This window comes from Pogoniulus pusillus, chromosome 38 (assembly GCF_015220805.1).
Source record: "Pogoniulus pusillus isolate bPogPus1 chromosome 38, bPogPus1.pri, whole genome shotgun sequence".
NCBI classification, from domain to species: Eukaryota; Metazoa; Chordata; class Aves; order Piciformes; family Lybiidae; genus Pogoniulus; species Pogoniulus pusillus.
The window spans coordinates 3,434,966-3,506,664 of record NC_087301.1 but is presented as its reverse complement, the minus strand read 5'-3'; the positions used below and the strand labels follow the sequence as shown (position 1 = coordinate 3,506,664).

The window sequence follows — 71,699 nt, the reverse complement described above, 5'->3', positions numbered from 1 at the left end:
TTTGGCAAGCAACAGGACTCTTAAAAGAGCCACTTTATCATTATGAGAAGATCATAAATGAGAGTTAGCTTGTAGGTAGGGGTTGTTTGCTAACCATCAGAGGTAATGACAAAATACAAACCACTCTGAAATGGGCTGTCAAGAAGGTAGCTAGGGTGGAAAAAAAACCCTGCCCTGTCACCATTCCACAGCAGACAGACAGAGCTAGCCAAAGTGTTTACACCTTGCAGTCCAGCAGATCCTCTTTCTGTCAGATTAGATTGCCACAATGTGGGCTTTTTTCCCCCCTCCTGTAAGAGGAATCACAAAACTGCCTCATGGACCTCACCTCCAGTGGACACTGGCACCAATGTAATCCCTTCTCTCTTTCCTTCATGTATTTGGAGGCAGTTTTCAAGCTTCACTTTCATCCTTGGCTTGGATAAAAGCTCCCAGTTCCATCAGGTATTAACCACCCCTCCCCAAAGAAAAAAAAAAGCCATTACTCATAAACCTCTGACCACTCTTGCTGCCTTTCCTAAACAATGGTTTCTTCAGCTCATTAGTGAATCACAGAGCCAAGAACCACAGAATTGCAGAATGGTAGGGGTTGGAAAGGACCTCAAGGGATCATTAGGTCCACCCTCCCCTGCCAAAGAAGGATCACCTAGGGCAGGCCACACAGTAACATATCCAGGTGGGTTTTGAAAGTCTCCAGAGGAGGCTTCACAACCTCTCTGCATAGCTTGTTCCAGCTACCTCACGTTAAAGATATTTCTCCTCAGGTTGAGGTGGAACTTTTGAGTTCCAGCCTGTAAACCTTGCTCCTCATCCTATCACTGGATACCAACGAAAAGAGACTGAAACCTTCGCCTTGTCATCCACTCCTCACATAATTACAAGCATTAATAAGATCCCCTCTCAGCCTTCTCTTTTCCAGACTAAACAGCTCCAGTTCCCTCAGACCTTCTTCATAGGGGGTGTCTAAGGCCAGGCTGGATGTGGCTCTGAGCAACCTGATCTAGTGTGAGATGTCCCTGCCCATGGCAGGGGGTTGGAACTGGATGATTCTTGAGGTCCCTTCCAGCCCTGACAATTCTGTGATTCTATGTTCAAGTCTCTTAATCATCCTCATAGCCTCCATGGGACTCTCTCCAGTAGATCCCTGTCTTTCTTGAACTGAGAAGCCCAAAACTGGACACAGTATTCCAAGTGTGGTCTCACCAGGGCAACACTTCTGAAAAAGATGTTGCCCAAGGCTCTACTTGGCAGAGAAGCATATTTGTTATGTTTGCTATTCAGCCTGAAGAAGAGGAGGCTCAGGGCAGACCTCACTGCTCTCTCTACAACTACCTGAAGAGAGGCTGTAGCCAGGTGGGGTTGGGCTCTGCTGCCAGGCACCCAGCAACAGAACAAGGGAACACAGCCTCAAGTTGTGCCAGGGCAGGTTCAGGCTGGATGTTAAGAAGAAGTTCTACATGGAAAGAGTGACAGGCATTGGAATGGGCTGCCCAGAGAGGTGGTGGAGTCCCCATCCCTGGAGGTGTTAAAGAGGAGGCTGGATGAGGCACTTAGTGCCATGATTTAGTTAATTAGAAGTGTTAGGTGACAGGTTGGACTCGATGATCCTAGAGGCCTTTTCTAACCTGGTTAATTCTGTGATTCATCTCCAACAGCCCAGCCTGGTGGCACTGCTGACTCAAGCTGAGACAACTACCACCATCTACACACACTCAGGAGGTAGTCATCATTAGTCTTCACAGAATCACAGGAACATGCAGGTTGGCAAAGCCCCTCAGGATCACCAAGCCCAACCTAGAACCCTACTCTGCAAGATTCACCTTAAACCACAGCCCCAAGCACCACATCACACATCCAGGGTGGGTGACTCCACCACCTCCCTGGGCAGTCTTCAGAGGTGGTAAGATGGCCCTTCAAGAACAAAGCAATGTCTAGCAAAGTGGGGCACTGTCTCAAGTTGTGCCAGGGGAAGTACAGGCTGGATGTTAGGAGGAAGTTCTTGCCAGAGAGAGTGATTGGCATTGGAATGGGTTGCCCAGGGAGGTGGTGGAGTGGCTGTGCCTGGAGGTCTTCAAGAAAAGATTGGATGAGGCACTTAGTGTCATGGTCTGGTTGATTGGATAGGGCTGGGGAATAGGTTGGATGATAGGTTGGACTGGATGATCTTGGAGGTCTCTTCCAACCTGGTTGATTCTATGACTCATTCCATGATTCTATGAACCAGTTGTCCATGGAAGCACACTACACTTTAAAAGCATAACCTCTCAGATGCCATGGAGCTGTGGCACTGCATCGACAGAGAATTGAGCCACTCGAGCTGGAGTGACAAAGGAGATCAACTATTTGGAGTGTGACAAGAAATAGCCTCGTCAATTAACTCAGCTGTTTTCAGAGCAGTTGGAAAGTCTCCTGCATCTACACTGGCAAGTGGGTGGGGGGGGTTAAGATAGCTGTCACACTTTGATAAGTAGGCCACTCCGTTATGAAAGATTAAGGCCAGGGATGCGGATGCAGCTGAGTGTAAATGAGACTCCCAAGAGTGAAGATCAAAGTTTGTAGGGAAACCATAGTAAAGCATGAAACCCAAACTTCCTACCAGGAATTTAAGCATGAAAGGGCCATGGTAACTTTCAGCTTCAAGGCCAGAGGCTGAAGAACTTACTGCAAGCTGTTGGAGGGCCTCTGTGCCAAGCTTAGCAAGGTCCTCACTGAACACGGGCGGGCAAAGAGGGGCTTCTACATGGCCAATAAAAAGAACCAACTTTGCAGCCTAGGGAATTCTGCTAACAGACTAAGACAAGATACAGCTTTGATATTTCTTGGCATTTCTCTCCTATAAATATGAAGACCACAAGACTTTTAAAAAAGCCCAGAGGGCTCTTGTCTGTTTGTAGTCATGCAAACCGCTGCTCACCAGAGAGGCTTTCTGGCCAGAGAATTGGAGCTGTTTCCTTCCTGGCTCCATTTGTTAAAGGTTTTTGTCTCTGCTGCTTCACTACATTACAACTGCCTGGGACTTTGCAGGATGTGAGAGGTCTTGGAAATCTCTTCCACAACAAGGTGATATTTACACACTCCCATCCGGTGCAGGAGAGCAGGGAGCAGCAGCCTGAGCTGCGTATTCGCTTTACTGCAGTCATTTGGCACACTCACTGCACACTCTACCTGTCAGAACCTACAGCCACCTGATGGAATCTTGGCACGTTTTTCCTGCTGTCAATGTAACCATGTTATGAGGAGAGGCTGAGGGAGCTGGGGGTGTGCAGCCTGGAGAAGAAGAGGCTCAGGGCAGAGCTCATTGTTGTCTACAGCTACCTGAAGGGAGGTTGTAGCCAGGTGGGGTTGGGCTCTGCTGCCAGGCAAGCAGCAACAGAACAAGGGGACAGTCTCAAGTTGTGCTGGGGGAGGTTCAGGCTGGATGTCAGGAGGAAGTTGTTGACAGAGAGAGTGATTGGCATTGGAATGGGCTGCCCAGGGAGGTGGTGGAGTCCCCATCCTTGGAGGTGTTCAAGAACAGACTGGCTGGGGCACTTAGTGCCATGGTCTAGTTGCTTGGATAGGGCTGAGTAATAGGTTGGGCTGGCCGAGCTTGGAGTTCTCTTCTAACCTGGTTGATTCTATGATTCTTAGCCATTTCCCCTCACTCTAATGACTGCAAAATTTGGGGTAAATAATTCCATTTTCTTGTGCCCATAAAGTGAGGGGGAGGGCTAATCATCATACTTCCCCCCACAAGCTGCACCACAGCTGTTGGCTCCATCTTATCTGAACATCTGATGATCTATTGCTCATTACCACGTTGTAACCATTAAGTTTGTGGAAACATAGGGTGCGAGTAGCAGGAATGAGGTCCATGCTGATGTTCTGGTTGGAGAGAACAATAAAGGGAACAGTGATGAGCTGGTTTGGCAATGGCACTGCTCACTTTTCAAATCCTAGCTCACTCTAATTAACTTTTCTAAAGCAGGCACAGAAAGATGGGCAGAACATTAAGCTCGTGGATGCTCATCAGATCTGACCGCAGCAGAGCTTCTCTCAAAGGCTGTTTCCAGCAGCTGCTGCTCACTGCAGCTTTCAGTGCAAGGGAAGGAGGGGAAATCTCTCCCACTGCAAGGGCTGGCACAATTGCATGCACTATCACTGTTTTAAATAGGACTTTAAACCCCAGATTAAATAAAGAGGGAGAAAAGTTTGAAGTGCAGTGAAGCATTTTGAGCAGGCTAAGGAAAGTGGTGGCTGCACCCCGCATCAGCGCTGCCAAGGTTGGTCAGCTGCAGGTGAGGAAGCCAAGTTCTGCTCTCTGTTGTAGCTGTACTACAGGGACTCCTTCTACCCCCATAGCTGGGGCACTTCAAGTGCTTCATCAGTGAGCCTACACTGTGAGAATGAGCTGTACACCATAGGTTAAAATCCTTTTTAAAGATGGGGTCAGAGTTTATAATCATAGAATGGTTTAGGTTGGGAGGGACCTCAAAGCTTAGCCAGTTCCAACCCCCTGCCATAGGCAGGGACACCTCCCACTAGAACAGGTTGCTCAAGGCCTCATCCGAGCTGGTTCTGAACACCTCCAGGGAGGTTGTGGAGCACAGAAGCACAGAATGTGATCTTTGATTCTGTGCTTCTGCGCTCCACAATCTCCCTGGGCAATCTGTGCCAGTGTCTCATCACCCTCACTGTAAAGAACCCTTTCTTAACATCTAGTCTGAGTCTCCCCTCTTCCAGTTTAACCCATTCCCCCTCATCCTATCATTACAAGACCTTGTCAAAAGTCCCTCCCCAGCCTTCCTGTAGGTCCCCTTCAGATACTGAAAAGCTACTATGATGGGAGGCATGTCCCTTGTTGATGTGCTTCCCCCTTTCCCACATTTTCCTCCTCTGCTTTCCTATCCAATCCTCATCTGCTTTATGATGTCACTACCTCTCTTCATCTATTCTTGGTCTATCCAACCCTCACTGATTTTATGATTCTATTCTATCTCTCTTACTTTGGGGGAACTGAGTCAGGTGTAATATTCCCCCCTCTCATGCTTCAGCTCTTTCCATTGCAAGCATACACCAACCAACCTCACCCAACCCCCCCCACCCCGCAGAGGGGTTTCAGCTCTGTCATTGCATCTCTGCAGCAATAAATTTAGCAGAATTAAATTCTGCTTAGGGGAATTTAAGGGGCTCAAGTGGCCCAGCAATTGAGAGCAGGACATGCAGCTAGGCCTGAGCTAGCTTACTCAGTAACATTCCACCCAAAACAGGCAGCATGCTTTTCACCACGAGCTGGCTCAGGGAGGGCTCTGCATATTTACTCAGGTAACTAGGTCAGTCTAATTTCTGTGCCTTTGCATTTCTACCCCACTGTTACCTGTCAGCAGAGATACTGGCTCTGGTAGACCAAGCCATAATCTCATCACACCTTCACCTCTGGCAGCAGAGCCAAGCTCTGCACTGAATTTACAGCACATCAGGCACCCACAGACACCATCACAGGTGACACAGCTTTGCCCTGTTACTTTTATTCACTGCTCTCCCTCCTCCCTTTCCTGCAGAAAACAATCCTTAACTGGGTACACACACAAAAAAAGAATTCATCAGCAACTTCCAGGAGAGCTGAAATGATTTACATCAGCTGGGGACTGAACTAGATTATGTTTAGCTTTAGTCTCCTGTTTCAGAAACAATGTTATGAATAATCCTTTTAAGTTCATACCTCTTGTATAAATATCTAAACCACGTATAAAACCAAGGAGAGGAGGGAGTTCATTAAGGTGGTCCACAGGAATATTACTCTGAGAAATAAGGGAGAGCTAAAAGTATTTTCTCCCATTACAATTACTTAAGCGACAAGGCAGGGAAGGGAAATCACAGAATTCCAGACTGGTTTGGCTTGGAAAGGACCTAAGAAGTGTCTTCCAACCGCCCTGCCATGGGCAGGGACATCTCCCACCAGCCCAGGTTGCTCAAGACCTCATTCAACCTAGCTTTGAACGCCTCCAGGGAGAGGACATCCACAACCTCCCTGGACAACCTGTTGTAGTGTCTCACCACCCTCGCTCTAAATGATTTCTTCCTAACCTCCAGTCTAAATTCCCCCTCCTGAAGCTTCAATCCATTCCCCCTCACCCTAAGTGCAAGGCACGTTTTTCAAACAATGGTAGGTGTTATTGTGTGGAAGCATAACCCTGAGGAATCCAGGGGAGTCTTAATGCTGCCCTGCAAAAATGGATGAGAGTTTTACTCTTCTGTATTTCACTGCAAAATCCCCCATCAGGCAGATTCAAAGTCTGGAATCAGCAATGCCTCGATAGAATTCAATGGATTTCGGAGCAGGCCCCATGTGCTCCTTATTCAAAGTAATAAAAGAGGAGAAAGACTAAGTTAAAACCTGACAGGGGCAGTGCTTTTTAATAAGAGATCTGCTGGAGCCAACTTTTTGAAGCCCAAACAGTGCAGGCATTGACTCTGCAGCGCGCTGACATCACGGCGCACCCATGTCATCTGGCCACCGCATGTTGGTGCTGGGACTGTAACCTGATGCAGCTCAGCAGGGCTTGTGGCAGCCTGAGATTTATGGCAATTTAAATGATAAAGCACCCAGGAACGTTTAGGCAATTGGATTACTCCATTGACTGCGTGTTCAGACATCTATTTTTAGAAGAGTGATGCCAGTTTGTGCAATGTTAGATGGCCTGAGCTGCTGCTGCGGAAGGGGCAGGGGGAATTGCCCTTATCACATTAACACTGCTTAATGTTACCTCTGGGGTTTGTTGGTGTAAAGGGGTATGTGTAGGCCTGGATGAGACAGGGTTTTGTTCATCAAAGGTGGGAACAAGTTCTCAACATGCTTTGCTGGGTCTCCTAAAAGCAAGAGAAACTGACTGGCAGGATAAATCAAGCCCAAGACCAAAATCTGCCTGCAGTGCAAGGAGTCTCAGGGCATGGATTCTGGGTTTCATAGAACAGCTTAGGTTGGAAGGGGTCTTGGAGATCATCTGCTTCAATCTCCCTGCATGGGCAGAGACATCTCAGGCTGGGGTTGTGCAGCCTGGAGAAGAGGAGGCTCAGAGCAGAGCTCATTACTGCCTACAACTACCTGAAGGGAGGCTGTAGCCAGCTGGGGTTGGGCTCCTCTGCCAGGCACCCAGCAACAGAAGAAGGGGACACAGCCTCAAGTTGTGCCAGGGGAGGTCTAGGCTGGATGTTAGGAGGAAGTTGTTGTCAGAGAGAGTGATTGGCATTGGAATGGGCTGCCCTCGGAGGTGGTGGAGTGGCTGTCCCTGGAGGTGTTCAAGAACAGACTAGATGGGGCACTTAGTGCCATGGTCTAGTTGCTTGGATAGGGCTCAGTGATAGGTTGGGCTGGATGAGCTCGGAGGTCTCTTCCAACCTGGTTGATTCTATGATTCCAAACTAGACCCAGCTGCTACATATCTCTAGGGATAGGCCAGCAAGGAGCAGAAACAGGATTAGAACTTGCCTAGAACACAGACAAGCCTCTGGAGGCCAAGTTCTTGGTTCACACCATCCTCTACTCTCATAAATTATCATCTACATTCCCCAAGCTGGAAACTGTTTGGATCCACAGCTCTAGACAGACAGACTGACAGGAAGTGGAAAGCCCAAGTTCCCTTTCTTTTGTTTCACAAATATTTTAGCACAGGCTAGGAGCCAGAACAAAAAATAACCATGAAAGTGGAATAATTCATTAATAACATGGCACAACAACAAAAGGTTGGCCATTACTGCACTGGATTCCTTCATTTAGCCAAGAGGAGAAAGTGGTAAAATCAACACAATTGCTTTGGTTTACTCAGCTGGATCTCTTTAGGAATACTGAATGGGGAGGTAGGGCCTAATTCTCTATTTTTTGTGTGCTTCTGAGCATGGGACAGAGGCTGTTGGTGTGTGAAGGTAGGGAAAGAATTTGCTTTATGTGTTTGGAAAGCCAGGAAGATCCACTGTGGCCATCATCTATCAAGTTAGTCCATCATCTATCAAGTTAGTCCATCTCTTTCATACACCAACCAGAGAAACTCTTGTGATGAGTCCAAAACTTTGTTCCTGTCTTGACAGCAGACTCCTCATTTTACATGAAAGCATTAGCAGCTTCTGGGAAATAGATTAAATCTAGCTCCAGGCTTCCTCTTGATATGGGTAAAAACCGTCTGGGAGAGTGGGCTTGACTAATCTCAGCAGGAAAGAGACCTCCTGCTGCTGAGCTCTTGCTTCAGTGCTCTAACATCTGAGCTTACTGTCTCTGGGTCAAAATTCTGTCTGGTACAATTCTGACAACAACATTAGAGTGCACTTCAGAAAGAATCTCTCCCATTGCATGTGTAATTTTTTTTTTCACCAACCAAAGTCCCTCTGACAGTAGCAAATGCAGAGAAAAAGCCAAAACTCAGGGGGGAAAAAAAGAACATTGAAAGAAGAGGAATTAAAAACCAAACCCAAGATGGTTTAAGTGCTCATTATTTAAATACCTCTATTTTCTTTTCACCTCCTATAGCAGTAAAGATGTTTGGGTTTATGACAGAAACAAATATTCACCAATAAAGCTGAAGAGTGGAAAAAAATTACCTAGAGAGTGCCAGCAGGGAAGGTCACCAGAAAGATTTCTGTCTTCTGTTTTAGCAGCAAGCAGGGAGAAGCTGAGGTCCACATGCAAGGATGTACTGGCCCAGGCAACGTAAACAGCAGCAGGAGCAGGCTGACACCAAACCTCAAAACCATGTTCCCTCCTGGAACACCCCTTCCACTTAATCCCCCAATCATAGCCCCCCACATCCATCTGGGCTAGGCTGGTTTGGACCACCTGGTAAGAATTATGTTAATGGAGCTCTGCAGCCACTCTGTTGCCTCTACCATAGTAGAGGTGGAACTATGAACTGCAGGGGGACTCAGTATTTCATCTCAGTTCACGCTTCACATGGCAAACCTCAGGCTTTATTTGTCAGCTACCACCTTAGCTGGGCTATTCCCTGATCCTCAGTGCTTCTCCCAGATTGACCCTGTTGTTGTTGTTTCTGTTTCAAAAGAGCTCTGGCTGTCAATCTACCCTGCAAGGCAAAATTCAGTGGTGGAAGAGAAGAGGTGGCAGAGTCAGTGCTAGAGTCAGTGAGGATTTGATCATGACCCATTAAAAGGACATGTGTGCAGGCAGCAGCTTCCTAGGCTTGAGACCAAAATAAACTTGGGATCTGAAGTTAGTCCTGATTAGCAAAGATCTGTGTGTGCATCTTTTCCATGGGACTCATTCAGGATAATCTGAGTTAATCCAGGAACTTTTATACTGGCAAAGTTGTCACCCAGATGCTACCCCCAGAGTGGAAGCTAATTGGCATTGCTAAACCTGGCACTCAGCTCAGTTCATTGGACCTCACCATCTTAAACCCAAGGTTAAGTTCAGGTGCTGGAGGAGATGTAGAGAAAGCCTGCAAGTCCCCATCCTATGTCTGAACTCACTGCAGAGAGCAAATCTCTTTGTCTTGAAGGCTCAAGTTAAGAGCAAGCAAATGGTGCAGATGATGAGGGAGTTTGTGTTGAAATCAGCCTAACGTGACCCAATAAATGTAAGAAAGTCATTTCCTTCCCTAGGATGTAAAACCTTTACAGGTGTAAAAGCTACTCCAGCTGCCAAATGTAGCACACTCAACTGAACATCCAAACCCTCTTTATGAAGAGAGATAATGCTGAGTAGGAGTCAACGAGTTGCAGTGCAGTGCACTAAGGGCTGCTGAAGGCACAGCTGTAGCCCTCCTCTGCTGTATTACCTATACTTGAGGTGTCTTCAGAGGCACAGATGGAAAAGGCTGTAAAGGAAACATTTTAAAGCCAAGGGTGCATTAGACAGGTGATTGCAGGCACTGTGATTTATAGCTGTGGTAATGGACTGGAGCTCAGAAAACTGAAATCCAGTTATCAGCTCTGCCATCTCAGGCAAAATGCTTAAGCCAAACTTCCCAGTCAGTGCTTTTAGGTTAGGCTGATGATGTTCAAGGGTGCTAAGCACATCCCTGCTCTGCAAGCTCTGTGCAGAGTAACACATCTCCAGCCCTCTAAATTTCTCTGTGCTGAAAAGCAGTCTCCCCAAGCCTGCCCAAAGGAGGCAACCAAGCAGCCATCAAACCAGAGTGTATTTGGGGTGTACCTTTTTGCTAGCTGGGTTGAGAATGAGTAGTTCTACTCCGTGGTATCAGGAAAATACAAGTGTGGAAAGCAGGACACAGAAGTTAAAAATCCTGAGGCCAAGGGACTTGACTCTTGACTGTGGTTTCCCCTCATGTGAACAAGGATCAGGAACATTTCCATACCCACCTCACAAAGCAGCTTGTGAGAGTTAGCTCAGCTCTCTGCAGAAAGTGCCTTGAGATCCACAGATGGAACTTGCTGGAGAAGTGCTGCATTACTAAATAATGAGGTACCATCATATGTGAACAAAACACACACTGCTCCATATGCCTTAGAACAGTAAACCCCGTGTTGTTTTCCAACAGACAGATACATTCCAACCTGGAGAGGACCAAACACATCCCAGAATATTTTGTCTTTTTATTTCTGAGGTGAGGAGGGAGCTCAAACAACATTGTTGTCTCTTTGGGGGTACTGAAAACCAAACCAAGAAAGTTTTATTTATTTCTCTTTCTTAAAAGAAGGGGGAAGGGAAGGGAAGGGAAGGGAAGGGAAGGGAAGGGAAGGGAAGGGAAGGGAAGGGAAGGGAAGGGAAGGGAAGGGAAGGGAAGGGAAGGGAAGGGAAGGGAAGGGAAGGGAAGGGAAGGGAAGGGAAGGGAAGGGAAGGGAAGGGAAGGGAAGGGAAGGGAAGGGAAGGGAAGGGAAGGGAAGGGAAGGGAAGGGAAGGGAAGGGAAGGGAAGGGAAGGGAAGGGAAGGGAAGGGAAGGGAAGGGAAGGGAAGGGAAGGGAAGGGAAGGGAAGGGAAGGGAAGGGAAGGGAAGGGAAGGGAAGGGAAAGGGTTTCACACAGCATGTGCCAAAGGAACTTAACCTCCCCCTAGACATCTGTCCCTGAACAAGAGAGGAGACCTTGGGGCTTATATCTCCACTGAAAAGATAAACATGGAAACACACCTCCCCCACTGTCCCACTGCAGCTTCATGTGTGGACTAGGAGGGATCCTTCAGAAGAAATATTAGTTTAAGCTTTGGTTCTGCCACTGGAGTCTCCTTTTGCCTATCTCCAGCTGACACAGCTGTAGCACCAAGTATGTATGCTCTAACAGACTCCTCCATGCAAGCACAATAGCTAGAGGCTTGGGGGGTGGGGGGGGGGGGGTGGGGGGAGGCTGGAATTTGGGGAAAGTTCTTCCCAAAATAGGGAGAAGGGGAAAAATAAAAGGAGCAATTTTATTTGCCTTCGCAATGTCAGTTTGTATGCCAAGAAAAAGAAGCATTTGGCTGCCTGAGGAATATGAGGACTTTAGATACTTACTGAATACGTCTGGCAATTGTACCAAAAAGCCATGGGTTTGCTGGGCTTTGATCACTATTTTTAACTCTTCTAGTCATACATTCCAAAAGGGAACTGAACACTGATGCAAGGACAACAAGCAGAATGCCACTAATTCAAAACCAGGGCTTTCCCCCTCCTCCTCCACTTATGTATCAGCATCTCTCAAAATATGCATTATACCCCCCCAAAATATACACCTGATGCCAGGTGATGTGAAAAAGATGAAAAGGGGATGAAGGAGAACAGGAGCCATGCCAAAGCTCTTCTGTTATTTCTGAATTGTCAATGAAACACAGGAGAAATGGATTTCATGAGGGGATTAGTGTATTTGGGCCCCTAGCAGTGAGAGGCAACACATCTTTTATGTCACCTTACCCTGCCAGGTGTCTGTGAAGTGAAAACACAACTAAATCAAAGATTTGAAGGCAAATTTTGGTCAATCTGTGTGTGAGGTGCTCCATGAGCCCACCAACCCTCTCCCCAAGATGGTATTCTCCCCCTGTCCCAGCCCCAGGAAGAACCCAGACCCCAACCACTCCATCCTGTCCTCAAGAGGAACCAGGTGCTCTGAAAGCAAGAGGATACCCTGGGAGAAAGGGGTGAGCAAATGAGACAAAGACACTTGAAGTAACTGATTTACAGGTTTAGCCTTTACTGGACTCCTCGTGAATAGCCAAGTATATTCTTTGCAAGTTCAGACATGATACAAACACAGGCACAGGGAAACCAAAGTCCACTGAGTAGTTTTTGATCCTTTCCACTTTTTGTCCTTTCCACAGAAACAGGAACTCAGGAGAGTCTCAGGCTTTATCCCAAAATGAATCCATACACTGAGAGAGGACTCTTCCCAATCCTCAGCTCCTGCAAGTCTGATGCTTCAATACCATCTCTTGCATAATTCACCTTAAAAGTGGAGGTACCAGCAGGGCAGCCAAGTGAGAAGTATGGAATGGCCTGTGATCATCAGACAGCTTCCAGGGAACAGAAGCCATCGGTTCATCTTCTTGTAGTAGCCAGAGGGAGCTGTTTGGAGACATCTCTCAGGAGCTGACTTAGCTTATCCTCCTCTGGCACACAGGACAGACACCAAAGGGCAACCCCTTCTGTCGCGTCTTCCAAAGGTACACAGCAGCAAAGAGCATCAAGCTTTGGTCAGCATGTCATGGTCTGAGTGCCAGCAGCAAGGAACACTGCCAGAGTTAATCTATCCCTTGTTTCTCAGAAGCCATCCTTCAAGAGTTGCTGCTGGAGACTACCCTTGACTTAAAGGACAGCACGAGAAGCACACATTGCACAGCAAAGCCTCTGCTCATCCTTACATGCCCCCCACCCTGCTCCTTAAAGAACATACAATTTATATCCAGGGTACCAGCAGCTGTAGGTGGAGCTCTGTGAGCACAACACAGTCGATCACGGATGTAAGGGCCAGCAAATAAGTGTCAGACATTTCAGCCCAAGAGATTAGAGATTTATTGACTAGAGTGCAGGAAGAGCTGTTAAATAAAAACAACTGCAGTGCTCTCAGTCTTCCACAGCCACTTTGACTACCATGGAAGTCAGAGACTCATCTTTCATCTTGAGAAATATCTCTCTCCTTTTTGCCTCCATTTACCAAAGGCAGCTGCCAGAGCATTGAGTGAATTAACACCAACAGAAAAGAGCAAAAAACCCAACACAAAATGCATGATTTGCTCACAGAAGTAACTTTGGTTTTGTCATAATTACTCCTGGGGGTACAGGAGAGGGTCCTCTGGCATTTCAGTAGCCTTACTCCTCACCTGGAAAGTTCCACAGAGGAGAATTTGTTGTACTGAGTACAGCAGCCCTGCGAAGCAGGAGAGATGAATTATTGCTTTGCTAACGATGCGCTCTGCTCCCTCGGGCAAACCGCTTGTGGGTGCCTTGTACCCTCCCTTGCCTTAAACCAGTCTCCATTTCTTCTGAGCAGGGAAAAGTCTCTTTCCACGTGTTTGGGCCACTGCTCTCTGAGGCTCTGTGCAGTTTTAGTGTGAGCCTGGGAAGTTCTGCCTGGCATGCATCACAAACAATGACAAACCAAAGCGTCTTACCCCACAGCATTACTTGTCTGAGTAGTCCATGAAGTCAATATACATCACAACTGTAACACAGAGGCAAAGTTCAGTTTGGGCCCAGAGTTAAAAACCAAGGACTGATGTTATACCTGTAAGAGTGATGCCCAACCCCTTTCATTGTTTAAAGGGTGAGCTGCATGCTGACACTGTGCTTCAAACAGGAGATGTTTAGCTAACTGGTGAAGTCAAATTTTCAGATGAGCCTTTGCTTGGCAGAGGAAAAAGTAATCTTTGACATATCAAAGACAGAGGCAGTGAATTACAGTTTGTAAATGCATCACATGAACCAGTGGATAGATCAAAGGAATAATACCATGAGATATTCTGAGTAATATTTGATGCACCTAATTACTGAGAACATGCCTAACAGAGTTTTCCAGTAGCACTATCAATGCCCTGCAGGTACCTCTTCATGCAGCCTGTTCCCCTCTATAGGAGTTGTAGACTACCAACCTGGAGTGTGCTGCTGAACATATACAGACACTGATTCCAGCTAAAAACCTCAAGCACCTAGGGGGTAAAAGTGTTTGCATGGTAGGACAGTTATAGCCGTCCTGCTGAAGACCAAAACCAACTCCACTGATGAGAATGGAGCTCTTCCCAGTTTGTATCACTAGTAAATGAGACAATTGGCTGGCCTTGAAATTAGAGCCCCCATTCAATCAGAGGTGCCAGACCTCTCCTAGACTCTGCCACGCATTTCTCCACGTGGAGAGAAGCTGAAAGCAGCCAATCTAGGTGTCCAATTAGCTCTATAAAAAGATCTTGGACTCCAGCATTCATTCACCAACTCCAAATCAAAATGAGTCAGCCCCATCATAATCAACCCAAGAATGGCTCCTAGCTTATGATTTAATCTTTGAAATGGATCACTTACAGAAGAGGTCTGCCTCTTCTGAAGCTCACATCATTTTTTTTTCTCCAGGATGGACTAACACTGAAAATTCCAGCTAAAAACATTCACTTCCTCTAAATACCTAATCACCTTATGCAGGAGCAAAAAACCATCATCCCGAGGAACAGCCCAATTAAACCTGCAACCTGCAACCTTTTGTGTCCCTGTATCAGGTGGTGGAGCAGTAGCAACACTGGAAAACACAGGGGCTTTGGGAAATGCAGCATATTATCAGGTTTGATGAGATCCATTTTCTTGATGGCTCCTGAAAGATCTTTCTGCTAATTAACTAAGAATACCACTGAATTATTTAATTATCTCTACTTTTGTGCAATAAAATATGTTGTCATATCACACTCTATCTTGCTGTTGCCGCTCATACTTAATGATGCCTCTAGAGTTAGTGATTTCCTTTGTTCTCCCTCTGTAAGTGGTTTTTGGGGATGCTGGAGAAGAGGAGGAGAGCAGAGAGGGAAGGCAAAGAAAAATAAACCAAACCAAACTATCAGTTTGAAAATCTTTTTGGTTTAATGTGTGGGAAAAATCTTTACACATGTTCAGTCTCTAGCTCCAGCCAGTCTCCCAGGCACTATGTGAACTGTGTTTTCAGTGCCACAGCAGACCCACACAGTCCCTGCTAACACAACAAGGAAAAGCTCTCCAGAGGAGGAGGAAAGAAACTATTGCTTCAACAAAAATTTCACATCAGCAAGGAAGGGTTTTTTTTTTTAACAAGGAAGAGGTAAATTATGATAATTACTCTGACTGGTAGGGTCCTTAAGCATTACTAATTAGCATTTATTGCCTGGGTTATTGAAACAATGTGCGTGCTCCCAAGAGTGAAGAAGAACTGGGATGCTCTTTTCCTTCTGAGCCCTGGGAAAAAGACAGGGCAGCAGGAATGCAGTACAGTTGGCAAGGGAGGTTCTTCTTCCAAGCATGGCGAGCACCAGCAGCCCCGTGCGCAGTGGCGCCGGGAAGCTGCTACCTCTTGTAAAGCTCACACTCGGAACTCCTGGACTCTACGCCTGCATTCCACCTCCTTCCCAGAAAAGGGAACAAAATTGAGGCAGCACCAAAGCAAAGTGGCCGTTAGAGCAGTCAAAAATCATCTGACAGCAGCGAGGAGCAGTCAAAAATCATCTGACAGCAGTGAGAAGGTGCGGATTAAACTTCCACTCTGGGGGCTGTATTATTGGGGCTGTGCACAAATGTACTACGAGTAAACCTTTCGTTATTTGAAAGTACTGAAGTATGGCCAAAGATTTCATTACAGTGGAATTAAAAGTGTTAACAAATTGGACAAAAAAAAAAAGAACCAATAAAGAGGTATATGATGCCAATTCCAGCTAGCATTTGCCCTGGGTTGATACGACTTTTGTCTATGAAGAGGCTGCAACCACATTTCAGCATGAGCTGCATTTCAATATCAAGGATTTGTAAGGTGAATGAATCGGAAATCAATTAGAAATGAATCAATAATCTCATCAGCACTACCCACTACGTAGCATCTCGACCATAATTTGGCCCAATAAATTCTTAAGCACTTTGGAAACAGCTCAGGAAAAGACAGACAATAAAAATCATCTCCATTTGCTGAGGGGCAGCACCATGCAACTTTAGGTACTGTTGAAAGCCTTGACATAAAAGAGCAACAATGGAAAACTGCAGAATGCTTTGGACCTCTTCTACCTTTTACTGCCACCAACCCTCCCCCCACCCCACATGCCTTTCAACTTGGGAAAGCAAGTTCCAACTAAGCTACCACGAGGCCAAAGTCACAGAGCTAAACGCCACACTTGCTGCTCAGACAAAACTCCAAGGTGCCAGAACTTGGTAAAATTGGCATTAATTTCTTCTTAAAGCAACATTATTTAACAACAACCACCAATAAAAAAAGCCTCCTTTTGTTTATCTTCCTCCTTTTCAATTATTTGCATCACATATTGCAGAGAATTAGTTGGGAATGTCTTGTATTAAATAAGAATTACTTGGGAATGTGTTGTATTAAATGCCATGGTAGCATACTGGGTATACTTTGAAGCCTATTTGGTATAGTTTGAATTGAAACTAGTCCCAATTTGGTATTTTTCAGTGTTGGTATGAATATAAATTCCATGAATATAAGTTCTTCAATCCTTCTTGAGCCTGACTTACTTCTCCTGTTTCTAAATGATATTGCTGCATAATATTTATTTTCTCTGCCATTTCCCTCTCAATATATTAAGCAAAAAAAGTCTTTTTTTTTTTTGTCCACAGCTTGCAGCAAAAATGCACAACTACAGAGACTGATGAAATTGTCACTGAAGGAACTATGCAACGCTGAGACAAGAAAGCCTCACAGCAAAACGGATAAAGGGGAGGGAAAAAAATCAAACCAAAAGGCAATATCCTTTTGTCTGCAGAAGGTACAAAAAAACCGCTGCAGGAGTAGTTCTGGATTGATTTACATTTGCTTACAAAGAAACGGTTCCAACTGGATATTTATAGCGTAATTAAGTTTCAATAAGGCTGACATTTCTGCAGCTCACAGGCACGGAGCTGGCTGAGAACCCCACTGAACCTGCCTGCCCTGAGCTAGGAGGCTGTGGCTGGCGGGGAGAAAACGCAGTTCTGTTGCAGTTGCTCTTCCCTCTTTTTCTTCTCGCAGGAACCACTAGAAAAGGAGGATGCGGGAATCCAGGGTTTGGGGTTTTTTTAAAGCCTTCCTCCTTATTCCAACGCCTGCCAATTGTTTCCCATTGCATTTTGATTTTACTTCGCTGCTGCGTCTCCCGAAGGCCTGGCTCCTTCCAGCCGCGATGCCTTTAAAGCGCCAGCCCCTCTAATTGATGTGTCTGGGCGAGTCTAGACTGGTAGTGATTGAACCAGCTCCCAATTATGCTCCTCGCTGCGCCGGAGCGGAGCGGAGCGGGGAGCGGGCCCTGCCCCCGCAGCAGCCCGGCCGCCGGCCCCCCCCCCCCCCAGCCTTGCTCCCCGCCCCCCCCCGCCCCCCCCCCACCGGCCATTGTTTTGCCGCAGCCCCGCTCAACTCCCCCCCACCCAGCTCCGCACCGCTCCGCACCGCACCGCGCAGCCGAGGCGGAGACAATAGCGGGGCCGCAACCCCCGGGGAGGCGGGAGGGAGCCCGGCGGGATGGCCCCGAAAAGGGCCGAGGGGAGGAGGGGGCTCAGCGGGGTGCGGGGCGGAGAACGCTGCCGGGGGTCCCCCGATGCAGCCCCGCCGAGATGGGTGCGGAGGATCGCGGAGAAGGGGGTCCCGGCGTGCGGAGACAAAAGCGCTCGCCCTCGCCCTGCTCGAGGTGGGGAAAAAGCGATTAAAACGCAGCTTCAGAAGGAAAAAAAGGGGGGAAAAATCGGCTACTTTTTTTTTCTTTTTCTTTTTGCCTGTCTCTGAGGTGCAGCTAAAGGCTGGACAAAGGTGGTTGGGCTCTGGCGATTCGTGTTCTGCTTTATAGTGCCAAACAGGTAACAGAAAATAGCTGCAACTCGGCATTAAGTTCCTCACTCTGAAGCATTGGCAGTAATACACAAATTCAGAAGTAAAAAGCTTTGTTGGCTTGGGGTTTGGTTTTGTTTGTTTGTTTGTTTGTTTGGGTTTTTTTTTTCCCTTGGGGAGGTAAAATCGTCAATGAAATTACAGTGGCAATAAAAAGAAGCTAAAAAAGAAAAAAACAAAACAAAACAATAATCACGTTAAATAATCAAACAAGCAACCTTTTCCAGTTCATCAACTGTTGAACAACGGGAAGCATCGAACACTTCCTAAAGCTGTTAAATACCGACATGTTACACCAGCAATTTAATATCTCTACATATATATATATATATATAATATTTTGGTGCGTTGTGTTTTAAGTTAAAGCATTTGCATTCAAATTTCAGACAAGGGGAGAGTAACTTCGTTATCAATTACCTTGCAGAACACACGTTAAGAAATAACAGTTCCGACCAGAATTCACTTTACAGCAAAATAAATATCTAGGCAAGGAAAACAGCAGCAGGGAAGAAAAAAACGACAACCACATTTCTTTTAACGTTTCTGGTTTGTCATTTACATAGCATTTTTTTTTTTGCACCAGAAAAGCAGGAAACTTTTCAGTTCTAGAAAGAAAATAAAAAGCTAACCCAAAACTTCAGCATTCGCTCAGGATTTCTTTTGCAGCAGTTCCCCAACCAACAGTGCATGCAACCGTTTCATCCTTTTATTTTCTTCTCGGTTTATTTTCGACCTAAAGATCTCCAAGATCCCAACCCATCTCCTGGGTTTTGCAGGGGGGGGTGTTCTGAATTTTCTCCCCCCCCCCCCTTCCCAGATTTTTTTTTCCCCTCACCCCCCCTGTGTGTGTCCATAGAGCACATTTCTAAGATTAATCGTTCAGTTTTAAACTTGGAAGCATGAGGCATGCTGGGATTTCAGCTGAGGTCAAGCACCAATGTACCGAGCTGTTACTGTTACGCTCTCAGGGTACTCTGTGTTGCTCTCAAGAAGGGGGAGTAAGGGGGGAAAGGGAGAGAGAGAGATGCTGTATGCAGTGGCCTGCAGCAAGGCAACTCTCTCCCTCTCTGAAAACACAAGCATGTATATCAATCTGCCTCCATATATAAATATATATATATACATACCTAAGGCTTTATTTACCTACATACATATTCACACACACGTAGCATCCATATGTGTCTATACGCGCACCTCAATAGCTCTATTTACATGCATCCATATCGTGTATATCTTATCTACACACGCATATAGAATAATCGCTAGATGTGTACATACATACACCCCCATATCTGCATCAGCTGTAAAATTATCTCTTGGATATATATACACACACACACACAGAGCCGTAGAAAAAAAAACCACCCAATCTGGCTGTCAGACAGACTCCAGTTCTGATCGGAGGGTTTCTTTTTTACAGTAAATGGCCATAACCACCGCCCTGCTACGAGCCGAGCAGCCCTGAGGAGAAGACATCCTTTTTTTTTTTCCCTTAAAAGGTCTACTAAACACTATTGTATGTGTGTGTATACGTCTAAATATATATATATATATATATACACACGCAGGCACACATATACACACACAGAGAGAAGACAGGCTTATAAAATAAAATAAAGATGTCCAAGCACAACTCACAGCTCCCAAGAGCCTAACCCGTGGATTTAAAAGCTAAACATCACAAGTTAGGGTCTCAGGGATTGAGAGGGGCGCAACAAACTATTTCTTGCAAAAAGAATAAAACAAATAAAACCACCAAACCCACGAAAACAAACAAACAAACAAAAAAAAAACCCCAAACCCAACCAAACAAAAACCAGTAAAAAAAAAACCAACAAAACCCAAACCATCAAAAGACCCAAATCCCAAATCAAAAATATAAATACAGGGATCAGGAATTAAAGATTAAAAAAAAAAAAAAAAAGGAGAAAGAGGAAAAGAAGAGCAGGCAAGTTCAATTCATGGCTCAAGATTACAAAACAGGACACACAGGTGGAAGGAAAGAGCTTCTCTAAGGACCCTCTGTTGAGAGAATACATTCCAGTTTTAATCGTTTATACAAAAATGACAAGGCGCGGCAGGTTCCTTACAGCTTCCCACAAGGTCGCTTGCGACAAATATATGAAAAGTCTCCGCATTTAAATAACGAGGAGGAAGAAAGAAAGGGAAGTTTGGGGCAGTGACGGAATTATTTTCATTGTTTCAACGAAAAGGAATGCAGAAATAAGAGCAGGAATATGCAGGCTCTCTCTCCAGCCGCCTGGCACAAAGCATGCAGCAGCATAAAGGCGCTGCCTCCCCGCCCCCTCCGCCAGCCCCGCGGCCGGCGGGGATGGAGAAAAAACCCGAGTTCGAGAAAATCAGGTAGAAACTCACCATTTGGAAGCGGGGGAGGCTCCGATCTTCAGCGCCAAGAGCAAGGGGGAAAAGCCCGGCGGTGGGGAGGTGGGGATGGAGGGGTGGGGGGTGCGGGGGGGGAGACTGGAGGGGGGGCGGGCGGGACCCCCGGGCGGGTTCGGGGCAGGGGCTGGGGCAGGGGCAGTGCCCGGACCAGGCTGGGTGCCCGGCGGGTTTTGACACCCGAGCGGGCGCGGGCGAGCGAGCGAGTGCGAGCGTGCGGTGTGCGCAAGCCGGGGGAGGGAGGCGAGGGTGGGTGTGTGCAGCTGGGCAAGCCGCTTGCATTTTTAAAACATCTCTCTCTCCTTTTTTTTTTTTTTTTTTTTTTAAGGGAATATATCAAGGAAAAGAAAAGGGGGAAAAGGAAAAGGAACCGAATTCCTCTGCAGCTCCTCGCCTGCCGCCCTCCTCCCTCCGCGCTCCCACCAATGCCGCCGCTGCCGCTGTTGTTGTTATTATTATCATTATTATTATTATTAAGAGACGGGGCTGGGGGTCTGCAAGCTGCGGCCCGCTCCAAGTCCCGCATCAGCTGGGGGCGGCTGGAGCCGGGGCCAGCCCGCTGGAAGGCGAGCCCCGACTGTCAGCAAGAGGGCGGAGGGAGGGTGCGGGCAGCGCCGCCGCAGCCCGGCCGCCCTCCCCAGCCGGCCGCCGGCCGGGCTTTCAAAGGAAAACCTGGAGAAAAACCCGCTTCCCAGGAGAGGAGGGTCCCCGAGCGCCGAGCACACACACACACACCCGCACACACACACACAAAAGGGACTCCATCCTGCACCGACTCCTCTCCGAGCACCTTGTGCAACCCCAGCCAATGGAAATTTACGCCGGCCATAACCGAGAGCAGGATTTCGTCCCCAGCTTGCCACCTCCTTCTCCGCTCTTCTCCCTTTCCCTCCCTCCCTTTCCTCCCTCTTTCCACCCCCACCCCCCCCCCCAACTCCCCCCACCCCCCAACCCTCCCCAAATAAATAATATGGATCTGCACCCTCCACCCATCTCTGCAACCGCTTTAGGCCCAGAGGCATAAGCGGGGAGAAGCCGAAACGTACCGGAGGGCCCGAGTTTAAAAATGCGAAATATCCGCGGCTGCTGGCCCGGCGCTTCCGAACGCAGCTCCCACGGCCCGGCCCCGGCCCCGGCCCCGCACGGCGGCCAGCCCGGCTCCGCGCCCCGCCGCTCCCCGCCACCGCACGGCCGGGGCAGCGGTAACAGGCACCATTACAGAATCATCATCATCACCATCATCATCATCATCATCATTCACTCCGTCCTTTTCTCACCTCAGGAGTCTGAGCCCATTCACCAAAGTCCTTCCTCGTCCAGGATCTCAAATATTTTTTTCCTTTTTTTTTTTTTTTTTCCTCCTTCTGGATCAGCCAGTCCCGACATCATTAAACTATAGTCCTCCTCTTCCTCCTCCTTCCTTCTCCCCCTCTCTGTCTCCCCCCCTCTCTCTCTCTCTTTTTTTCTTTTCTTTTTTTTTTTTTTTTATTATTTCAAAAAGGGGGAGGGGGGGTGGTAGCTGGGGGTGGCGGTGGTGTAGTAGACATAGCTGCATGAAGTGGCTGCCTTTTAGAAAGCACATTTAATCTTTACTGGCTCCCCTAGGCTTCGATGAAGTAGAAGGGAAAGGAGATGAGAGGGGGAAAGAAAAAATACAGGCAAGGGAGGCTGTTGAGGGACAGCAAGCATCAGGCTCAAATCAACGACCAGATGAAAATGTACTAGACCACACTGCCCCCTCTCTTCCTCTCGCTCTGTCTCCGTCTCTCTCACACACTCTCACTCCTGGAAAGCTTCAGTGTCTGGTTACAGACTCTTTTGGATCCTTCCCCCCCTCCCCACCCTCGCCCTTTGCCAACTATCCTAGAGATTCCTTGCATGCCTACTTAAATCTTTAACAGAATAAGGACTTGGCTCCCCCCGCCGCCGCCAGCCTCTCTCTCGCTCTCTCTCTCACACACACACACCCCAGCCCCACTCACCCCTCCCCAATAATCTCTTAAAATCTCGGGAGAAACCCGTCGCCGCGGCCACCGACGTATCCCCGGAGCGGCTGCTCCGTCCCCGCCGCCGGGCACCGGCCCCGGGACCCTCCCGGGCAGCCGGGCACCCGCTGCCGCCCCACGCCGCCCTCCTAAGGGAGTGCAAGGGGGTTGAGAAATGGAAGGGGTGGAGGAAGTGGTGGTGGGACCGCAGCCCTTCGCCTAGCATCCCTCTGCCTGGATCTGGATTTTAAAACAATAAAATCCGCCGCTGCTATCTCGATTTCCACCCCCCCCCGCTCCCCCCCTCCGCCCCTCCGCCACACTGCAGCCCGCAGCCGCCCGTGGAAATCGCACGCCCCGCGTCTGCATTGAGGCAGGCAGACTGCCTGGCTCATGCCCGTGATGACTTTAGAGATGACAATCTCCTCTCCTCGACCCCTCCACCCCCCACCCACCCCTCTGCTCAATGGCAGCACCGCTGCCTCTCACACCAGACTATATTTGCAGTATGTGCTAATTTACCAGCTATATGCCCTTGGATTTTAAAATGAACTCATCAGTCAATGTTTCTAGTACCGATGCTCCCTCTCCCTCCCTCACACACACCCTTCACTGCAGACATGTTACTCATTCTCCAAGCATTTCCTCTCCCGATGTCCGTCAGACGCATATACACTTCATTGATCAACCCAAATCCCTTGATAACAATAAATAATAATACAGACAGTTAACATCAGCGGGGAGCTGGGAGGGGAGGAGAGGGAGGGAGAGACAAAGATGACGACTAAATCTGCATTGTGCTTTATGAGGCTGAGCCCTGCGTTTTCCAGAGATGTGCTACACAATGCGGAGCGCAGGTATGCCCCCAAAGACAGCACATAGCCAACATGTGGGGCCTGACCTGAACCCCCCCTCCCCACGTTGGAAATGGGCCTGGGAGCTGAGGCTGGCAACGCCTAAATACCTGACTCTGCATAGGCTTCGAAAGGAGCTGGTGGGAAGGCAGGGTGGTACTTGCTGCAAGGGAGAGGAAGCACCTAACGCAGAACACAGAAACAAGTCAGGGAGGCAGTTTCTTTGTTACGCTGTGCGCCGCACAGATGCTTAGGACTTCCAGGTGTCTGAGGATCCAAAACCCCGATAGGTGCATAGTGGGATTCACAGAAACACTTTCTTAGCTCCCCCCGAAATCGGTTTCCTTTGTACTGAAAGCAGCAAGCACCTATGTGAGAGGGCAGGTGAGCGAGATGGGCTATTAAGCATCTCTCTGTAGCATGTGCCGGGCGTTTTAGGGCTTCTGCGGCTTTATTTCCTAGTTCTCTGGGAGAACTAGGAAATAAAGGGAGGCTGGGGAAGCTGCCTGTTGGGATTTTGGCTAGCTAGACAACTTGTGTGGGTCTGGCAAAGAGAAAGTGACTGCAGTGTAAGTGTTCGGGAAGTTGGGGAGGGTGGGGCTATCTAGAAGTCTTTGACTCACTGGGGTAACTCCCTGAACACAGGAATTAAATTATTACTCAAAGCAGGCTGCACTTCACGAGCACCAGCCTGAGAGGGAAATTCTGCGTGCAGGCAGAGGTTGAAACAGCTGGAACAAAACGCCTGGAAATAAATATGTAATAGCTAATTAAATTGTTGGGTGCAATGCAGAAGTTCTCGGGTGATGGAAGAGCTGGGATTGCGCAGCGAAGTCAATCCAGAAATCCATAGATACAAATATTCTTATTTATACCAACGTAATCCTGATTGACATCAGCCTAGATAAGGGAAGAATCAAACCCTGTGTGCTGAAGGATCTAATCTTTGGGAGAAGTAGACTGGATTAGAGAGACTGTGTCTGTCAACCATCCTTCCACTCTCCTTACAGATTCCCTCACCATCACAGCAGCCTGCAGGATGTCACCATCACACAGAACAGTCCACATCCATTGTCCTTCTCATCTTTCCTAGTTTTTCCTTCCCCAAAAAGCCTCTTTGAGTATTTGTTATTTTTTTGGGGGGGGGAGAGGGGAGAAGTTTTGTTGCAAATACAGAATTTCTTTATGCAATGTAACCGAGTCTTTGGAGGATACTTATTTCAAGCAGTTAACACCTGACCCCAATTTTTGTGGGTAATTAGTGAGCTAGATAACCACACAAAGTGGGTAATTATTTAGTACCCAAGGGTACAGTACAAGAGGGGAGAGGCTGGCAATGTTAACAAAAGCACATCCCTAATTATTTGTATCTATACCAGTGATGCTTTAAGAATAGTGACTCCACCTAATGATCCATGATACAGCAGTAAACTATTTTGCTTCTCTTAGCATATAGCCATGGACTAGCCAAGGGCAATGTGTGAGGGCAATGCAAATTGAAGGCCCAACTTTGGAATATGCACAGGCCCCAAGAGAAGCAATGGGAGAAGGCAGCAAGACTGGAAGTGTTTGCTCTAGAACAGCAGCAGAGCCTAATAGCCATCACTAACAGCTAACAGGTTGGTTGAGACGACTTGAAAAGCCACGGTGGAAGAAGCTTGCAGAGTATGCCTCAGGGTCTGCTTCTTGCTTAGGTAATGTGGCTGGGCTGATGGATCTTTGTGGACAACAATAACCCTAATCATGTTTCCACTGAGCTCAGTCTTGCTCGTTACAAATCGCTTTGAAAGCTCTACAAATGAGGCGTTTTGTGTTTGTGGAAGGTCAGGGCTGGCCTGCAAGAGAGTAGCACTGGAGGTAAAAATAATAATAATTAAAAAAAAAAAAAAGGGCTGTATTTGATGAATTTCAAACCCCACATTTCTCTCCTGGAAAATCATAGAACCAGTCAGGTTTGGAAGGGACCACAAAGATCGTCTAGTTCCAACACCCCTGCCACGGGCAGGGACACCCCACCCTAGAGCAGGCTGCACACAGCCTCAGCCAGCCTGGCCTTAAACAACTCCAGCCATGGGGCCTCAACCACCTCCCTGGGCAACCCATTCCAGCCTCTCACCACTCTCATGATCAACAACTTCCTCCTCACATCCACTCTGAACCGATTTCCAGCTTCACTCCATTCCCCCCAGTCCTGTCACTCCCTGAGAGCCTAAAAAGTCCCTCCCCAGCTTTTTTACAGGCCCTCTTCAGATCCTGGAAGGCCACAAGAAGGTCACCTGGGAGCCTTCTCTTCTCCAGCCTGCACAGCTCTTTCAGTCTGTGCTCATAGCAGAGCTGCTCCAGCCCTCTGCTCACCCTCCTGGCCCTTCTCTGGACACACTCCAGCATCTCCACATCCCTCTTGTCATAGGGGCTCTAGAACAGGATGCAGTACTCCAGGTGGGGTCTCACCAGAGCAGAGTAGAGATATATTACATCCTCAGTAGGTTGGCTTTTATTATTTTCCACAGATTTTAGGAGAAAGAAGAGATGGGAACTATTTTGAAAGAGAAGCTAAATAAGAAAGACTCCGACAAGAATAAATAAATAAATAAGGGGGGGGGGGGGGGGAGGATGGGGGGAGGGAGGTTGATCATGAGAACCACGAGAAAAAAAGAAGTGTTATGCTGGAAACAGATTCATCATCTTAAAGAGTGGTCACTATCCACTGACCACTCTTTGCAACATCACTTAAGGGCACGTTCAAAGCAACACACTGCGCTCAGCGGAAAAAGCACTTTCCTTTCTTAATTGCTTTTATGAATCATCACTAACATCTGGACACTTCATTTATTAGAGTCCAGTAACCTTCTTTTTCAAATCAGTTCCACAAAGCTAAAGGCCTCCAGGCTGGCATAAAAGAAAAATTAGAGTGAGAGGTGTCATTCTCTTTTGATCACAGCTATGTATTAACTTAGCCTGCTGCTTTGGCGTGGTTCAAGTCAGGCACTACAGCAGCAAACACGAATGGCAACATCACCTGGCACTAGAACCACCAGGAATTTGAAGTTTAAACTAGGAGAGTTTGAGGGGTTTTCTTTTGTTCTGGCTTTTTTTGGTTGTCTGAGGGTGGGTTGGGGTCTTTTGTTGTTGTGGCACTGTCCCTGGAGGTGTTCAAGAAAAGACTGGATGAGGCACTTAGTGCCATGGTCTGGTTGACTGGATAGGGCTGGGTGCTAGGTTGGACTGGATGATCTTGGAGGTCTCTTCCAACCTGGCTGATTCTATGATTCTATGTGAAAGAGGCCTGAAGACTGTTCTCATATTTAAAAAGAGGGCACATTTTGGCAGTCCTCTTAATCCTGAGCATGCCAATATGAACACAGTAAGAATGGAAATAAACACAGACACCAGAATTGAGGCTAAGTTCAGAGCAGCTGTGAGGTAGACACTTGTCCACTCTGAACTGCACTTGAAGACTGAAGCTGATTTCACATGCTGCAGGCCATTTAATAACCCACTAACTTATAATGGTTGGCTGCTACCATGCTGAGGTGGCTATAAATGAATTGGTATCCCCCTCACTAATCCTCTTAGGGACCTGGCTTGCAGGAGAAGTCCTTGCAGAAATGGAGTGAGAAGAAGTTTGCAGAGAGAAGCTGGAAAACAGAAGGGAAGAACGAATTTAATCATGGAGACAGGTTCAGAGGGAGAAGAGACCTCGGAAGGTGCACAGTTATAGTAGAAAGCAGAGTGAAGACAAACTATTACTGATTTTTGCTGAGGCCAACTGAAATGAGAATTCAAAGGAGATGACATGTAAGGAGAAGGGGTGCTCAGCCAGAGAGGATGATTCAGCGATCTAAGCACTAACTATAAAACCTTAAGGCCTCTTTGAGGCAAGTCAGTAACTTCCTCCTAGGCAAACTACACAGAGATCATGTAAGAAATATGCCATTGGAATGGGCTGCCCAGGGAGGTGGTGGAGTTGCCATCCCTGGAGATGTTCAACAAAAGACTGGATGAGGCCCTTAGTGCCATGGTTTAGTTAATTAGAAGGGTTAGGTGGTAGGTTTGACTGGATGACCTTGGAGGTCTCTTCCAACCTGGTTGATTCTATGACTCTCTGACTTTAAGTTCTATCTCAGCTCTATGGACTGCACCGAATCATGTATGAGGATATATGAGAATGGTTTGCAAATAAATCAAGTGTCTTCAGTGGAGTAAAAAGTATTTACTGATACAAATGAAGAATTCTAATCATTTGAGGCAAGGTACAAAGTCACAGTGCGGGGCACATCCATTGGAAGCCAAGTTTGGCATAGGTGCACTGATTTGGGCATTACCAGAACAGTGCTCTGTCAAGTGAGGAATTTGACAAACAGCTTCTTGTCTGCTTTGTGCTTCGTTGTTCAATTCCACACCAAGTCAGTCAGCAAACATTTCTTCCTAACTTGCTTCCCCATAATATAGAACCATCAGAACAATGCTTACCATGTCCCTGGAGTGTTTGGAGGTCCTTGGAAGAAAGCTGCTATGTTCAGATTACTTTTGGTATCCTCATTTGGTACCCTGTTAGTCAACAGAGAGGATGGAGTGTGGTTGAAGGCCATGTAAATTCCCTTTCACCACCAATTTCTTTTAAGCTGATTCACCCCCCACCCCCCCAACTTTCACCTCCAAATCCAACAAGGCATATGTTAGAAAATTACCTCCCCCAAGCACTATCCTGAAAGGTCTTTGAGTTCCAACTCTGTCAGTCCCAATGATAATGGAGAATGATAACAACAATAAGGTGAGAGAGACATAAACCAATCCCAAGGTGAGTAAAGCAAGCAGAGGTAAACCAGTGCTGCTCACTGCCAGTGACCAGAGTCTGCTGAAGGGCTCTGGAATACTGCACCATTTGATGCCCTGATTGAAAACCAAGTTTAGGGGAATGAGAAGAGTTCAACCAAAGTTCAGTTAATGTAACAGAGGGATTTGAAAAGAAAGGTTAGAGAGATGAATTCATCTGATATCAAAGAGTAGGGGAAGTGGGAATGCAGTGCCTAGATTTATGTGTGCTGGGTCTGTGGGGAGTTAACAATCTGCTCTTATCCATGAGCTCTCTTCTACATACCAGCTCGAACTGAGCTCTGAAATTCCAGGTGAAAGTCAAATTTATGTGGATGAAGTCATGCCAAAAAAAAAAAAAAGTATTCCATCTACTCCTGCATGATTTGCCATTTCCATAATCACATAAAGCACCTGAAAACCTTCATATTTCACATGGTTTCAGGTCCACCAACATTTTCAACTGAGACTTGATCCACTTAAAACATAAAAAGTGCCAAAAACCTCACTAAAATTTCAGATAAATCTCACCTGTTTGGAGCTGGTGACAGCATTTTTTTAAGATCAGATTAAGGTTTCCTACTGAAAATCTGACAAATCTTGAAATCCTCCAGTTGCTAAAGTAGGGGAGGTTCAGGCTGGATGTTAGGAGGAAGTTGTTGGCAGAGAGAGTGATTGGCATTGGAATGGGCTGCCCAGGGAGGTGGTGGAGTGGCTGTGGCTGGAGGTGTTGCAGCCAAGCCTGGCTGGGGCACTTAGTGCCATGGTCTGGTTGACTGGACAGGGCTGGGTGCTAGGTTGGACTGGATGAGCTTGGAGGTCTCTTCCAAGCTGATTGATTCTATGATCACAGGATCACAGGATGTTAGGAGTTGGAAGGGACTCAAGGAGATCATCCAGTCCAACTCCCCTGCCAGAGCAGGACAATCCAATCTAGCTCAGGGCAGGACAATCCAATCTAGCTCAGGGCACACAGGAACACATCCAGACAGGCCTTGAAAGTCTCCTGAGAAGGAGACTCCACAACCTCTGTGGGCAGCCTGTGCCAGTGCTCTGGGACCCTTCCAGGCAAGAAGTTCCCCTTTGTGTTGAGCTGGAACCTCCTGTGCTGCAGCTTCCATCCATTGCTCCTTGTCCTATCCCAGGGAGCAGTGAGCAGAGCCTGTCCCCTCCCTCCTGACCCCCAGCCCTCAGATATTGATAAGCATTGATTAAATCCCTCTCAGCCTTCTCTTCTCCAGCCTAAGCAGCCCCAGGTCCCTCAGCCTCTCCTCATCAGCCATGCCATCCAGTCCCCTCATCATCCTTCTAGCCCTCCACTGGACCCTCTCCAGCAGATCCCTATCCCTCTTCAACCAGGAAGCCCCAAACTGAACACAGTACTCAAGATGAGGTCTCAACAGGGCAGAGTAGAGAGGGAGGAGAACTTCCCTTGATCTGCTGGGCACACTCTTCCTAACACACCCCAGGATCCCATTGATTAATATGTTAACCTACATATTAATGCTACAAAGACTTTCTGTCTGGTCAACTTTGAATGCCTTTAAAAAAAACAGTTGAAATTTCAATAGAAACATTGAATGAAAGAAGATGATGTCCCTCAATCAGTTCTTTCTTTTCCCTTTTCATTTTTTAACTGAAAAAGCCAGTAAATATATATATATATATATGTGTGTGTCCATATTTAAGATGTTCAATTAGCATTTAAACTGCTGAACCTGAAGTCAACTTCAGAAATGTGCATAAATTTTAGGGATGTTTTAGGGACCTGACCTGGCAGAAAAAGTAGAAAATTCAAGTGAAATTAGAAATCCATGTGACTAAGAGCAGAGCTAGGATGAATTATAATCCAGTAGGAAAGAAGTGGTGAGGTTGCTGTGTAAAAGGGAGGTTGTAATTTAGAGGCTGAAGGGCTGCTCCTCTGTGGATTGCTGTGGACCTTCAGTCCTGTAGTCTGCTTCCAGTTCTCTCCTACTTAAACCCAACTCAAGTAGGTAACATAACTGTTGGACTTATGAAAGGAGTTGTGACTCTGAGCCTTCAATAATGTTTGGGAAGAGCAATAAGAGATTCCAGGGACATGAAGAACCTCAAAGCTCAGTCATCCCTAGCCCTTTTCACCACCAGCACTCCAGCTACAGTACTCCCTGCAGCTGACACAACTGAGAAGGATAAACAACCTGAGGGTTGTTCCCCTCAAGAGAAAAGATCTGCTGAAGAATTAAGCCACAAGGTAGGACACAGCTGGTTGGTGGATGCAAGCCACCAATTCCTGCACAGGGACAGGCAGAAGGTGGCACAGAACCAGGCAGAGGAATCCCAAATCAGTGGTGATGACAGTGGTGAGCATTCAAACAACCTCTTCCTATTCCCAGTCCTGCTGCTGGATGTGCTAAGTGGCTTGGGCAAGTGGCTCCATCTCTTTGTGTTCCCTCTTCTGCCTGCCTTATCTATTTAGACTTCAAGCTCCTGGGGACAGGGAGTCTCTTCTCACAGGCTATCTATGGGATGCCAAGCCATTTAGGTGTTGCTGTCAAAGAAATACCAGGCTTGGGCACGTTAGCACAGGGGAAGGCTGAGCGCAAGTCTGCTTGCCCTTATCTCTTGTGAAACCAGACACAGAGGTCTTCATGCACAGCAACTTCTTTTCAGTTGCTACACTGGTGCTGAGAGTGTATTAAAAATTAGGAAGCCACATATCAAGAGGCAGGTGACAGAGAGGATGAACATCAGAAGGCAAGGACAGCACAGCAGCCTGTGAGGACTTACCTTTGGCCCATCAAGCACTGCTCAGTCTCTGTATGCCAGAAATAGCAACGGGATGCAAGCACAGCAGCCACAGTCTCCTCACTCCTGGTGCCAGTCCATGCTTCCACATCACTTAATGTGGCACTGCAGGCTCCAGTACACCTTAAAACTTGAATTTAGTTGGGTTTATAACACAAAATAAGGCGGCACAACATTTATGCAAGATACAAAATGGAGAAAACAGAACTATCTGAATATCAAATAGCTTCTGATCAAAAAAACACTAATAATTAGGACATTAAAATATAATAATAACATTTGAAAGTTGATTTTGCTTCCATGTAAGTAATATTAGATGAGAAATACTGTCAGGTTTTATCTTTGGACAAGTTATGCCAGCATCGAGGTAGTCCCTGTGAGATGTTTCTTTATACAGAGTGTGCTCACCTGACATTCCAGTGTGGTATCATAGAATCAGATTCAGTCAGGGTTGGAAGGGAGCACAAGGAGCAGCCAGTTCCAACCCCCCTGCCATGCCCAGGGACACCCTACCCTAGAGCAGGCTGCACACAGCCTCAGCCAGCCTGGCCTCAAACACCTCCAGCCATGGGGCCTCAACCACCTCCCTGGGCAACCCATTCCAGCCTCTCACCACTCTCCTGCTCAACAACTTCCTCCTCACCTCCACTCTCAATCTCCCCACCTCCAGCTTTGCTCCATTCCCCCTAGTCCTCTCACTCCCTGATAGCCTAAAAAGTCCCTCCCCAGCTTTTTTGTAGTCCCCCTTCAGATCCTGGAAGGCCACAAGAAGGTCACCTGAGAGCCTCCTCTTCTCCAGCCTGCACAGCCCCAACTCTTTCAGTCTGTGCTCACAGCAGAGCTGCTGCAGCCTCTGAGCATCCTCCTGGCCCTTCTCTGGACACACTCCAGCATCTCCACATCCCTCTTGTCCCAGGGGCTCCAGAACTGGATGCAGTACTCCAGGTGGGGTCTCAGCAGAGTGGAGTAGAGGGGGAGAATCACCTCCCTCCACCTGCTGGCCACACTTCTCCTGCAGTCCAGGCTCTGGACTATGAATACAGGGGGGGGACACCTCATGGGAAAGCCACTACCTATCTAGTGATTTAATTTCCTACATCTTCTCTTCTCCAACTGACAATTCAAGTCCCTGAAAAGTAAGGGCAAAAGATGCCTCACTTCACTGTTACAAGATGACTGTTTTTTCCCTAGCTGTTTTCCTGCAGAAGATGTATGAGCCTCACATTTGCTGCTCCATGCAGTGGGGTTCCTTAAATAAAAGCGTATGTTCCCTGTGTGTTCTGGGAGTGCTTCGTACACTGCATTAGCCTGTTAACTATCCACATTTGCTTCAGACTTGGACAGCCACCTAGAAAACCTGCCAAGACCTTTTCTGGCAGCTTCTTCCCAACAGTTCCAGGAAAACATGGACTATTCAAAGAATTTTAGGGCCTCCCAGCTTCGTTTGTCACCACTCTCCTTGCCCACTTAAAACGAAATCACAGACAAATTGCTCTAATGCCCTATTAAAGCCTCTAAAAGGGCCTCTCCACAGTAGGGTATCTGAGGACAGCTCGACATTAATTTCTGATGCAAAGCTGTGTTGAGATGTAATGCAGTGTGGCACCAGGCAGACCAAGAGCTTCGCAGCGGGCGAGGGAGGCGCTTCAGGGACGCTGAACTTCCCCAGTGGGTTCTGCCCAGTTTGGAGTTTTTAAACCTCCCTCAGACACCCAGGCCAAAAAAAAAAGAGAGATTAATTTTGTCCTCCTTGTTACTCCAGCAAATTACTGTTGCAGTCTCAGGCCTGTGTCATACAAGAGGCAAACAGAAATGTGAAGAGTTAGATCAGAATTCAGCACCGCTGTGGGTCTCAAGGCTCTGCTTGAGCAACGCTGCTCAGGATACGCTCGAGTCCTGCTGCCTAGAGCTTGCCTGCAAGCTACCTCACAGGCCAAGCAAAATGATTCTGTAAGCTAAGGTCAGATTTGTGCAAACAGCATCTGGAAGCATTTTCTTTGCACTAACTCCTTTTAAAGCTGTGGCAGGACAAAGAGAGGGAAAAAAACCAACCCTGCTGTCATCTGCGTGCACTGAATTATTGCTAAGCAAGAGGCAGACTGGCCCAGCTCACTTGCACAGCTTCCCCCAGACTGAAAATGCAAGAGCAGCATGCTTTAAATAATTTGAAGAGGCTTTTTTATTACACAGGGAAGAAGAAGGAAAAAAAAAGAGCTTCTCTGTGATTTCAGATGTCAAGTAGTCTTTCTTAATTCCTAGCACTAATTCATGGATTAAATATTTAGCCCTTCACTTCAGCCTGACTGAGAGTGCCTCAGTACTGAGAGCTGGCAGAACTGAGCCACGGAGCACCCCACATCCTTGCACTCATTCTTCACTGGACCATTTCTAGGCATCCCTCCTGACCTCTTGACTCAGTTTTGGGGTGGGACTGATTCACTGCACGCAGACTGTCTGTTACGCTTTCACCTTGCATCCTATTAGTCTGAAAAGTTATCCCACACTTCTCTTTGCTCCAGGTAACCTTTTCTGGCCCTTCAACTGATTAGCCACTGCTGGTTTGCAATTTTGCCACTTCACAGGCATGTGACAGAGTTGTATGCAAACCAAAGCAGAATGTCTTATGAGATTCCTCACCTCTCCTAAAACACACAGCAGTGAGCTGGGGTCCTTACCTCCAGAGAGGCTGCATGCATCATGTAATCAGGTGGTGGATGTCTACTTTGCAATTAAAAATTGCCCCTCTATTGGAACACAAAAAAAACAGAGCAACACAGGGCCCCTTGCACTCACAATTCCACTAGACAGCAGTTCTGCTAGATAGCACCATTCCAATGGATCTCCTCTCCTCTTTTAGGGAAGAAGGAAGAGACTGCAGTTCCTTACCTCTGATGCAGAGCTCTGAGTAGTCACTTCATGAAATGCAGCAACCAGCACAGGGTCCTTGGAATGTATGACAGCAGCTTGGTTCTAGACTGCTGACCAGGGGCTCCTATCCTAGGAGAGCTGTGGCTCAGCAGCCTGACTGCACTGTTACTAACACAGCAAGTGATGGACACTGCTTTGCTTTTCCCATTAAGACCTGCAGTGTTTACCTCCTCTCTCAGTAAATGAAGGGGAACACTTGACTGAAATGTCTTAGGGCTCTTACATGTTCTCCTTTCACATTTCAAAAGCTATTGGAAGGGCAATTTCCAAACCCAACTCAAACCACAAGATCTGTAGCAGGGAGCAATCATGCCTTGCTTTCTTCCCTTCCAATTTCCTTCCTTTTTTTTCCCTCCCCTGCTCTTCCTTTTTTTTCTTACATGCTGCCTTCCAAATCTAACAGCCTCACTTTTGAAAGGAACTGGAAAGCCAAGGGGAAGCTGTGGCATCTGACAGACTGCAGCCACCACTACTGCAAACCACTCCCTGCTGCCTCAAGTCCTGTTCCTGGAGAGGCCACTTCAGACTGAAGAAAAGCAAACTTTCAAAGAAACCCACATCAGTGGCCTTAAGCTGGGAATGGGTTTGACCTGCTGCTTACAACAATTCCTTAAATCTCACTTAAGCTAAGGAATACAAAGGCTCTGCCTACACTCCTCAGGGGACTGACTGCAGTGACCCCAAATCTAGCATCTGCCTGAGCTGCTGCAACCACAACCAAGAGCTTCTCTTCCCACTGTTGTTTTTTCCCCTCACCCCTGCCCTGAACTGCAGTAATTTCATCCCAAACCCTGAAACATGCTAAACCAGTTCTAAAGTTATGATGATCAATCATCATATTTCTACTTATGGTTACTAGAAACTTAAGTATCCAATCCAGACTTCCCATTAACTTCTAAAAGCAATTAGGGTCATTTGTTTAATTAAATACTGGTGGAGGAAGCCTGCTTTAAAACATCTTCAAATGTGTCTCCCCACCCTCACTGTAAAGAATTTCTTCCTACACTCCAGTCTAAATCTGCCCTCCTCAAGCTTCAATCCACTCTTCCACACCTTACCACTACAGGTCCTTATAAAAAGTCCCTTCCCAGCTCTCTTGTAGCCCCATTCAGGCACTGGAAGGCTGCTCTAAGGTCTCTGTGGACCCTTCTCTTCTCAAGGCTGAACAGCCTCAACTCTCTCAGCCTGTCCCCATACAGGTAAGTGACTTCATCCTCAGCAGCTCCCTCCTGCTTTTAAGTAAATAATTGCTTGGAATACTTTTACCATGGCCTAGTTGACTGGTTGGACTGGATGATCTTGGAGGTCTCTTCCAACCTGCTTGATTCTATGATTCTATATACCCTATGTGGTATTTCATTTGCAGCACACCTCAGACAAGCTTGGATCACCTAAGGAGAGGAAGCTGCAGCCTATGAATTTGAGAAGGAAGCAGGGAGAGGTAGTGGTAAGGAAGAGCCACTGCATATAAAATAGAATGCAGAATTTGAATGTCTTTCCATATGTGCCCCAGAAACCTGATTCATGAACTTATTTAACCAAGAAACAGGGCCATGACATTGCACAAAGAGGCTAATTTCACCCTGCTGCATGTAAAAAAAAAAAGTTATTTGCTCAGGGAAAATACATTTCCTATTTTGAATAGAGAAATCTAAACCTATGCAACTGGGACTGCCTGCAGCATCACTGGAGTCAGGACAACTAAAGGTTTTTGTCTTCTTTGAAGAGAGAAAAATAAAAGGAGGGGGAGTTAGGGGGGGTTCTTTGTGGCTATTTTGTTTGATTGGTTTGGTTTGTTGGGTTTTGCTGTGGTTTGGGGGTCTTGGTTGGTTGGTTTTGATGGCTTTTTAGTTTGGTTTGTTGGGTTTTGTTTTGGTTTGGAGGTCTTGTTTGGTTGGCTTTGGTGGCTTTGTAGTTTGGTTGGTTTGTTGGGTTTTGCTTTGGTTTGGGGGTCTTGGTTGGTTGGTTTTGGTGGCTTTGTAGTTTGGTTGGTTTGGTTTGTTGGGTTTTGCTTTGGTTTGGAGGTCTTGGTTGGTTGGTTTTGGTGGCTTTGTAGTTGGGTTGGTTTGGTTTGTTGGGTTTTGCTTTGGTTTGGAGGTCTTGGTTGGTTGGTTTTGGTGGCTTTGTAGTTTGGTTGGTTTGTTGGGTTTTGCTTTGGTTTGGGGGTCTTGGTTGGTTGGTTTTGGTGGCTTTTTAGTTTGGTTTGCTGGGTTTTGCTTTGGTTTGGGGGTCTTGGTTGGTTGGTTTTGGTGGCTTTTTAGTTTGGTTTGCTGGGTTTTGCTTTGGTTTGGGGGTCTTGGTTGGTTGGTTTTCGTGGCTTTTTAGTTTGGTTTGCTGGGTTTTGCTTTGGTTTGGGGGTCTTGGTTGGTTTTGATGGCTTTTTAGTTTGACTTGTTGGGTTTTGCTTTGGTTTGGGGGTCTTGGTTGGTTGGTTTTGGTGGCTTTTTAGTTTGGTTTGCTGGGTTTTGCTTTGGTTTGGGGGTCCTGTTTGCTTGGCTTTTGTGGCTTTTTAGTTTGGTTGGTTTGGGGGTCCTGTTTGCTTGGCTTTGGTGGCTTTTTAGTTTGGTTGGTTTGGTTCACTGAGTTTTGTTCTGGTTTGGGGGGTCCTGTTTGTTTTTGGTGGTTTGGTTTGTTGGGTTTTGGTTTGCTTTGGGGTCTTGTTTGGTTTTGGTGTCTTTTTTAGTTTGCTTTACTGGGTTTTGGTTTGGGGGATCTTGTTTGTTTGGTTTTGGTGGCTTTTTAGTTTGGTTAGTTTGATTTGGGGGTCTTGTTTGGTTTTGTTAGCTTTTTAGTTGGGTTGATTTGGTTTGTTGGGTTTTGGGGTGGTTTGGGGATCTTGTTTGTTTATTCTGGTGGGTTTTTGGTTGTTTTTTTTTCTTCCCCCAGATAAACTATTTTGGCTCTTTCTCTGCTAGGGGAAATTTCCATACATCAGATTTTCTTTCTGTTCCACTTTAGACTGGAAGTATTTATGGCAATGTTAAATCCTGGTAGCCCAAGACCACACATATATGAGTTTGCCTCTGACTGAACTCTAAGCCACCAAGCTATGGACAGAGCAAAGCAAGAAGGAGAAGAAATAAGTTAATCAATAAGACATCTCTGCTCTGGCCTGAGTCTATTCATTTCTAGTAGAAGAGCTCCAAATATTAAGCTGCTCTGTACCAGCTAAGTCTTTTCCCCCACCCCCAATTGCACCTTGCATTGTAATTGAAAGGAGATCTCTTTCCCTTCTATTTTATACCTCTGGGCTCTAATATGCACAGAAAGAATTTCTTCAGTCATTTACAACTTCACAAGGAGAGCAGCAGCAGCACTGCTGAGGTCTGACCTTTGAATCTGCATAATGAAATTGTCTGATTTCTAACTGTCTGAGCAGTTTGTTGAGCAGAAGCCTGGTAGAATCCAGGCTCATTTGTGCAGCATCCCTGTCACCATCAGAATTTAGCTCACAAGGTTGCTGTGCTTGGAATTCCAGTTATGACCTGAATTCTATACATTTAATAGAGATTTATAAAGGGCACCAGTAGAACACTTGGGGCCTTATTCATTAAACAATGACTCATTCTGGCATTCCACTCTATTTCATCCCAGTTCTTACAAAACTTCTATGGACACATTTGACTGTACTTAATGCCTTTAATTTAGCAGCAGAAGTGTGGCAAGTGTTGATTCAGCTGGGTGTGGGGAAAAGATTAAACACATTGTTTTCCTTTAAACACAACAAACAGACAAATGCCTCTAACAGTGAAAGTTTCTGAGTTTCAGCCTTCTTTCCATATGAACAGGTCCCAGGAAACCATCCTTGCCTCAGCTTTCTCACTGTCACAGAATCACAGGATTAACCAGGTTGGAAGAGACCTCCAAGATCATCCAGTCCAACCTAGCACCTAACTCTTCTAATTAACTAAACCATGGCACTAAGTGCCTCATCCAGCCTCCTTTTAAACACCTCCAGAGATGGGAAGTCCACTACCTCCCTGGGCAGCCCATTCCAATGCCAATCACTCTCTCTGTGAAGAATTTCTTCCTAACATTCAGCCTAAACCTGCCCTGGCACAGCTTGAGGCTGTGTCCTCTTGTTCTGGCACTGCTTGCCTGGGAGAAGAGATCAATGCCATCTGAATACAGCCTCCTTTGTAGAACTGTAAAACATCACAATTGAATGGTCAGAAGCCCTTTATGGGGTCAGAAGCCACCAGGTATAATATTGTGGATAGGCAGAATTCCTTCTTCAGGGCTGACGAGGCAGCAGTGCCCAGGTGGGCAGCAGAGCCAATGGCATCCTGGGCTGGCTCAGGAGCAGTGTGGGCAGCAGGACAAGGGAGGTTCTTGTGCCCCTGTGCTCAGCACTGCTCAGGCCACACCTTGAGTGCTGTGCCCAGTTTTGGGCTCCTCCATTCAAGAGAGATGTTGAGGTGCTGGAAGGTGTTGAGAGAAGGGCAGCAAGGCTGGGGAGGGGCCTGGAGCACAGCCCTGTGAGGAGAGGCTGAGGGAGCTGGGGGGGTGCAGCCTGCAGCAGAGGAGGCTCAGGGCAGAGCTCATTGCTGGCTACAACTACCTGAAGGGAGGCTGTAGCCAGGTGGGGTTGGGCTCTTCTGCTAAGCAAGCAGCAACAGAAGAAGGGGACACAGCCTCAAGTTGTGCCAGGGGAGGTCTAGGCTGGATGTTAGGAGGAAGTTGTTGTCAGAGAGAGTGATTGGCATTGGAATGGGCTGCCCAGGGAGGTGGTGGAGTGGCTGTGGCTGGAGGTGTTGAAGCCAAGCCTGGCTGGGGCACTTAGTGCCATGGTCTGGTTGACTGGCCAGGGCTGGGTGCCAGGTTGGACTGGATGAGCTTGGAGCTCTCTTCCAACCTGCTTGAGTCTGTGATTCTATGACCTCCTTTCACAAGTATCACAACCATGTGAAAACACAGAAGCAGAAGAGTATTTGCATTGGTATTTTCTTGCTGCCCAGCAAACTAGGGAAAAAAAATAAATGCAACACTTCAGTAATTATTCTTGACAGATAATTTCAGTGGCATACTACAAGTGGCTTAAAGGTTTCCCTTAGTGTGCAATTTACAACTGTGGCACCAACAAACTAATCATGGTGCAGGACCACAGCATAAAGTTTGCCATATAATTTCCCTAATGACCTAGAGCTTGCAGATGGACTGCTCCTGTTTTCAGTGTTTTAAAGGAGAATTGACTTGAAAACATGTAAGATGAAGACAAAAGGAGACCTGTCACTTATCTTGAGGGAATACATCTATATCATAAACAGTGGCACACGGTTCGCTTGCACAGCAAAACACAGGAGCATTGTTCAGTACATTCTAGCTTAATCTAGGCAAAGCACATAAAAATAGCAGTGAAGTCATGATGGTATGGGTTTTGGCATGCTTTAGTAACCAGGCTACAAAGTCTTCAGGGACACACTGGTTACCAGCCAGTGGGAATCTGTTTGAGCTGTTCTCATGACTTCACTCAGTGCAGTTAATCCAGGTACGTTGGCATACACCACCAGGGAATCGGAGGTTTAGGTTGGAAGGGAACTCAAAGCTCATCCAGTTCTAATCCCCTGCCACAGGCAGGGACACCTGCTACTAGAACAGGTCACTCAAGGACTCATCCAACCTGGCCTCGAACACCTCCAGGGAGGTTGTGAAGCACAGAATGTGATCAAAGACCACATTCCGTGCTTCTGTGCTTCACAACCTCCCTGGGCAACCTGTGCCAGTGTCTCACCACCCTCACTGTAAAGAACTTCCTAACATCCACTTTAAATCTCCTCTCTCCCACTTCAAACCCATACTCCTCATCCTAGCACTACAAGACCTTCTCAGTAGTCTCTCCCCAACCCTCCTGTAGGACCCTTTCAGATGCCAGCTGCTCCCCAGTTCATAGCTTGCACACCTCAGCACATATTGGTCTTTTACCTTCTCTTTGTCCTTCCAACCTTCTTCCTGACTGCTGGATATGGAGCTGTGATTCCTCTCATTTCTGTAAAGCTTGCTGGAGCAGAATAGTCTTGGAAGTCACTGCTCCTCTATCAAATCTGGCTGGGATTAGAAAAGAGTCTCAGAAATTGTACACAAGGCAGAGGAGCACATTAGCTGTCTCTTCACAGAATCATAGAATCAACCAGGTTGGAAGAGAGCTCCAAGCTTAGCCAGCCCAAGCTAGCACCCAGCCCTGCCCAACCAACCAGACCATGGCACTAAGTGCCCCAGCCAGGCTTGGCTTCAACACCTCCAGGGATAACAACTCCACCACCTCCCTGGGCAGCCCATTCCAATGCCAGTCACTGTCTCTGCCAACAACTTCCTCCTAACATCCAGCCTAGACCTGCCCTGGTACAGCTTGAGGCTGTGTCCCCTTCTTCTGTCCCTGGGTGCCTGGCAGCAGAGCCCAACCCCACCTGGCTACAGCCTCCCTGCAGGCAGCTGCAGACAGCAATGAGCTCTGCCCTGAGCCTCCTCTCCTGCAGGCTGCACACCCCCAGCTCCCTCAGCCTCTCCTCACAGGGCTGTGCTCCAGGCCCCTCATCAGCTTCATTGAAAACCATTCCAGACCTCCTCATTCCTTGAATGCCTGCAGTTTTCTTCATTACATGTATAAGCATCAGTGCCTATTTTTGGTCCTTCTCCTTAATAAGTCACACAGTAAATCTGAAATCCATCAGCTACATATTCTTGGACGTTTGGATGCTGCCTACTGAGCACTCACCACGCCAAGAAAAGCACAGTGCCATCTGCACCCACTGTCCACGAGGGCGAAGAGGGATGGGTGCTGAAGTGAAGTGAAGCAGCTCATTTTCAGCCATTCTCTGGCCATGGTATTTCTAGTGCTTCACTTCATCTTCTAGGCTTTAAAGGGACAGAAATAAGAGCAGGGTTTACATTTCATTATTGGAGGAGAAATAATTTTCTTGGGGGGGATGGGGGGGGGGTGGATTGTTTCTTTCTCATTTGACATTCCAGGGGAAATGTTCTCTGAGAAACAGTTGTTATCTCTCTGACTATTCACAGGCTTAACTGAATAAAACCCAGGAATGAAACAGTAATGGAAAACAAGGAAAATAGGACACTTTGGTCCATTTGTTGCCTAAGCTGAGAGAAACAAAACTGGCAATTAAAGGAGCTGTTCGGGGCAAGCCACTTTTCCTTTTGCTTCCACTTTTCCTTTTGCTTCCTCCTCTTTTAATCTGCAGCTCAGGAGTTGTTCCTTTACTCATTGCAAGAGGTCCACAATTGTAACACTGCCATATTCTCCTGGAAATCTACTTAAATGGCATATGATAGAAGCCATATGATAGAAGCTTAATTACATAGAGGGCATATGGGAGGCATATGATAGAAGGACATATGGGAGGCATATGATAGAAGGGCATCCGAGGACATATGATGGGAGCCTAATTAATTGACAATACATTCCTCTTGTCACAGGGAGAGCTGGAATGCTGTTTTGTTCAGAAGAAAAATATGCACATTGAATTACATTTATTGTCAGCTCCAATGTGCCACTGACCAGTCTCCTTTTAAAGTGGAGCAAAGCTGGAGGTGGGGAGATTCAGATTGGACATCTAACTGATTGCTGCTAACCATTAACTGACTTAAGGAATGAAGTCAGGAATGACTTCTCACATTTCAGGTAATGACAGGACTAGGGGGAATGGAGCAAAGATGGAGGTGGGGAGATTGAGAGTGGAGGTGAGGAGGAAGTTGTTCATCATAAGAGTGGTGAGAGGCTGGAATGAGTTGCCCAGGGAGGTGGTTGAGGCCCCATCCCTGGAGGTGTTCAAGGCCAGGCTGGACGGGGCTGTGGGCAGCCTGCTCTAGGGTAGAGTGTCCCTGGGCATGGCAGGGGGGTTGGGAGTAGATGATCATAGGATCAAGTAGGTTGGAAGAGACCTCCAAGCTCAACCAGTCCAACCTATCACCCAGCCTTGGCCAATCAACCAGACCATGGCACTAAGTGCCCCAGCCAAGCTTTGCTTCAACACCTCCAGGGATGGCAACTCCACCACCTCCCTGGGTAGCCCATTCCAATGGCAATGATCCTTGTGGTCCCTTCCAACCCTGACTGATTCTATGATTCTAAGTATTATTCCTTGTTCTTTGGAGCAAGAGAGATTCTTTTATTCACACATCACACAACTGAGACACTTAACATAAAGTTGAGTTTGACAGCCACAAATACATGTGCTAGAATAAATCACTTCTATCTCAGAACCTTCTTCTGAGGTTCATGTAGACTCCTGCAAAACAGTTGCCACCACCCATTCATAAATCTGTTCCCAGAGAAGCACCAAACAGGTGAAAAGAAATCAACTCTTACAGAACAGCTTTGCACTGGATGTGAGTCAATGCAGCTTGTGGATTTACAGCTGAAAATTTGCACTTCCATCTGCAAGGAAAGATTTACAGGGGGGTGGAAATAAAATACTGCCTAAAATGTGCCAAAAGGATTCCTCTTTTTTTATGTTGCTTTACTACCTGCATGTGTTTAGTGCATGTGCCCTGATGAAATGCAGAGGCAGTGGTGTGTTAGCCTGGATATTCGCCGTGTCCTAAGGACCTGCAGAGCTATAAACCATGGTTGTGATATCTATAACCTCACTGAGAACCAGATGAAATGAAATCCCACTAATCCACTCTTTGAATAACTAATAACTGAGCACCCCCCAGATACCAGCAGCTTCTCTTTGCATTCAGTAAACAAGGATTTGCAGACATCAAAGTTTTGAAGCTCTCTTTTACCAGATAAAGCCTCAATTTTTTTTAACCCCCTACCCTGGGTTATTCAGATACCCTGAAATAGTCTTCTCATTTTCACACTTCCAGATGAGCCTAATAAAATGAGCCCTATGTCTACCCTTTACTTTTATTTGCTAATTCACCCTTTTTACTTTTATTTGCTAACTTAGAAAGCTTTACCCACTAGCAAACAGTCTCTCTTATTTCTGGGAACTCCAAAGCTCTTGCCAGAACTCAACATAAATATAGTCAAAAGATGTAAGCCAGCTCATGTTCTGGGCTCTGATTAAGCATCACAGCCACTACCTTCATCCAGGCTGTCAGGGCCTTGGGTCCCTTCCAACCCCTAACATCCTGTGGTCCTGTGACATGAAGGTTTTGATTCTTGTGTTCAAAATTGTACTAGATAAAAGCCAGAGGTTTGGAGAGGTTTTTTGGCCTCAAATGCTGAAACAAATGAAATTGTAGCCCTCCCCAGCAGCTAGGTATATTTGTTATATTGCCTGCATTTTAGAGACAGAAGATGCTCTAGAAACGTGGTCCTCTGCCCAGGACTGCTGGCTCACCATGTGCCCATTCTCCACACAGCTCCTCCACAAAATCTCAGGTGGTTCCACAGTTCCTTAATCCAAACTGCTGTGAGGGAGAAGCAAACCACCCATATTGGATGTGTCCAGAAGCATCAGTCCTTGGAACACCTAAAGTAACAGCACAAGCCTAGGAAAGAAACAAAACACAAACCCCCCAGAGAATCATGGGTTTAGCTGACTGGTTTAGTGATTCCTAATGGATGTTCCCTAAGAGCAGCTCTCCTGAGGACTGTGTAGATTTAGGTGCTTTCATGAAAAGCCTTACAGGCTTTGTCTGGAAGCACCAGCACCAACCTCCTACGCTTCCTGAGAGACAACCAGCGTGCCAGGTCTCCTCCTGCTGTAGGGCACAGCCTTCTTTAACTCCTAGTGTAGGACTAACTGATCCAGTCAAAGACTGATGGAAAGGGAAGCCTGCTTGCACACCTCAATGCCAGGTGCAATCTAGGATGCTTTTCATATTGCCTTTGAAGACTTCTGCTTGCTGACCATGAAAGCAATAACACAGCTATGTTGCCATGGTGCTTTTAGGAATGCTGCTGATAAAGACAGACAAGCACTACGAGTCCACTGGATTTGCTAAACACTCAAGGATACAGCACCAACAGGGAACAAATTGCTCAGAGAATGAAAATGTCTGAACTTTTGGAGAGGCAGATGAAAAAACCAAACCAAAGCAAACCAAAAAACCACCCAACATTTTCCAGCTCATCTTACCTGCTCTTTCCTGTTCCACGTGTCCAGAGCAAACATTGCTGAGGTCGCTTCTCACGCCGGGCTGTGCAAGACCCAAGGAAAGCTAGGAGGTTGTACAGTTATCTCCCTTGGTGTAATTCTAAACTATACAACCTACTACCTCAACCTGGATGCATGCAGTCACAAATGCTGAAAGCTACCCACCACTTCAACAGCCGACACCATGTCAGGGGTTCTACTTAAAAACAGTGCTCCAAGTTCTCAGGGCGCTAATTTAGAAGCAACAAATGATTTGCTGGTGAAACAAACCACCAAAGCCACATGTAGCTCACCTCCCCATCCATCCATCCATCTATCCATCCATCCATCCATCCATCCATCCATCCATCCATCCACCCACCCATCCATCACCCACCCATCACCCACCCCCTCCCCCTGCATACTTCAATAGATAAGACCCAAGAAGTCATGGTTATTGTTGCTGGATGTAGGCAAGATCAGGGCCACTTTTCACACAAGAAAAGTGTCTCTGGCCATAAAAAAATCCTTCTCCCCCTCCACAGCAGCCACAGCTGCACTACAGCACACAGCACACACATACAACTTTAAGGCACTCAGAGAAAGCTTAGGATGCAACTTGTCCTAGCATGTCTTTTCCTTTGTGAACACATGTAATGTTGACCTTGGCACATGCAGCTTGGCTCCTGGATGTTTAAAGAATGTCTGCAGAAGCAGAATTAGGAGCAGAACTGCAAAAGGGTAGAAAGGTTTAAGCAATTTTTTACTCCTGCATGGAACTCTGGCGTGCTAGGATTGATGATTTGAGAAATGCAGCACCGAGCCTCTCTCAGGAGTCAGAAGCAGCCAGCATTCCCTGAACAAGGAGCATGGGACATTTTTAACTTGCATTAGTTCACAGGCAAAACCCCAGGATGTTATCCTTGTGACTCATTCCCCTAACCCACCGAGGTACTACTTAAAACAGTAGGCTGCGTATTTATGATGGCTTACAAACAGGGATTAGCATCTTAAAATATGCCAGTGCAGACAGTGGAACTAAACCAGTCCTGGGATCCTGCCTCTCAGGTGAATGCCTCCTCAGGCATAGCAGCTCTGTGCTGGAAGAGGATTACCAGGCAATCAAGCCCAATGAATGAATGCTGAGCTGCGCTGAATAGATGCCACCTTGGCTGGTTTGATTTTCACAGGATAGAGTAGCACTGCTGATTATGAAAAAGCCACCCCTGTGTTCAAAGTCTGACTAGGAATAAAGGCAGGAGGTGAGAAACAACACCTCCACTCCTCAGAATTCACATTGTGATAGCAGAGGAATATTTGAGAGACACACCCCCCTCCCCCACCCCAATCTTTCTGCAAGGTATAAGTGTAGATAATGTTGACAGAATCACAGAATCAGTCAGGGTTGGAAGGGGCCACAAGGAGCAGCCAGTTCCAACCCCCCTGCCATGCCCAGGGACACCCTACCCTAGAGCAGGCTGCACACAGCCTCAGCCAGACTGGCCTCAAACACCTCCAGCCATGGGGCCTCAACCACCTCCCTGGGCAACCCATTCCAGCCTCTCACCACTCTCCTGCTCAACAACTTAATCCTCACATCCAGGCTGACTCTCCCCACCTCCAGCTTTGCTCCATTCCCCCCAGTCCTCTCACTCCCTGAGAGCCTAAAAAGTCCCTCCTCAGCTTTTTTGTAGACCCCCTTAAGATCCTGGAAGGCCACAAGTAGGTCACTTGGGAGCCTCCTCTTTTCCAGTGGAGCTTCTAATGGCCCCATACTTGGTGAAGTCTACTGTGACCTGGTAGACTCTGTGGCTATACAACCTGCTGTTCTAATTAGTGGCCCAGTACAATACCTTGACAGTAGAGCCACTGTTAAACATTTTTATTAGTTAGAACTGTCATCCAACCACAAATCTGGCTCTTTGGCCCTGTAGTCTGACCAGGAGCTTTATTGGCATCTGGAAGCATCCTAAGCAATCCCAATTCTTTGCTGGAACATCATCATTTTTGTCCACTGGACATCCATCCACTGACATGAAATCCAGTGACACAACTAGGGTAGCTCTATGGAAGCCAACAAACCTGAGTGCTCATTTAGGGTGATAGAAGTGCTCAAATCCCACCCAATTCTTATGTGACACAGGAGACATAACTTCCTTTTAGACCCTTGAAAGCATCCTCTTTCATACTCTGCAGTTCTCTTCCTGCATCTCATTCTTGTAATGAACGTTAGGTATTACATAAGCCAAGACATTTAAAAGTGAGTCTCTATATCTAATCAGTTTAATTAAGTATGCTTAACATCACCACTGCATTGAGACTAACCCAGGCACACCTTGCAGACCAAGCAGAGCTGAGCAAAAACCTTTCCAAGAGTTGGCTTTAAAATAGAAGGTGGAGAAAAAGTGTTCACCTGATCTAGTAGAAGGTGCCCCTGCCTATGGCAGAGGGGTGGAAGCAGGTGATCTTTACATGTTTACATAGCATCAACCAGGTTGGAAGAGACCTCCAAGCTCATCCAGTCCAACCTAGCACCCAGCCCTGTCCAATTGGGGTTGGGCTCTTCTGCCAGGCAACCAGGGGCAGAACAAGGGGACACAGCCTCAAGTTGTGCCAGGGCAGGTCTAGGATGGATGTTAGGAGCAAGTTGCTGGCAGAGAGAGTGATTGGCATTGGAATGGGCTGCCCAGGGAGGTGGTGGAGTGGCTGTGGCTGGAGGTGTTGAAGCCAAGCCTGGCTGGGGCACTTAGTGCCATGGTCTGGTTGGTTGGGCAGGGCTGGGTGCTAGGTTGGGCTGGCTGAGCTTGGAGGTCTCTTCCAACCTGGTTGACTCTATGATTCTATGATCCAGTCTTTAAGGTCCCTCCCAAGCCATTCTATGATGTGTATCCTAAACTCACAGATAAACTACCACAGAAAATTCCACCTGAAAAAAATTCCTTACTCTCAACTTGTGCCTACATAACCTGAGTTCCTCTGAGGTTGGCAAATGCCACTCTGACCATTTTGTTCATGACTTGCCACCTCTCCTTGCTGCTCCTCCATCACAACTTCAACTTTCTCTTCATCACCACATTTACAAACCCTTGAGCTGCCAGCTCCATGCTGGCACTTATCCAAAGAGCATTCTTGCTCCCTCCTCTGTCACTATATTGAGCCTGGGAGCTGTGCCCCATTTGTGCTTCCACTGCTAGCACCAAGGTCCAAGCATGAATGGCCAAGAGAAGGTCCTCAGTGAGGAAATATTCTCAAGCAAGCTCCTGCACCCCTCTGCACAGATGTCCTAGCAAGAAGGGAGTTTCCACATGGACCTGCACGAAACCTACGCTAGCTTTACAGAGCAATATAAAGAGACTTTAAGAGAAGAGCATTTTCTAAACACTAAAGCAGATTCTGTCTCAGGGCCTGATACCTAATTCAGCCTCTGGGCCATTTGCAGACACCTCCTGTGCAGCCTGCTGCACAGATTATCCTGGCAATTTCCCCCCCATTTATGAGTGCTTGGCTTCAGAAGAGGAAGTATTTTGTTCCCATCACTTTAGGCTCATGTGAAGCTTGGACAGATGAAAGTACATTTACATCCCAGAGGAACTGTAATTTCCAGCAGAATAAAAAGTGTCATGCATCTAAGTCATTCCATCAGTTAGAGAATCTGCTGCTATTACTGACATGAAGTACTGAGTTTAGGGATTGAGATCAAATATTAAACCAGAAATCATCTAATTGCTGTTATGTCTGCACCTTCACAACATCTATCAATGCCTGGCTCTGGTAAGTGCCTGTGTGCTGTAAACCTTCTTCTGGGAGGAGAGCAAGAGAGATTCCCAGTACCAGTCCCTGTTAAGACACTTTCTTTTGGTGGCATGAAGCTCCATGTTTGTTTTCTGGTGATTTTTGTCAATTATGTCTTTACCCAATTAGCACAATCATACCTAATTATGTAATTAGGGGAAATATGTCATTTAATGACAATGCTCAATTACGACAGGTCTTGGTGTCACCAAAGTCCCTGTCAAATACTGTGGTAGGGAGAACTGCAGTGCATGGGGAGCTGTGTCCCCCTGTGTGAGTTCATGTGCCCCACAACCTATTATTAGTGAACCCTTTTAGGCCTCTTGCTTGTTGGAGGTTTTTTTTTGTTCAGAATCACAGAAATGATTTCACACTTCTATGGACTAAAGGAAATCTCTGCCTCAGCCCAGTTAGTTTCATTGTAAAGCAGCAGTGTGACCCCAAAGTGGTGTCTTTCTCCTCAGTGTAGCCCTGGGAAAGACTGCAGGCTTATCACAGAGCAGACAGAACTCGTGTTCAGTGGATAGTCACTTTGAAATGGAGAGGAAATGTCACTGTAGCAGTTCTTCCCAGACAGATCAAGGGTTCCTAGCACTGAAGTTAACAACAGCTCAAGCCACTGAAGACATTAGTTCATGGTGCAAGCTTTAGTCTGGACTAGGAAGCTGTACAGGAGCATCACACATTTTACTGCCTATTCCCTTTATGGACTTCCAGGAAGAGAATCACAGAATGTTAGGGGTTGGAAGGGACCTCCAGAGATCATCAAGTCCAACCCCCCTGCCAGAGCAGCATCACCTAGGGCAGGCTGCACATGAATGCATCCAGGAGGCCTTTGGAAGTCTCCAAAGAAGGAGATTCCACAACCTCTCAGAATCACAGAACTAACCAGGTTGGGAAAGACCTCCAGGATCATTGAGTCCAACCTATCACCTAACCCTTCTAATGGCAGTTAGTGCCTCATCCAGCCTCCTTCTAAACACCTCCAGGGATGGTGACTCCACCACCTCCCTGGGCAGCCCATTCCAATGCCAATCACTCTTTCTGTGAAGAACTTCTTCCTAACATCATCTTCCTAACATAGAACTGTTTCAGTTGGAAAAGACCTCTAAAATCACCAAGTCCAACCCTCACTATGGCCATAGAACCATGTTCTCCATACCACATATCTGGGAAATCCAGCAGGTTGTCCCTAGCTTGTAGTCAAGGTACAGTCTCTCCATGAAGAACCTTGGGCAGCTTGCTCCAGTGCTTCATCACCCTCCCCATAAAGAAGTGTCTTGTCACGTTGAGGTGGATCCTCCTGTGTTCAGAAATGATAATTCAGAATCTTGCTTGCCCTACTCTACACTACATCAGCCTGAATTTCAGATCTCTCCCAAGAAAGAGGAGAGAATTCAGGTCCAAAGTGTTTTTCAGAGGCTGAAGGGAAGGAATATTCTATTCTTTCAAAACATCCTTCATGCAAAGCAGGGATTTAGTTATGACCCACAGAAGGGTTTCAGAAGGCAGAATATTCCCCAGTAACACAGAAACCAGTGCCTCATGCACTAATCTTCTGCAGCTATACAACTACCTGCAGGGAGGCTGTAGCCAGCTGGGGTTGGGCTCTTCTGCCAGGAAAGCAGCAACAAAACAAGGAGACACAGTCTCAAGCTGTGCCAGGGGAGGTTCAGGCTGGATGTTAGGAACAAGTTGTTGTCAGAGAGAGTGATTGGCATTGGAATGGGCTGCCCAGGGAGGTGGTGGAGTTGTTATCCCTGGAAGTATCAATGCCAAGCCTGGCTGGGGCACTTAGTGCCATGGTCTGGTTGCTTGGCCAGGGCTGGGTGCTAGGTTGGGCTGGCTAAGCTTGGAGGTCTCTTCCAACCTGCTTGATTCTATGATTTCTTGTGCATTTACAGAGCAGTCCTACTGAGTATACAGGCACAAGCAGGACATTAAGGATATCAGCAATGGAAATTCTGCACAGAGTTGCTCAAGAAAACTGAATTCTATTTGATCATTATCTGCAAAATCATCACCTGAAGCCTGGCATTGATTCTTTATGGTTGTGAACCCTATAGGAGGAAGAAGCAGCCACCTTCCCCTTCAGATCCCAAGCAGACTAGCAGGGCTAGCCAAGGAGGGGGTGGAAAGTAGGAAACACTCAAGAAGCAAACACACTGCCTGAAGCCATTGAGAAAACAAAAATGCCCAAACCCACTAATGATATTGTTGCAGTTTGAAGGCTGAAATCTTGTTTGCTAAATTTCAGCCCAGAGTCATCTGTTTTACAGCTGACTTTCACAAGGCTCAGACAGAAGAGATTTTACAATGGAAATGCTGACATGATCCCTCCTGGTCATAGAATCATAGAATCAATTAGGTTGGAAGAGACCTTGAAGATCATCCAGTTCAACCTATCCCCCAGCCCTATCCAATCAACCAGACCATGGCACTAAGTGCCTCATCCAGTCTTCTCTTGAACACCTCCAGGGATGGTCAGCTCACCCCATTCAGCTTTACCTTCTGAAGCTTTGTTATTGTAACTTGGTTGTGAGGGGGAACCTCAAGAGGTTCAAAGGCTTGTAGAGCACTCCTGAAAGTCTGGCAGACAGGCTAAACAGGGCTAGAACTTGAAGAATCTGCAAAATCAGGAAAGAAGCCTCATCTGGGCTCAGCTGCAATCGAGGTCAAGCAAACATTTTGAAAGCTCTCAATCATTTTTCAACACTTTACAACTGTGGTCTCTGCCTCAACTTTCAGCAAGGGTTTCAGCAATCTGAAGGTTCACTCAATAATGCATTTCAGTATGTGGTGCTTTCTCAGGGAAGGGTAAGCCATGCTCTCACTCCTGAACAGCAGCTCTCTTTTTGTCAGCAGCTGGCCTGCAGCATCAGCTCCAGGTTGGAGAACGCCTGCCATAGGTGCTCTGCGCAGACCCTAAGGCTGGAGCAGGGATGCTGGTGGGCAAGGTGGCACATGTCAGCAAGGCTGATGACTCTGAACGACCCCAAAGCCTAGATTTTAGCTTAGCCTGGGCCTGCTCTGTGTTTGGTGAGCTCTGTGAGCCTAGGCTGAGTGCTCTTGTTTGGGGTTCTGGCCAGCACGTTGAGGAGCCAGAGCAGGGATGTTTCACATGCACACTGAAAAGTGAAGGAGCTCGCAGGAGATCGCCAGGGAGCTGCACTGAAATTTGGTGCCACTTGCAGGGTGAGGCTGTATTTCCTCATGGAACTGTGTGCCTACAATCAAAGGCTCTGCAGTCCTCCTGGGGCACATCTCTCCTTCTTCAGATCTCTGTGGCTAATGCTACTTATGCCATGATCCTAAGTTATGGAGACTTCCTGGCTCAAGGACAGGTGTCTCAGTCTTGGATTCCTCCTCTTAGAATATCCTCTCCTTATTTCCTTCCTTACTCATTAAAAGTAAATAAACAAAGAGGGGGTGGGGGAGAAATCAGATGACTGGAGCAGTTATTTATCTGCCTTTTAAGAGTTTAACCAGATTTGATTATCTGAATAAGAGCATTTGGATCTGGTTCAAATTCCAGGGTACACAATTCCATTCTGCTTATCACGAATCCCATTTGCCACTGCATATGGTTACTCTAATTACCCGAATGCTATTGTGTGCTGTTCTGCTGACAAGGGCTCACTGTGCTCCACACCAGGCAATGCTGGAAAGAAAGGAGGAACACACAAATGTCAACATTTTCATAGCCCAGTGGATACCACTCAACGTAGATGTCTGCAAGCGAGCTTACAGGTGCTTTCAGTGAATGATGTCAGTAAGAGGGGTGAGAGATGGCTGTGTTATTTTGAGGGAGAAAGATGTCATTTATCAAATCTAGGGGAGGAAAAAAATGAGAGAGGTGTCTGCTTGGGAAAAGCTTTGGTTTGTTTCTTCAGGCTAGAACTAGTGTTTCTGTCTCAAACTGGAACTCTGGTCAAATGGGATGCAATTGCAGCAAAGCCTCCTCAGATTTAGGAGGAAGTTCTTCACAGAGAGAGTCATTTGCCATTGGAATGGGCTGCCCAGGGAGGTGGTGGAGTCACCATCCCTGGAGGTGTTCAAGAAAAGACTGGATGAGGCATTTAGTGCCATGATCTAGATGACAGGATAGGGCTGGGGGATAGGTTGGACTGGATGATCTTGGAGGTCTCTTCCAACCTGGTTGATTCTTTGATTCAGATGCAGGTAGAGCCATGTAGTTCCACAGGAGGCTTTTCCCCCTCCTTTATCCTCTGGGGAGGTACTAAAAGCAATGACACTGCTGTTGTGGTTTGAGGGGTTCCAGGTTATCCCAGATTTCCCAATAGAACTACAAGATCTTGGTCTCTGTAGCTTTTCTGGGATAACCTGGAACCCCTCAAACCACAACACTGCCTACTGCTAGAGAAAGGCACTGCATTCATTCAGGGACCAATTTTTGGAGAGGATGTTGAGATTTTCTTGTCCCCTAGGCCTTCTTGGTACTTTTACATGCAGGTGATCTGTTTCTTTTCCAGCTACAGTAACTGCCTTTATTTCTTTGAGTCCCCCTGCAACATCAAACCGGGTGAAGCATTCAGCACTTTCTGCCCTTAGCAATTCTGCAGCGTGGCTGTGGTCGCTGTGCCTCAGTGACAGATGAAGAGATCTCTGTGCACTCTGGGTGGCACTTGGATCAAAGCTGCTGCATAAATGTAAACTCCTTATCAGCAAAGTGAGGGAGGGGGGAAGAACTCACAAGCAATGTACAGGTAGAAGCACCACAGATCTCAATTAGGTTTTTTTCCATCCTAAAGCAAAGACACATTTCAAGGTTCTTCACATCATTTTGTCAGACTCCAGTTTCACTCTAAGACTTAATGAAGTGAAGTGAACATGACCAACAGAAAAGAAATACAAGTTGATGCTGAAACCACAGTACAGTTCTTTTCAAAAGGCTGAGCTGAAAAAACAAAGGGGCAGGAGAGAATATTAGAGGCTGCAGCTAAAATAGAAGAGGGGGAGTTTAACAAGGAACAACCCAAAATAAATTGTAATATCTGGTAAATTAAGAGGAGGAGGAGGGGAGCAGAAAGACATGGGAGATAGTGACAAGAAGGCAGAAGCTGGAGCAGAAAGGCACAGGAGGTAGTGGAAGGAAGGCAGAAGCTGGAGCAAAAAGGCACAGGAGGTAGTGGAAGGGAGAATTTGGAGCAGAAAGGCACAGGAGGTAGAGGAAGGCAGAATCTGAAGCCAGGTCCTACAAGACAGGCTGAAGGAGCTGAAGTTGTTCAGACTGGAGAAGAGAGAAGGCTTCAGGGGGACCTAATAGCAGCTTTGCAGTACCCAAAATGGGTACGAGAAGGCTGCAGAGGGACTGTTTGCAATGGCCTGCAGAGATAGGATGAGGGACAACGATTTGGAATTAGAGGAGTTTTAGATTGGATGTTAGGAACAAGTTCTGCATCATGAAGGTGGTGGAAACCTGGAACAGGTTGCCTAGAGACGTAGTCGAGGCTCCATAGAATAAACCAAGTTGGAAGAGACCTCCAAGCTCAGCCAGTCCAACCTAGCACCCAGCCCTGGCCAATCAACCAGACCAAGTGCCCCAGCCAGGCTTTGTTTGAACACCTCCAGGCACGGTGACTCCACCACCTCCCTGGGCAGCCCATTCCAACGCCAATCACTCTCTCTGACAACAACTTCCTAACAACATCCAGTCTGAACCTGCCCTGGCACAGCTTGAGACTGTGTCCCCTTGTTCTGTTGCTGCTTGCTTGGCAGAAGAGCCCAACCCCACCTGGCTACAGCCTCTCTGCAGGTAGTTGTAGCCAGCAATGAGCTCTGCCCTGAGCCTTCTCTTCTGCAGGCTGCACCCCTCCAGCTCCCTCAGCCTCTCCTCACAGGGCTCTGCTCCAGGCCCCTCCCCAGCCTTGCTGCCCTTTTCTGAACATGTTCCAGTACCTCAACATCTCTCTTGAATGGAGGAGTCCAGAACTGGACACAAAACTTGAGTTGTGGCCTGACTAGTGCAAGAATTACCTCCCTTGTCCTGCTGGCCACATTGTTCCTGATACTATCTCTGGAGATGTCCAAGGCCAGGCTCAAAAAGGCTCTGAGCAACCTGATCTAGTGGAGGATGTCCCTGCTGACTGCAGGGGGGTTGGACTGGATGACCTTTGCAAGTCCCTTCTGACCCAAACCATTCTATGGTTCTATGATGACACCCTACACATACCACTATGAGCACTAGCAAAGCCAAAGCAGAACCACACCACATCCCCAAGGAGATCTTGATGCAAGGTCCATATTCTGGGTAGTATCCCACAACTAGGCTTCAGTATGGCCTTGCAGCACCCTCACGTGAAAGAGATTTATCCTTCCCCCTTCTCAGTCACCTCTTACAGTCTGTTTTCTGAGGAGCCAAAGCATTACTTGTGGACATGATGTCAAAGGCACAATTCTGTGACTGAACCCAGAAAGTTGATGCCCAAGCATTTGTTCTGTGCTGTAACAAAGGTAAGCACTGAAATACAACCACCTGGCACTAGAGACAGCCCAGCAGCCAAAGTCCTGGAATCGACATAGCCACTGCCCTGCAGCTTTGACAACTTCATTTCCTATATGTCTGCAGAGATTCATAGAATGGTTTGGATTGGACAGGACCTTGAAGATCATCCAGTTCAACCCCCCCCTTCCATGTACACCTGCCAGTAGAACAGGTTGCTCAGGGCCTCATCCAACCTGACCCTGAACACCTCCAAGGAGTGGGCATCCACAACCTCCCTGGGCAACCTGTTCCAGTGTCTCCCCACCCCATACTGTAAAGAGTTTCTTCCTCATCTCCAGTCTAAGTCTGCCCTCCTCGAGGTTCCAGTGACCACTGTACCCAAATGCATGGCCACACAGAATGCCAGACTCTGCCCTTTGTTCTCCTTCCTAACAATTCCAATTCACAAGGAGAAAGAAGAGGAGTTAGACCAAAATTTTATTAGCAGAAGCCTTCTACAGTAAGTAAATAAATAAATAAAAAAACACGTAGAAAACCCTGGAAATTCAGCAAGGAAGGGGAAAAAAAAACCCTCACCAAACCCAGCAACCAACATTTTTGGACTTGAGCAGCATGAGTCAAAGCAGCCAAGTTCAAACCCAGAGAAATTTAAAAGTGGAACTGCAGACCAACTCTTGGGTAGGGATTAACACTGAAAAGCTGCTGGAAAGAAAGAGTCAGACTTTATTTTTACAGTTTGCAGCTCTAATTATTTTCATGTAGAATCTCTGGGTTGGAGTTTGGTTTAAAATGACTGCTTCAAAAAAAAAAAACCAAAACCAAAAAGAAAGGATTGTTCCAGTGCCACAGCTTTTGAAAGGTTAGTTGTATGCAGCAGGGTTTAGGCTGCCTGCTTACACGGTGGGGTTGGGGGTGTGTGTGTGTGTTTTTTCCCACCCCTCCCTGGGCTTTACCAGTTCTTTGGTGCTTTCAGTGTGATTATTTTCCTTTCAAAGCCGCTTTTAAAGAGGCAAATAAGCACAAAACTGGAAGCAATGGAATGCTAGGAGAAACTGATTTTTGAGAGAGGATAGGAGTTGAAGGGCAAACAAGCTCCTGTGGCAGAGCTTCAAGCCTGCAGTGCGCTGAGCTAAGTGACACGATAGGAAGGCAAGCAGAAGTGTCCTCTCCTCTCACCAACCAACTGCCACCACTGAGCAAGGAGCGGATCCACGGCACTTTAGAAACGAAACCACTTGGATCTGCTTTCCCCCAACAGCCTCAGCCTGAACCCAACCTAAGACCACTCCTTGCCAGGTCCCCATAGGCAGACTTGTGCATAACGGAGCCGAGATTTAATTCCTCTCCAGTCTGATGTCAAACAACTCCCTCCCAGTCCCGGCCCCGTTTTACTCAGGCACAACTGAGTTGCTGGTTTGCATGAGTGGATCTGAACGCTAAGCAAAGCTGAAAACTGATATGATAATTGTAGGACAAGATTTGCAGCTCTACTTTTATATTTCTCAGAAGAAATGAAACACAAAAAGGGAGTGGGGGGAAAGAAAAAAGGAGGAGAGTGGAGGGAGAAGGCATTAGAAGAAAGACTGCAGGCAGTTGACCGCTGTCGGTTTAAATGCATACACACAGCACTTTGTGCACTTGCCAGACAGACACATACCTATAGATACAAGCTTGTGTGGGATATGACCACAAGTTCGGATCTACGGGTTTGTGGCAACAGGCAGGGATCTCTTCTGTAATTTGCTAGGTCTGGGGGGGTTGATTTGACATGTAAAGAGGAAAACCATTTCTGCGAATGAAATTTCAGAGCTGTTAGTAAGTGGCAGCCTTCGTTCCCCTCAGTAGCACCTTACAGCCCCTCCTTTGGAGGATGGTGGTGGGGGGAGAGTTTCTTTTTGACTGTGCTCTAACACCAGCTCTGTTGCTACAGCCTCCTCTGCTCCCATGCAACCCTTTGGGGAAAAAAATAAATCAGCAAAATAAAACAAATGTAAACGGAAAATTAACCAGATTTGTGTTCCTTTCCCTGAAGCACTCTGCTGGATGGAATTACTGACAGATGCACAGGACTGAAGAACTGAGAGCCAGCTTTGGAGGTGCAAGTCATCAAACAGCAGAGTTTTTGGTGTGTAGTCAGTGTTGCAATACCCTTGCATATCCCTACCCCTACAAAAAGTTGTCTCGTTTCCTTTCTGGCAGCCTGGTTATAGCAGTCAGAAGAAACAACTGCATCAGAGTTGTTCTTACTTTCAGAGAAGTTCATTACTGCTCTGGGGGTTCTATTTTAATTCTGTTTTCAGAAAAGATAAAAAAATCCTCTCTGCTAAACACTCTAGAAACATCTCTTAGCTCCAGCTCTCTGCTGTCTTACTGCATTCCTTCCTAAAAAAATGATAGAGACAAACAGAAAACTTCTTTAGGGCCTTTCTGTTAGCTCCTGAAAAACAGTCATGGAACAAAATTTTACCACTGCAAGCAAGAATCATTCCCTCCTTCCCCTGAACCTTCCAAGTTTTCTTTCCTGCATAACTCACATTTCCCATTAATGAAATTTTACTGGGTGGGCAATTGGTAGGGAATTAGGCTGAGAAGCAGTCTGGGTGTAAGCTCCATACAGAGCTGGTGGACTAAATCAGTGAAATTAATTGTCGCTTGAAGTGGCACAAAATTCTCTCTTCCTGCCTCTCCCCTTTCTTCAGAAGATAAACTACACTCATGCAAGCTAATATTATCCTCCACAAAATGAAAAAACACACTGAACACTTGGAAAATCATTTTGCTATTTGGATGCTTGGATAAAGTTTCCCCCACTTCTTGTGCAGGTTCTTAAAATAAATCACTTCAACCTTTCCAGCCTGGTAAGTAGGCAATTAACAAAAATAAAATCACAATTTTCCTTTATTGGTATTTCTACTTGGGCTGGCTTGCAAGAAACTCCTGTTCCATCCAGCAATAGAGATGTTAAACCTTTACCATCTGTCCAAAGGTTCCCAAAAGTGATCAGCTAAGTTTAGATTCCTCCAACTCATCCCCCGATACCTACCTTAAAAGAGTCCCAAAGTTTTCAGCCCTCTGAATTCATGCCAAGAACAGGAGCTGCAGAGCTTCAGCATCTTCGATTGAAAAAAAAAAACAGGACAACTTCTATGTTGGAGCCTAAAGGCAATTGAGGAGCACCCAGCAAGCTCTGGCCCTGCAATAGCTGCGTGGCGGTCAAGGCGGTGGGTCAGGGAGCACACGGCCCTGCGGCCAGAACAGAGGCACATCATGCACAAACACACGTATTGTGAGCTCCTTTGGAACAGAGCTGCAAATGGAACATAACAAATGTTACCCTACCAAAAATAACCCCAGCCCTCCAACTACAAAGCTCATTTATTTAAGGGAACCTGAGATTAAAATCCAAACTGTCTCTTAATGCTTCTAGTAGGGCTTGATAGGCGCAGTAGTAGGAGGCAGTCAGGTTGCTGCTGCATGTAGCAGGATTGCTTGCAGTGGCAAGGAATTCTTCCATCAGGCGTTTTGCATGTGGCTCTCATGCTATAATGCAAGGCAGAGCATTCCCTTTCTGAGGCTAATATTATTTATAGCTCTGAGTGTATCTGAAGGTAAGCTCATTTGCATGTCTCTCTGCTGGCAAAGAAGTATTTTATTTCTACCCCAAGAGGCTTTATTTCTACCCCAAGAGGCTTTATTTCTACCCCAAGAGGCTTTATTTCTACCCTATGAGGCAGGGAAAAAGCAGAGACCTCACTGAAGCCACACAACCTGTGGAGGTTATATTTTCACTAGGTTTTTTTCCTACTTCTAAAACTACTTTCCCCCCTTAATAGCTCACAGTCTCATTTTCTAACCACTTGGGACAGTTCAAGTCCTTGAGGGAAACCAAGATGTAACATTTGGGTGGCCTGTACATACCTCCTTGTGGTATAGGCCACGTGTCCTCAATTCTGACTGGGCTGAATGGAAGTTGCAGGCACCCAACACACTCCAAGCAACTGCTCCTTGTTACTGAATTATTGCAGCTCCTCTCAGAGACAGAACTAAGCCAGACCTTCTGAGAGCCCATCACATGCTTGTAAGGGCAGCTGTTAGGTGTTGACCCACACAGAAAACACACCCTTTAGTTAGTTGCCTAAAGGAGGGCTGCTCTCTGCTGCAGTTCTGGGCAACCACCTCCTTTTCCCTTGCTACCTGATTGGCTTTCACAAAACAAAAGGGAAGAAGGAGTCTCAGGATCCATTGCCATAGTTTCAGTTGTTAAAAAGGAAAAAAAAAAAAGGAAAGAGAGCAAAAGAGAAGGCTGCAACAGCTATTTCTAGCAGAGCACCTATGGATGCCAAATAAATCACCCAAGCACGTCCCTGCTATAAATCTGATCGACCACTTCTGCATTCCTGGGAGCCCCGCAGCAAGGCAGCTCAGTGGCCCAGAGATTTCATTTAGTGGCACCTGTATGCTGTAAATTACAAGTGCCCAGGACCCAACCTACTCCTTCCCATCCGTTTGGGAAAACAATCTCACAGACAGTTTTGGAGGCAGCTAAAGGCAGCAGCAAACAAACACAGTTTTGGGGTTTTTTTGAAGGATAGGGAATTATTGTTTTGGGTCTTTTTTTTGGGGGGGGGGATGGGTGGGGAGGAAGGGGAATGAGCACTGCTTTTTTTAAGATGGATTTCACTGATATCAAATCTATTCAGGGAGGAGGAAGGGGAATGAGCACTGCTTTTTTTTACAGATGGATTTCACTGACATCAAATCTGTTCAGGGAGACTGAATGAGAGCTGTGGACTATAGAAGATCTGGGTTCTGAACCGTTTCCCTACATTGATTAATCATCCAGCTATGGTACCTTTTGAAAACCAGCTGAACACATACACAGTGGCAGAAAATCCATGATAGGCAAACAAATCAATCCTCTTCACACTGTATTTGCTTAGAATGCTAAGATCACAAATAAAAATAAGTTTCCAGCTTGTAGGTTAAGGATCTGATATTAAGGATCTTGAAAACTTTCCACCAGGGTTTACTTTGCTTCGCTGTTAATTTTACACTGGCTCATTGATCACAGGATCAACAAGGCTTTGGTGCTGGCACAGCCAAAAAGGTGATACACTTTGGTTAGCATTAATCCAGTACAAGACTGGCATTTTATAGCATTCATCCAGTACAAGCCTGGCATTTTATAGCATTCATCCAGCACAAGCCTGGCATTTTATAGCTTTATAGCCAAAGAAATACAGAAGGAAAGACGGAGAAGTAAAAACCTCTAAAGGCATAACATTGGGGTTTGGTCTGTGGGTGGTATTCTTGCAAACCACAAAGCATAAATGCCCTGTCCAGGAAAATCGATCATTATGGAATGCATTGTGTGCCTGAGCAAAAAGCTGTTTGCAGCCATTTCGTACTTCTGCCACCAAAAGAAGACAAATAAGGACCATGACCGCTAAAGGAGTCCCATTTTCCCACCCCTTCCCCCTGATTTTAACCCCAATCCATATAGGCCTATAAATAAGTAAATATATATATATATATATATATATATATATATATATTTATACACACATAGACTGTATCTTAGGTTCAAAGACCTGTGTCAATAGATTCCTGTCCTTCAAGAAACGATAAGGAAAAGGCAGATAGTGAGTGAAGAGTGCACGAGAAGCCAAATTACCTGAGCAGCAGCCTGGTACAAGGTTTCTTATCCAATGTGCACTGCCATATTGCTAGGCCCAACTCTTCAAGGAAGGTGTCCTGGAAGACAAAATATTCAGGGTATATTTTCATGGCATATTTTCAAGAAGTGGATCCTACCTTTATATATCTACAGGCTACAGCTTGAGAAGCAAAAGGAACAGGCAAAGTCCTATGAGAGAAATTACTCCCCCTCTCCTGATATCCATAGTTTTAATTATTCTTTCTTTCTTTCTTTCTTTCTTTCTTTCTTTCTTTCTTTCTTTCTTTCTTTCTTTCTTTCTTTCTTTCTTTCTTTCTTTCTTTCTTTCTTTCTTTCTTTCTTTCTTTCTTTCTTTCTTTCTTTCTTTCTTTCTTTCTTTCTTTCTTTCTTTCTTTCTTTCTTTCTTTCTTTCTTTCTTTCTTTCTTTCTTTCTTTCTTTCTTTCTTTCTTTCTTTCTCTTTTCATTCTTTCTTTTTTTTCTTTCTTCTTTTATTTCTTTCTTTTTCTTTCTCTCTTTCTCTCTCTTCCTCTTTCTCTCTTTTTCTGTCTTCTTTCTCTCTTTCCCTCTTTCTCTCCTTTCCTCTTTCTGTCTTTTCTCTCTTTCCTCTCTTTTTCTCTTTCTCTCTTTTCCTCTTTCTGTCTTCTTTCTCTCTTTTCTCTCTTTCTCTCTTTTTCTCTACTTTCTCTTTTTCTCTCTTTCTCTCCTTTCGCTCTTTCCCTCTTTCTTACTCTCTTTCTCTCTTTCTTTTCTTATTTCCTTTTCCTGGGGGGGTGGGAAGGTTACTTTCCACATTCCACCTTGGATCGACCCACTCCTGCCCTCCCCTCCATCCACGCCATGACTGAACTCTGCGGAGCAGAAACCCTTCCTCGCCGCGCAAACGTTTCAGAAGTTTGCCAATTCTATCACCACCGCAGCCATAAAGCAAGAAGAAGAGAGAAAGCACCGTGGAGGTTTGCGACGGCAAACGCAGCCCTCGCTGGTTAGTAGCAACGCCTCAACTTCTTAAACTGCTCAGTTATCAGAGATCGCCTCGGAGCCAATTAAAGTTTGATAAAGCGCAATCAAAGAGGAGGATCATTACCTGCTTTTGAGTAGCTTCCCCAAGCAAGGCATTTTAAGCTTTTTGACTCTTTTAACACTGACACAAGGAATAATTATTTCTCTCTGCCGATGCGATTGTTAAAAGAAGAGAAACCCTGGATTGTGGTGGCTTCGTGGATGCTATTCTTTTTGCACCACAGCAGGATTCTTGGCTGCCACTCCAAGCTGCTTTCACTTGCCAAGTTTTAAGATGCCGGTTTTGCCTTTCATTTTATTGTTCCTTTCGCAACGTTAAAGACCGACTTAAAAAACCATGCACAGCTGCTATTGGGGAGGGGGGGGACTATTTGAATTTTGCAGGAGAATGGAGATGAGGAAGGAGAGCGCTGTGATGTAACCACAACGACACCCACAGAAGTGTTTCCAGTACTGGGGAGGGGACACGGACACGCACACACACACACACACACACAAACTCACGCTCAGAACCCTGGCGTTTTCCTACAAGGTGGTTGGGATCTGATGTAAGGGAAGGGAACAACAAAAACCTCCAGACCTGCGATCGACTCTAGTGATATCAGAGGTGGAGGTTGAGACTTCTCCCCTCACCCATCTATATTTGAAATCCACTTTCCTGTGGCTTAAGACCATTCTTTCTCATTGAGGATTTCATATGGGGGGGGGGGGGGGGGGGGGAAGCAGGGAAGCAGAAGACTGGGGAGCAGCCTGCCAAAAGGATTCCCCCTGCGCATGGACTCCTATGCCACCTTTTCACCGCTTCCCTCTGGTAGGAGTTCACCCATGCCCAAACACCGCGGCCTTTCCTTTGAAGCGATGCCACCGCGGAGAGGCTCAGCACCACGGTGCCAAAGCGTCCGTCCGCCACAGCTCAGCGCGGGGCTGCGAATCCTTTCATCAAACACTTTCTCTTAGTGTAAGCAACTGATTTTTTAACTTATTAAGAAATTATTACGATCATTTGAAATGAAACTGTGTAGAAGGAAGGTGGGAAGAAATTTCGACAAGTCCCCAGCTTCTCTCTGTAGGAGTTGATTTATTTTGTTTTACTGGATGGAGCAACACAACAAAATGACTGGACGGGGATGGAGGCTGAAATGAACAAACAGTGCCAATAAGTTGAGATCTTTCTCAGGCTTGACCTAGCTCTTAAAAGCGTTATGGTGGCTGATGCTCAGTAGGCACTCTAAAGTATAGAAGGAGAGAACTCTTCCATCAGACACACACACAGAGTCAGCCTGAACAACCGCTTCTGCATGCAGATGTTGGAGGGGCAAATACTTCCTATCTGGGTAAAGAAAATTCCCCCTCAGACAGGGTTCCTTGAGTTCCCCGTGCAGACAGACCTACAGGCAGCCGAGATGCTGCTGGCAGGGTAAGCAGAAGGGCTGGAGACGACTATTATTCACAGTACATAGGTGACTGTTTATACAGCCTGCGAGACAGAAAATGGAAGCTGTTTCAAACATAGGATAATCGAGGGTGCAAACAGCTCTGACACCAGCTGTTGTACGTGCAGAGGTTTGCGGCTGACTTTACAGCAGACCTAAGTGCAGCTAGCAGGAGCTGAATACGCTCCTGTATTTAATATTTGAAGAGAAAAAGAGACAGACTACAGGCAACTTCAAGTTTCTATGAAAACCAACAGTCTTAAACAAAAGCAGCATGTAATAGTAGAGGGGGGCGGGGGGTGGGGGGGTGGGTGAGTAAGAAAAACAGAAGCTTTGTTCTAAAGTGGAAGCATAAGATGTGAAATTTCAAAATCAGATGGCTTGGTCTGTGATTTCTTTCATTTAAATGAATTGATCTGTTGCTAAACTGCTGCTCTCGTGCCAAGAAACTTTTAACTCCTTCGGCTCAAAACTCCCCACGTTTTGCTGTTTCCTCTCTCCTCCCAAGCACGCTGCGATTAAAGCAGACAGCAGACATGAAAAACGAAGTGGGAAATAGTAAAGCCACAAAAAAGAAAAAACAACCCAAAAAAAAACCCCCAAACCAACCCAAACCCAAGAGCGTAAAAAGAAGGGGAGGAATCAAACCCACAAGCACACGCAGAAGACAGAAGAGCCACGACATGGAACGGATCAGTGCTTCGTTAGAACTTCTACTGTATAAACAACGTGATCCTTGTTCTTACAGCGTTGCTATCACTTGGAAAGGAGACAGAAAGGCCTTCAACCTCCACAATTCCACAGGCAGCAACAACTCCGGGGTGAACCCAACAGAAACAGGGCTACTAGCAAGAAAAACAGCCAAGTCCCTGACCTGATTCACTGCAAACATTCACTTACCGAGAGTGCCTTAAACACTGCCAAAAGCAACCCCTTCCCTACACGTGTTCAGCTATGGGGAAAGCAAAGTACAATAAAGTACAGTAAAAATAAAGTGAAATAAAATATAGTAAAATAAAGTGAAATGAAATGAAATAAAATAATAAAGTACAATAAAATAATAAAATAAAATAAAGTAAAATAAAATAAAATAAAATAAAGTAAAATAAAAAAGAAAAGAAAGTAAAATATAATAATAAAATAAAATAAAATAAAGTAAAATAAAAATAAAGTAAAATAGAATAAAAATGTTAAAAATAAAGTAAAATAAAGTAAAATAAAATAAAGTAAAATAGAATAATAAAATAAAGTAAAATAAAATGAATAAAAATAAGTAAAGTAAAATGAAATAAAATAAAATAATAAAATAAAATAAAAGAAAAGAAAAATAAAATAATAAAATAAAAGAAAGTAAAATAAAAGAAAGTAAAAGAAAACAAATAAAAATAAAATAATAGTAAAATAAAATAAGATAAAGTAAAATAAAACAAAACAAAATAAAATAAAATGAAATAAAATAAAATAAAATAAAATAAAATAAAATAAAATAAAATAAAATAAAATAAAATAAAATAAAATAAAATAAAGAGACCAAAAAAAAAGTAAACTGGAAAGCTCTCAAAGCCAACCCAAAAGAGAGCTGCTTTGGTAGAATTTGAGTGAGAGTTTCTAGAGCTTTGCCATTTTGGTTTGGATTTGTTTTGCCTACTTTGAAAAAAAAAAAGAAGAGGAAAAAAAAAGAAGGAAAAAAAACCAGAGATGTTGCAATTAGAGAGAATTCCAGAGGGGGGAAAAGTAGGTTATGTGTAGAATAAAGAGAACAAGAACAAAAATGTTTCTATACCTATATATTTCCCACTTTCCAGCTCTGCTGCAGTTCCCCCTAAACTGCTGCTGCTTGCTCCAATCTGCTGCCTGCTTAACAACGGAATGACAGGCAACATCTGTTTGTATAGGAGCCAAGATCAAGCCTTCAACATTTTTTTTGGCTCAGTTTTCTTATTTCTTTTCTTTTTAATTTTTTTTCCCCCTCTTACACCCTCCCCCCCCCCTCAGAAAGCTTTTCTTTTTCCCTGAAAAAAAAAAATCTTACAAGCAAAAGAAAAAGCAAAAGTGCACAGCAAGATTTTGAAAGCGACTCAAGTGAGGCAGCAACTCTTTTCCCTTGAGTTATTTCAAGGTACAGTACTTCGAGGATAACTCTTTCCTCTCTCGCTCCATCCTCCATCACCTCCTCCCCTGCTCTCCCCACCCTGCATCCTCTCTCTTGCCCCATGTTATTAATAAAGTATCACACAAGCTGGAAAGGACAAAAAAAAACCCGACCCAACCAAAAAGCCAACGTACCTTGATCACTAATAGGCCACTCCCTCCTATGGGGAGGGAGGGAGGGAAGGGGTTTCTTCAGTAGGCAACTAAAAAAAAACCCACTTGTAGAGGGAGGGGAATAATGGGATGGCTCTGGAGACGGCCTGGCCACAATCCTCTCACCCTCTTTTCTTTTTCATTTATTATTATTTTGGTTCTTTTTTTTTTTCTTTTGCTATTTTCCTCTATTTTGCAGCCTATAAAATATATTCTGCATGTTTGGAAAAGAAAGAAGAGAGAAAGACTTTGGAAAGAAATGGATACGCAGCAGCAGCAGCAACAACAACAACAAAGAAATTAGTAAATAGTAATAGTAATAACAATAACAACAACAATAAAAATAGTAATAAAAATAATAATGAAAATTGAATAAAATAAAAGAATAAAAAATAAAACATAATAATAATAATAATAATAATAATAATAATAATAATAATAATACCATAATAAAATAATAATAAAAGAAAATTATAATAAAAATAATAATAAAATAAAACCATTAAGAAAATAATAAGAAAAGAAAAATATAATAAAAATAATAATAAAATAAAACCATAAGAAAATAATAAGAAAAGAAGAATATAATAAAAATAATAATAAAATAAAACCATAAGAAAATAATAAGAAAAGAAGAATATAATAAAAATAATAATAAAATAAAACCATAAGAAAATAATAAGAAAAGAAGAATATAATAAAAATAATAATAAAATAAAACCATAAGAAAATAAGAAAAGAAAACTATAATAAAAATAATAATAAAATAAAACCATAATAAAATATGAAAACTATAATAAAAATAATAATAAAATAAAACCATAATAAAATAAGAAAACTATAATAAAAATAATAATAAAATAAAACCATAATAAAATAATAATAAAATAAAACTATAATTAAAAATAATAATAAAATCAACCCATAATTAAAATAATAATAAAATAAAACCATAGTTAAAAAATAATAAAATCAACCCATAATAAAAAAATAATAAAATAAAACCACAATAAAAATTAATAATAAAATCAACCCATAATAAAAAATAATAATAAAATAAAGCCATCATTAAAAAATAATAACATAAAATCATAATAAAAATTTAATAAAATAAAACTATTATAAAAATAATAAAATACAACTATAATACTACATAATAATAAAATAAATCCATAATAATAATAATGATAAAATAAAACCATAATAAATAATAATAATAAACTAAAGCCATAATAAAAAAAATAAAATAAAACCATAATAAAAATGATAAAATAAAATGAATCAATAATAATAACAAATAATAAATCTTCATCATCAACACCACCAATAATAATAATGATATAAATCAGCCCAGATCCAAATGCAATTCCAATGACTAACAATGTCAATCTACTGCCAGTTCTGTGGCAAATGGGGAGCAAGCACAATAATTCCACATGCTGAGATGTGAACCACTGGAAAGAAACCAACTCTCAAGAAGTCACAATGAAAACTACTACGGTGCCACCACCCCTCAGCCCCATTGGCATCCCTTTTGGAGTCTCCCCCATCACCACCATCACTACCACCCCACTCCATATCCTCCTCCCTCCGGGGGTGGGGGGAAATATATATATATATATATAAAAATAAATGGGAAAAAAAAAAGCCACTAATTTAACAAAAGGAGGAGGAAAAATAAAGAACACAAACAAACAAATAGACCCCAACAAGTCCACCCAGCAAAGGCTCTTTAAAAACTCAGGGATTGTTTGTTTCACTGCTGATCTGGGACAGTGTTCCCAGGTGCTCACACACAATATCCCACGGGGGGGGGGGGGGGGGAGAGAATACAAAATAAATAAATAAATAAGAAAAAAGAAAAATAAAGAAAAAAAAAACCAAAACCCAGACAAGTTGCTAAGGAGATTTGTGTAAACTCAGAACACAGGCACATTTCTGGCCTTTCCCCCTATATTCCATCTCGTATTCCGATCACGCACCACTGCGGCACGATTGCACCAATGCACTGCATTAATCTTGGCCTTAAACGGGCTGACTGGCAAAGCAAACTGTGTGTATATATCATCTTTCAAACTTAACAAGTTAAAGGCAGAGAGGGTGGTGGTGGGTGGGGAGGGCTGGGGGGGGGGAAGGTGGAAGGAGTGGGGGGGGGGGAGGGAAGGGGGGGCGGGAACCATTGTGCTGAATATAAAATATAGGAGCTGAGCTTAGTAAGGGAATTTTAAAGAGGAAGTGTTATCCAGGCACATATATATAAAGCTGCAAGCCTTCCCCAGCTCTCCTGCGTCTCTCTCGCTCTGTCTCTCCTGCTCCTCTCTCTCTCCCACTTCTCCTAACAAAATCCCCCATCCGTCCCCTGGCAGATGTCTGAAACCCTGCCAGATCTAACAATGTCAGACCCACTCGCAGCCACCAGACGTTTGGGGCTGCAGACTAGCTCATTCTCTCAGCACAGTGGGGTCATATAGACATATTAAACAAAGATTGATTTTTTTTTTCCCCCCTCTTCCCCTTTTCTTTCAGTTCCTAACTGTACATTTAGAGAGGATATTTTAACCTTCTACTTGTAGGAAAGGGTAGACTAAATGAAAGCCTGGACCAATTGTGGAAGGTGACTGTTGCTACTCGTCTCTCAGTGACTGACAGTGCAGCAGGTCTGAGCTGGGACAGAATTAAACTTGCTTTTAGAATAGAATCATAGAATCAGTCAGGGTTGGAAGGGATCAGAAGGATCATCTAGTTCCAACTCCCCTGCCATGGGCAGGGACACCCTACCCTAGCTGAGGCTGGCCAGCGCCCCAGCCAGCCTGGCCTTAAACACCTCCAGGGATGGGGTCCTCAACCACCTTTTCCCTCTGCTCCTTGTTATTTGGGTGCAGGAAATACATCTCCTTCTCTATGCTATTCTTGCATCTCTTGCAACCTCAAATCCTCCATGCTGAGAGGCAGCTCGCTACGATCACGCAACACCTGCCTCTTGCTTGTTGTGTGCACTGCGTTCCGCAAGATGAGGGTTTCAATCCTCACATGAGGGATCCAGGAATCTACAAATTCAACAGCAGCACAGACAGGAAAAGCCAATTTCATGGGCTGTGCCCTGGAGCTAGTCCTAGAGCATTACCCAGCTTTCAGGCCTGGCTGAGGGCTCTCACTGAAGGCAGAAAGTCCAGAAAGGGAACCCAGACTGCCTCAATGAGGACCATTTTCACTTTAATAGCCAGGCAAGAAAGTCACAGGAGAAGCAAGTCTGTTTGCTCAGCCTCAGAGGGTTTCCATACCAGAGCTGAGAGCTTTCATTTCAGCCCAGCTGATGTCACACCGTGGTGTGTGACACTCCATCCGGGAGAAGCATCACCATGCATTGGGTGTATAGGGTCGGATGCTCATGCCCTGCCCCAGCACATGTGATTCACGTGAGGGACTCAAACCCTGTGCTACAGCAGGGGGGGGAGGGTGCTGAACAGCCACACATCCCATGGGCTTTGTCTCAGCTGCAATGTAAAATGCAAATGGATAACTGTGACTAATACTCTTGACAAAGCATAAATGAGGGGCAGTATGGAAATCTGAAAGAAAAGGTACAGTTGGAGTCAGAGCATCATGTGGAGAAGGCAGAGACTGGCCATCAAGAACAACTCTACCAGCATCTTCCACTTAGCCTAATGGCAGTCTCACTCATGAGACTATTATCATGGCACCTGGTGGGGTCAGTTCTGGCAGCTCCAAATGACAGTGTGGGGACATTACTAACAGAGGAGAAAATTACAAAGTTCTACTCACTAAACCAAAGTGAGTGAGTGGAGAAGCTACAGTACAGAAGCTAGAGAAGGAGGTATGGATTTACAGAACACTTCCCAGTGGGTTAGTGCTCAGCTGGCTACAGAGCCACCCTGAACTTCACTCCCTGGAATTCAGAAGTCTCTGGCATAGCCTCCACTCACCATTTCTCATCCCTTCTCTGAAGATCTACAAGAAAGTGGAACATTTCACTCACCTGACTGCTCATCTTTCTTTGGGAAGAACCACCTGAAACAAAACTACCAAATGAACAAGTTAAAACTACTAATTTAAGAGAAAGGTTTGGCTTTTGCCCTAGCAGACAGTGAAAACATAAGAATCATCATCAAAATATTCTTCCTCAATCACTAATGTTTTCCCGAGGTAAACAACAGCACACAAAGTAAAGATTTCCCTTTCCCTAGCTTGCTCAGGTGTTTTTGTGCAGACAGATGCTCCAAGCCCAACAAAGCAGAGCAGAAGCAGCAGCCTTCAGGACCCCAAGTGGTCAGATCCACATGACTCATCCAGAGCTGAAAGGAAGTTTAAGATGTTGCACCTTTACTGCTTCTGCAGGAGGTTATTGCAGAGCCAAGAATCATAGAATCAACCAGGTTGAAAGAGACCTCCAAGTACATCCAGTCCAACCTATCACCTAGCCCTGTCCAATCAACCAGACCATCACCCAGTCTTGTCTTGAACACCTCCAGGGATGGCAACTCCACCACCTCCCTGTGCCCAGATCACATCTTCCCACAAGTGTCACTGAAAAATCAGTCATTTGAACTTCAAACCAGCAAAGGAGAAGGTTTAGGCTTAACCAGTCACTGCAGTGCATTAGGGACTGCTCATACTCTTCTTTGCCCTGGGTGAGCTGCAGTGGAGAAAGCTGCCTGCAGACATCCAAACCATGGACCAGTCTAGTTAAGCTGGAAGAAGATATTTGCCTTCTCCTCTAGTGAGCTGTCTGTAGTTTGCCTTTGAAAATCTCCACTGTCACAGAATCACAGAATCTTAGAGGTTGGAAGGGACCTGCAAAGATCAGCAAGTTCAACCCCCCTGCCAAGGCAGGATCACCCAGGAACGCATCCAGGTGGGTTTTGAGAGACTCCAGAGAAGGAGACTCCCCAACCTGCTGAGCTCTGCTGAGGCTGAGCTGAGTCTTTCATTGCTGAGGTAGGCGATGGAGCTCCAAGCAGCCCTTGCTAAAGCAACATGCACAGTACTGAGCACAGAACTGAGCACACTGACTGCACCAGCACTGCTTCTGTCAAACTCCACACTGACCACCAAGCAGACAAGCCTGCATGTGGAGCCTGCACACAGCTGCAGTGCTTCTCTGAAGAAAACAGATGCCACAATTCTCAGACCACTAGAAACCTATCAAATAAATTACCTCATCAATGTTTATAAAGATGTAAAGGTGAGTGCCAGGAGGCTGCAGCCAGGCTCTGCTGGGTGATGCCTGATGATGGGACAAGGGGCAGTGGTGGAAGCTGAGGCACAGGGAGTTTCATTTAAACATGAGGAGGTCCTTTCCAGCCACAGCGATTCATAGTGATGAGATGTGCTGAGGGATTTGGCTTAGTCAAGGACTTGTCAGTGTGAAACTAATGATTGGACTCGATGAGCTTGAGGGTCTTTTTTTCCCTATGAGGGTGACAGAACCTTGGCACAGGCTGCCCAGGGGGGGTTGTGGAGTCTCCCTCTCTGAAGATACTCCACATCTGCCTGGATGTGTTCCTGTGTGACCTGGAATAGGTGACCCTGCTCTGGCAGGGGAGTTGGATTAGATGATCTTTGGAGGCCCTTTCCAGCCCCTGCCATTCTGTGATTGTGTGATTACCTGCCCCAGGGACAATGAGTATCTGCAAGGGACAAACCTGGATAAAAAATTAAGAAGTAATAAGGCAAAGCAGGAGAGGCCAAAATCTGCAAACCCCACTGCAGATGCAGCACCAGCTACTTCTTTTGCTTTCCCACTTCTGGGCTCTAAGGTTTTCAGTCTTTCTAGTGCTGAGGTTGTGGGGCTACATTTTTGTTTTGGTTGCAGAGTGGAAGCCACTATTTTTATCCACAAGTCCCCCAAAGCATCTGCTTCTCTCTAGCTATTGAAGACCTCCTTTTATAAGACCTAGTTAGAAGGATCTCATTATTTTTAACTGTTACTCTTTGCAGTCACACTTAGATGTCATTGTCATTACATGTGTCATTATCTGTGCGTTTGAACTGTGTAATTTGAAGATGAGGAGGTAAAATCCTTACAGGAGGGTTGAGAATCACTTCCCCTAAGCACATATTTTGGGATAATACCTACCATTTAGCACAAGGTAGTGCATCCCCAATGAAAGGAAAAGCAAACCTTCTGCAGCCATGCTTTAAAGTCACCCAGAAAAAGAAACTTGGAAGCATCCTAAGAGTAAGATGAATTTCCAGCAGAAGGGAACAGAACCATAGAATCAGAGTTAAGCAGGTTGGAAAAGACCTTCAAAATCACCAAGTCCAATCCATCACCTAACATCTTCTGATTAACTAAACCATGGCACTAAGTGCCTTGTCCAGCCTCCTTTTAAACACCTCCAGGGATGGTGACTCCACCACCTCCCTGGGCAGCCCATTCCAATGCAAATCACTCTTTCTGTGAAGAACTTCTTCCTAACATAGAACTGTTTCAGTTGGAAAATACCTCTAAAATCACCAAGTCCAACCCTCACTATGGCCACAAAACCATGTTCTCCATTCCACATATCTGCAAAGTCCAGCAGGTTGTCTCTAGCTTGTAGTTCAGGTACAGCCATCCAACAAAGTTCCACTCTTGTGAGACCCCACTTGGAGTACTGCATCCAGTTCTGGAGCCCCTATGACAAGAGGGATGTGGAGATGCTGGAGTGTGTCCAGAGCAGGGCCAGGAGGATGCTCAGAGGGCTGCAGCAGCTCTGCTGTGAGCACAGACTGAAAGAGTTGGGGCTGTGCAGGCTGGACAAGAGGATGCTCCCAGGTGACCTTATTGTGGTCTTCCCATATCTGAAGGGGGCCTGCTAAAAAGCTGAGTAGAGACTTTTTGGCTCTCATGACTCTCAGAATGGAGCAAAGCTGGAGGTGGGGAGATTCAGAGTGGATGTGAGGAGGAAGTTCTTCAGCATGAAGGTGTTTAAGGCCAGGCTGGCTGAGGCTGTGGCCAGCCTGCACTAGGGAAGGATGTCCCTGCCCATGGCAGGGGGTTTGGAACTGGCTGATCCTTGTAGTCCCTTCCACCCCTGACTGATTCTATGACTCTATGAAAAACTGTACAAATATTTGCTTTCACTGGAAACACTTTTCACAGTGAACTCACTTCTGCCAAGGAGTGAAAAAATGTAGATATAGCAAACTGCTTCATGGTTGGGCTGTAAGACAGGAGACAGCATGTCCTATTGCATGAGCTACATGGACTCACAACACATCAACCCACAGACAAACCTTTGGACA

The 71,699-nt window shown here is 45.7% G+C and overlaps 2 long non-coding RNA genes across 9 annotated transcripts; both read right to left on the bottom strand.

Annotated features, from left to right (window-relative positions):
* Positions 1–12,084: 12,084 nt before the first annotated feature.
* LOC135191212 (uncharacterized) lies at positions 12,085–20,678 on the bottom strand. Its single transcript, XR_010308766.1, has 2 exons — positions 20,320–20,678; positions 12,085–13,575 (listed from the first exon to the last, which is right to left on the bottom strand). It is a non-coding gene; the product is annotated as an uncharacterized LOC135191212 (long non-coding RNA).
* A 5,565-nt stretch (positions 20,679–26,243) lies between these two features.
* On the bottom strand, positions 26,244–59,926 carry LOC135191181 (uncharacterized). 8 transcript variants are annotated; one of them, XR_010308749.1, is made up of 8 exons: positions 59,691–59,926; positions 57,060–57,323; positions 43,021–43,171; positions 40,425–40,564; positions 39,635–39,757; positions 30,767–30,914; positions 27,656–27,733; positions 26,244–26,820 (listed from the first exon to the last, which is right to left on the bottom strand). It is a non-coding gene; the product is annotated as an uncharacterized LOC135191181 (long non-coding RNA). The 8 variants fall into 8 exon arrangements; XR_010308747.1 differs by lacking the exon at positions 26,244–26,820 and having other exon boundaries at positions 26,828–27,733; XR_010308748.1 differs by lacking the exon at positions 26,244–26,820 and having other exon boundaries at positions 26,828–27,733; positions 39,635–39,753.
* Between the last annotated feature and the right edge of the window lie 11,773 nt (positions 59,927–71,699).